General features: G+C 25.8%; 1 protein-coding gene across 2 annotated transcripts; it reads left to right on the top strand.

The window, feature by feature from the left end:
- Positions 1–31,006: 31,006 nt before the first annotated feature.
- Positions 31,007–67,112, top strand: LOC135923818 (metabotropic glutamate receptor 3-like). 2 transcript variants are annotated; one of them, XM_065458770.1, is made up of 5 exons: positions 31,007–33,116; positions 64,451–65,997; positions 66,253–66,433; positions 66,489–66,563; positions 66,612–67,112. In XM_065458770.1, exons 1-5 carry the CDS (start codon positions 31,031–31,033, stop codon positions 66,896–66,898), a joined length of 4,176 nt encoding a protein of 1,391 aa, XP_065314842.1. In that variant the 5' UTR covers positions 31,007–31,030; the 3' UTR covers positions 66,899–67,112. The 2 variants fall into 2 exon arrangements, with proteins under 2 accessions (XP_065314842.1, XP_065314843.1); XM_065458771.1 differs by lacking the exon at positions 66,489–66,563.
- Positions 67,113–72,089: the final 4,977 nt, after the last annotated feature.

Raw genomic sequence — 72,089 nt, 5'->3', positions numbered from 1 at the left:
ATTTGACTTAAATAAAATTTTTTTAACCATTCTCTAAAATTTTAATAATTACTTAAATAAATCAACATATAGAAAATTCAACAATATTTTAACTGAGGTAATACAAAGATTATAAATGATATATTTATTGAAGTATTAGCATATCTCAGAATTTATTTATGCAATATCATTAATATCACCGTTTTACATAGCATAGAATATTTGAGCATAATTATATTGCACAATAAAATGAATCATATTATAGACACCGAATTAATATTATAACATAATAATTAATAGAATAAAGCAAACAAAGAATTTCAAACAAGTTCCTTTAAAATTTAAAAAAAAATATTATATAATTATTTAGTAAAATGATAGCTCATTATTCTTTAATATAATAAGTTTTTCAAATAAAATATCTAATCTCTACTTATTTAGCCTATTAATTAAATTTTTAAAATGAATAATTTCTACCGAAGCAAATGAGTAAAATAGAATTATATTAAAATTCATTTTTTAATTTTAAAAGTATTTAGCATTATAATATATATATTTTTGCATACATCTTTTAAATAATTTAATACTTATAACTAAATATTATTAAATAAATGAACATTATTAACATTTAGAATTTTCAAAACTAAAATAATCAAATAGATATTTGTCTTCTCCATTACTCATTTTCTTTTGAATTAAGAGTGCGTAAAAAACATGTTGCAAATTTGTTATTTCTCACTATATGCTCCCCCTCTATTTTTAAAATAGGGAGTGGTAGCCTGTTAAAAAAGTTCACTTATACTCAATATTGCATTCATATAATGGACCAAAACGTTAAATCTTAGTTATTGTTAGTTGCTTGCAATAATGTAAACCAGACTATATTAGTTTTGCAATATTTCTTTGTGCGACAAATAGAATAGGGACAGATCGCTATAATAACAATTTTTTGACTTTATAGTTTGTCATTTGTCAAAGCTAATGGGTGCATGATTTTGTAGTGTTTTCCCGAAACGCTAGTTAATTATCCTTGAATTTAGGTATATGTCGGTTTTCATATATTAATGCGAACTTTGTTTTAAAACTGGAGACCGTCAATCCTGCCATGTAAGCTATTACTATGTCATCTTCAAAAAAAAATATTTTCGGTTTCTTCGTAATGCTCATTTAATATAAAACTAGATATAATGGATAAGTTGTTAATTTTTTCCAAATTTAATATTTATATAAATAAATGTGGATTTACATTTATAATTTAATTTATAATATTCGTCTAAAATCAAATACTTTTTAATTTTTGGAATTTAAAATACAAACACTAAATACTTTCTAATATTCAAATATATACTAAATACAAATATAAGAAATTATTTGTATTTATTTTGTATTAATATAAGTATTCGCATTATTGTCAAACCCTGATAATATCCAACTAATTTTATTATTAAAATATAATAAAAAATAAATAAAGCATATATTTTACATTTTTAGTAATTTTTATATCAATATTTTTTACATTTTTGAATTTGAAATTTTAATACATAAATTAGATATATAAAAATAAATTAAATTTTTTAAATGTAAATTAGACTAAAAGTAGCAAAGCTGCTTTTAAAATGGCAGCTAATAGCGCGATACTTTTTTGAATAAATAGCGGTAGCGATAACGTGCTAATTTTTTTGTCAAATAGCGTTAGCAACAGCCTGCTAATTTTATAAGTAGCGTTTAGCAATATTAGTTAATAAGTAATGGAAAAAAAATTAAAAAATTTGAACTATAATTAAATTCTCTAAAATGAATCACCCAACATTTTGAAAAAAAAAAAATATATATACAAATTATTTACATTTTCAATTTTGAAAAGGCCGCTGGATTTTAGTTCCGGTTTTTAGATTTGTCCCTTTCCAAAAATCCAAATTTACAACTAGCGTTGTAAAACGGCTAGCCCAATATCATAGCCAAAAAATAATGCACAAGCTAGAAAATTGCTCATAGATGGCAGAGATTGGACATCTATGAACAAAATCTCGAGGCTTGCGTAATATTATTTTAGCAAAAATCTTAATTTGAAATCTGCCAAATTGAGCCGTTTAACAATATTATTCCCGACTCTGATTCTACACAAAAACCACTTATGATTTAGATAATTTTTTGCATTAATTTATTCAGAAAAATTACAAAAAGTTTATTCAGTTAAAAGTGGACTATAAAACTTGATAATTATAATAATTTAAGATATAAAATATAAAATGTAGGGGAAACCTGGGTATAAAAGTTCGCATTTTGTTTTTTTAGCATTAAAAGAACAATCGCAAAACTAAAAAAATGATATATAATGCTTAGCCCAATTTAGCCCAATCTACCAACTACAAAATAAAACGAAGTTCTCTGACTTTAATAGTTTTAAAACTATGATTGATTAAGCAAAAATGTAAAATTTTGATTTATTGAATAAAATATTTCAATTTTGCATAAATTTATGATTTTTATTAAAAAATACGATATAATTTTAATGCTGAATTCAAATACCAATCCTTCATATTAGATTAAGATTAACTTGATAATTTTAATAATCTTCAATTCAAATACAAATCCTACATATTAAAATTTAACAGTGGAAGAGCCATAATTTTTCTGAGTTGGTGAATGACGCTATTAGGTGGAATTTTATCCATAAATTTTATTGGAAGTTCTTACTCTTAAGTATACTTATTGTAGCTTTTGGCTATTTTTCATTTAAAATAAATAAAATGATATTTAAGAAAATTGACAAATTTTGGAAAGGTATAACTTTTGCTACGCATATGAATTATAGAGTATTAAATTAATTTAAAATTTTAATAAAGCTCATTTAAATGATTAATTAAGCTCACATGCTACCGAATTGACGACATCATTCAACCACACATGAAATATAAAAAGTGGATTAATTCTAAAGGGAGACATGGTCCTAATTTTATGTATAGCTAAGGCAGATGGGTCGATTAATTCAATAATTAGCCACGGTCTTACAAAGGCGATGTTAAACAGCTTGAAACCTGTATATGTCTCTTCCTTTCTAAAAGATGTTAATTACGAATAATATTGCTAAGACAAAAAATACTCTTTATAAATTAATTATTATTTTTTAATAATCGTTATCGCTTCCCTTGGATATCAAGTGGAAATTTAAATATTTTAAACAATATAGGCGGAAAATTCATAGTTATTACATTTGCACCCAAAGAATTTTTCCCGAATAAAAATTACAAATTATTATTTAAAGATATAATTTGCTTTTTTTGGTAACTGGTATCCCGTTTTTAGAGTATGACAGTTTTTATATTTTATCAAATTATCATAATATGATAAATATGATTTTACGGAATTTTTTAAAACAAATATTATTTCTTCTAGCCTGAATTTCAATTCAAAATGATTTGTTTAAGGATCTTTCAATTTACTTTTTAATGATGTATTCCTACAATTTGGTTTCTACTGAATTTGTAAATGTTTTTTTGTAATATGTATCAGCTGGCTAACTTACTTCAATTAAATCTACTTCTCACAGTTGAATATGTATGTTAAATTGTATAGGAGTTTTATTTAATAGGGTATTAATTTTTTATAATCGAAGCTTATTTAATTATACATATCTACAAATTCCAGGTATTTACTCAAGAGTTAATTTTCATTAACTCTTCCAATTCTCCCGCCTACTCTAATGCTCCTGTTTTAAAGAGGTTTAAGAAGATGAGACGCAGATATTATACATATTTAAAATAAAATAATAATAATAAACTGGAGAGGGAGTAGGATCTACTTTCATGTGTAACTAGAATATCGGGACTTGCTTTTTAAGATATGAAGTTAATATTATTCGATTAAATTTCATGTCAATTTTTCGTAAATTATAGTTACTTATAAATAAAAGTAAAAATAGCCCTTTAAATTATATATTATGATTTCCCCTACTTTACAACCATAACCATATGTAATAATAATAAAAAATACAAATTATTTATTGATTTTCAAAAAAAAAAGAAAAGAAAAGAAGGATGGATGGATGGAAAAATAAATTATTATTTTACTTTTTATATTTTGTTATTTGAGTACGTTCTTTTTATATATAATTTATTATACATTTTGTTCAAAAAATATAAAAATTTTTCAAATTTATTTCTTTTATGAATGATTATGAAACTCATAAAACGTAAAATCTTTAGTTATTACTAGTTGCTATCATTATAAAAGTAAGTAACGACTCGATTACCCGAACATTTAATTCATTTGGTTTTACATAGTGTTACCCATTCTTGAAATGAGAATAAAGGGGCATGAGAAAAAGAGAGTAAACTTGAATATAGTCAAAATCATATCATTATATTGTTCGTAGATAGATTTTGATTTCTATTAATTTAAATAAAAAGTTATAAAAAACGAATATAAATCCTTAATTATGAAATGTTTATATTTTACCAATCTACCATATAATAAGGGTGCTCAATTATGGATTCACTACTGACTGGTGATTGCTAAATAGAAATAATTAATGATTTAAGTTATGTTATAATAAAGTCCTAATTTAATCACATTTGAACTTCCAATAGTTTCCTATTTATAGTAAAATTAAAATTATTATGTATTATTGCTATCATTTTTTTAAGCAAACATTTATTTTTTGACTATATCTATTGTCCGATTTCTCGATAATATTATTTTTTCTTTTATTTAATGTCAAAATAATTTTTTTACATTTGTAAATTAAATAGTAATAAATTAGATGTAAAAATATATCTAAAAATGCAACATTTTTTTGTATAATATATAAAAAATAAAGGAATTCAAATCTCAGAAAACAGGTAAATAAAATAATTATATATATTGTTGCATAGAAAAATTATATTATAACTATGGTGACCAAATTAAAATATGTAAAGGCCACATTTTTCAGATTAAAGAAAAATAATTAACTATATTCCAAAAAATATTATATTATAAAGAGTTTAGCTAATTAAAAAATATTTTTTTTTGGAAATAGAAAATATAAAAAGATTTTATATTATAAAATTTTGAAAATATACACTAAAATATGTAAGGGGGTTGAATAATTTTACTATTTATCTCGTTTTAAGAAAGGATGTAATACCGCAATCAATCTAAATAATTATTTTTTGAACAAAATTTTACCGTTATTTTTTTTTACCAATAACAATATCATACTGAAAATCTAAATTTTTTTTTTCCATATGTATCAACTAATTTTTTTAAGTGCTATTTTATCCCTTTTTCCGAGATGTGCTAACGCTTACTTATCAAAGCACAAATTTGTTTATCTTAGTGTTGTTAAACGTTTCTATTTGAACCGATTTTTATAAACGGCTAAATCAAAATTTTATCCAGATAAATATTTCACAAGTCTAAAGATTTTTCTCATAGATGGCACAAAGGTTTCGTTCAACATCTAACGAGATATCGAGGCTTAGGATAATATTTTCTGGCTAAGTTATTGTAGCCATTTTTAAAAATTGACTAAAATCTAGTCGTTTAACTACACAATTTTGCAAAAAATTTCTTTTTGACTTTTTATTGGTTCTGCAAAGTATTATATAAAATGCGAATTAAACTCAAAATCTAGGAAATTTTTGCTGATCTAATGGAAACAGCTAACAAATTACAAATTTTATTTGAATATTATGGCAATATAGTATATTCCGGGTAAGCTGCATATGTTTTAAATACGGGTGAAATCTGATGGCTAATATATTTATATGAGCATTTGACAGATTGAATAGGCCTTTAAAATAATAATATGGACATGGATCTATAATATACGAATTTTAAAAATAAAAAGGCTTCAGTTATGGCAAATTTTATTTTTCAGAATACATTTTAATTAATCTTGCATGAGGAGTTCTCATCATAGATCTCCTCTCTTCTCAAACTAAATGTCACGATAAAAATTACCATCTTGATTTACCATATTCCTACCAATTATCATGATAACCTTATTGACCTTCGGACCTGAAGCCCTGGCGAGGTACTATAAACCAAAATAAACTCTTATTCTTAAACAACGGTCAGCCTGGATACTCATAGGACCAACTACCTAAGCCTTCTTGGTTTCTTGGATAGTAATGCTGCTAAAATCATTAAATTTTTATTATTCAGATGAAAGAATAACTACTTAATTTCTCTTCTTTGATTATTTATTAATCATCATTTTGTAGAATATTTTTAAATGGTATATTAATATAGCAAAGGTGTCATAAAAATATGTTAAAATTAATTTTTTTTAAACCCTTTTACACTTACATCGGGAGCGCAAAGCATTTGAAATGAATGAATTCCAGAAATAAATTAAGTGGTAATTATGTGCCCAACTCCATAATAAGAAGATTAAGATTTATGAAGAATTATTTAAACTATATTGTAGATTTTAAGTATATGTGTTTACCATTTAATATTATTAAAAAATCTAAGGCCTTCTATATAAATTTAAATGAATAGGTAGACTAATCGTAATGTCCTTGTAAAACTAGCAAATTATAATATAATACTTATTTTCTATAATTAAATTTAACATTTAGTTGCAAAACAATTTTTTTGACAAGTATGTAAAAATAATAATTATGAATATAACCATAGAAGAACTAAAATATATTGTGTAGAAAAAAAGTTTATCCAATTTGTGATTTGTTAAATATGTAATAATTTTGATAAATTCGATTTCAAAGTTTATTTTTAAAGTGATAGAGCACAACAGTGCCGCAAACCTTACTTTAAAAGTGCAACATAGTTACTTTTACGTTATTGTCTGAAAAGTAACGTCATTACTTTAGTCGTTACTTTCAAAAAAAAATAATATATCAGATTTTACTAATTTATTTTTTCCAGATATACTTATAAAAGGTTATAAAAATAGAAATCATAATTGAAAATGTAATTATCAATAAAATGTAAGATATTCCCCAAATAAAATTATATTACAACATATTTCCTAACCATTTTTTATTTATCTTTAACTACACTTGCTTTTCGAAATTTCGATCCGATAAACAAGAACATTTATCATTTACACTCTTTGCTATGCTCAAGACACATGGTGCTGATGAGGGGGTATGATATTTAATAAAATAGCATTTTGATTGTAGAAATTCGTTAAAAATATGAATTAATTTTACTATCTAAAAGTTTAACTAATTCATAAAATTTGTATTATTATATGTTTTTCTTAATTTAGTAAAGATTATTATTTTTAATTAATTATATATAAAATAAAATTTAAATATATTAAAAAAAATTTCAAATTTGAAAAAAATTTGGGGGTGCAAAACAATATTTAATGTTTAGCAAATTAAATAATTTTTTTACAAATTAAATAATTTTTTTACAAATTAAATAATTTTTTTATTAAAGAAAGAAATAGTGAATAAATAATAGGGGAAAAAATTCTGTCTAACAAAAACAACCTTTCCATTATCTTAAAATATTTTTGGTGTAAAATAATAGCCTATATGCTATGCATTGGTAACTATATATCTGTTTAATTTTATCGTAGAGACACTGCATTATAACTCTTTTTTTTGGGTTTAGAAGTAAGTTGCCCATCTAATTAACTATCTTTATTTTTCACGTGGGCATCAAATCATCAACCCTATATATCCTTCTCCTCCTCATTTGTCCAGATTATTAATGGTCTCCCTCAGGACTTGTTACTGCCAATTCTAATTTAATGCCTTCCGCTCAACCTGTCTAAGCCTTTTTAGTCCATTTCTTCTCATTGCATCACCTATTGCTCTTATCTAAAGCTTTCACTGGATTATTAGCTAGTTTTTTATTCTCAACTAACCTTAGCCATAAATCATAAAATTAAGAAGATACTTTGTATAAAACTTAGTCATATATTAATATTTTCTTCTAGAGTTGTCTAATAGTAATGGAACACTTTACACTTTTGGCTTTTTATATTTTTCTTTTAATTTTCAGATGCCTAATTTAATATATAATTCTTTTTTTATTTTTATTAAGATAATTATGATTACAAATTTCTCGACAAAAAATATTTGCTAACCTCAACTCATTATTAAAATTTTATGCTCAAAAATATGTTTTTATCATTAAATTTTTAATTTTTAATTTATTTTAAAAAATATATTAAAAATGATATATATAGAACTATATAAAATAAACTATTTAAAACATAACATATAAAGACCATATTTATTTTAAAAAACATATTTTTAAAAAAAACTAATCAGAGGAGAAAAAAAAATAATGAATCTTAAAAAAACAAGGCTCTCATTAAAATCAGAGGAAACTAAGATATATACCTCGAAACATTACAATTTAGGTTGATTGTAAAATTTTAAAAGAGAATCAAAGATCTATATTGATTTGAGAAATTTATTTTAGAAATAACTAATGGGGTGAAATGAAAATGATTAATTTCGTCTGGAGTTAGAATAATAAAATTAAATATCATTTTATTTATTACACTGCATGGTGTTTGAGAGATCCAATCCTGTCCGGTCTGGTTTTTTTCTAAAAGGGGATTAGGCCGCCTGATTGTTAAGTGGGGGGGGGAGCAGATCATGGACTGTAGTTCAGTTCGGTCGGTCTGGTCCCATCTAAAATTAGTTTTTTGTTTAAGCTACAAAAGTTTTATTCTGCATTAAATTTATTAAGAGTGAAATGTCTTAAACTAATTTTAATTATATCATATCATCAAATCATTTTTATTATATTATATGATACACTACTTAATATTTCATAATAATATTAAACCAATACCAGATTTATTGAATGTAATATAAATCAATTTGCATATCTAATATTTGTGTGATAGATATTTATTATCTTCTAAAAAATCAATAATGATTCTATTTTTTTATCCATGATTCAAGTGTCATTAGAGATTATCATCTTTTGATTCATTCTATGCCGTTTTCCTGATATTATCACTAGCTTTAGAAAAGATCCGTTCGCATTCTATTGGTGTAGTCTGCGGTGGGAGATAGTCCATTGCTTTGGCCAAAATTGGGAATCTATTGGTTCCCTTCTCACCAATTTAACATGTTGAAATTAATTGGATATGAAATATCTGATAAATACTTTGGATTGCATTTATATCATCTTTCCAGCTTCCTCTGATGTCCAAATCTCCACGAGCCTATCCCTGGATATTCTCTCCCTCAAGAATATTTGCTTAACTAAATATATTGATTAATAAAATAAATAAATATTTTTATATACTATGCTCCCTTTATGCAACTTGATAAAGTGCTCGCATATTTTTTATATATTAGTTTTAATCGAATAAATTGTTCAGGGATATTTAATATAAATTATGCATGTGAACCCGAATAAAAAGAAATTTTGTAATACATTTTAAAGAATTTAAAAAATTAACTTTTTTAATTCTGTGGTCTAATAGACTACTAATATAGGACTCCAGAATTAAAATTTTATAAATGTAGCAGTAAGTTTTTTTAGCGACTTTCATTGCAAAGGGCACATTAATAAAAGAGTGGGAAAAATTTAAAATAAAAGTATACTTCTAATGTGTGTTTGTAAACTTTTCATCAGCACAAGGCATATGCCTAAATAAGAGATTACAAAAAATTAAATAAAAGATTGTTCATTTAACCAATGGTAGGATAGGAGGATCCAGATAAATCCAAGGTAATTTCATAAAAGGTCTTTAATAAATAAATTAGTTCCTCTATTTTATTTTTATTAGTTAGGGCAATGTTGCCAAGGTTATCAAATATAGAAAACTATTTTTACTCAAAATTCTATACTGTAAGGACCTTTACCAATATCTATATATATGTTAAATTCTAGCGGGTTTCATTTTTTGTCCAATCCCATTATTTTTAAGTAGTGGCCTATTTTTGAAGTAATAATTAACTTTGAGATATATTTGTTGTAACCGTCATACTTTCACAATAACTTCCTCAATATTCTTTAGAATATTTTGGCAAATAATGTTTAACGCATATGCCAGACATTCATAAGCTGCAAGGGTTTGTACTCATATAAGTAGACAATAGTCTCTGAGTTTTAAGCGTATTTGCAGCATAATCAGGTTAAACTTATAATTTTTTCCCTTCAATTGTATTCAACAATTAATTCAAAGAGACATTAATAGATGTTTTCTATCTTTTGTTTTAAAAATAATATATGATAAAACTCTAATGTTACTATTAATATATCCAAGCATTTCAATAAATATAATGTTATTAATTAGTGCACGTAGAAGAATAACAGACGTTATAATGATTTCAGCAATATATTTATTAATTTTTTTGTTTTGAGAAGTTGTAATTTATTATTATAAATATAAGAAAATGTATCTTTCTGAACTAATATTTTTTTCCTATGAAACATTTTTATGCTAAAAAGCATATGTCGTTATAAAGTAGCTAATAAGATAAAAGCATTCAATACATATGTGAATGTGCAATATACAATCATATTCATATTAAAGATAAAAAAATATTAATATGAGGAGTGGAGGTTTTATAACTATAAATAGATATTTTTAATGAAGTTTCAATTCATATATTTAAAAATTTTTAACTCTCATTTTGATATATTCACACAATTTACATGTGCTTATAAGGATTGGAGACTGGAGACATATTTTACATGTTTTTCCAGAATTATCCTTTCTAAAAAATTTGTAAACTTTCAAAATCAATAATTATTCTTTCACCTCTAGAAGATGAAGATTTAATAATATTATCATCATCTATGATTTAATACCTAAATTAAATTTACTTGACGAATGAAAGAAACGGATGAATAGAAAAAGTAAACTATGAATTTAAGTGTTCATGTATATCAATTAAAAAGTAATTTATAGTAAACTTGTATCTTTATCTGTTTTCGGTCGGACTAGATTGTCCCTGATGATCCGATAGTCAAAAGAGACCGAACTTGACCGGGCCGTCGAGATGCTTGAAGTTTACTACTAGGGGATCAGTTAATTCTTTTATTTGCAAAATAATAAAAAATATTAGATTAAAAATGAGCAGAATTTGTTTTTGTTTTTGGGTAAAATACTCAAATACTAATTATAAAAGCTATTATGAGATTTTAAATTTTTTAATAGTTTTTGAAATCAAAGATAGATTGGATAATCGATTTATGACTCATCCTGTTCAATAAGTTTTTATTCCTTTTAAAGATGAAGATCCCCTTACTGTCTTATGGTTGTTGGAGCTAAGGTGTTCCCTTTCCAATAATCATTTTTCTATAAAGTTTCATGTGATAAAATATTTACAATAATTTTTTACCTTTTAAATTAATTATTGCTTTTTAAAAATGAGTTGATATTTCTTTAAATTTAAATTAAAAACAGAACAAATGTAAATTTTTTTAGTAGTAAAAATAGTATCAATTTTTTTAACAGTAAAAAATATAATGTATTAATTTAATATAGTATTTAAATAAAATTAATATTATCTATCAAATGAGCTTAAACCGTTCACTATCAGCTGTGTGAGTTTTATATCAAATTATTATTTATTTTAAGATATTTAATATAATCTTTTATCACGACTCTGGACTAGGGGCACATCAGACCGAAGTGCATATGATCTTTTACAGCAATAAAATATAAAACAATTTTATCATAAATTTTTTTATTAGATAATAAAATTTTAGATTTTTTAGTATTTTGCTTTGCATAATTTTTTTATTTTTTTTATATCGTATCTTTTTTATTTAAAATTATTTATATAAATGACATGTACAAAAATTATATTAAAATTAAATTCAAAATAGTATAATTAATTATAGATTTAGCAATTGAATTCCCAAAAATTAACCATATTTATATTTAAAAATCTAGATTTGTATTTCTTAATATATATAAAAATTCTTTAGTTTCTTTCGTGAAATGTCTAATTTTAATTCCAAGACTTTTTAAAAATTTAAATATTATAGGCGAAAAAGGGCCATTAGTGGTTGGACGGTTTGAATGGAAACAAAATTGCTGTGATCCATATACCTTTTTATTTTTTTGGTTTCAGATTGGGTTAACAGATTATGTTAGTTTTTGAGGGGAATGAAGAGATACAAGTATAGTCCCATATTAAAGACCTGATGGCCCAGGAGATGGTTGCCAAACTATCAGATTTTAAACTACATGTGATAAGTTAGAGGGCTCGAGATGGTTGGGTATATGAGCGGCTATTAAAAATATTATGATAATGTGATTTATAGAAGTGTGACACGTTCACCTTGTATACACAGTTTAGGCCGTTTCTGCCTTACGAATCTGCTGGGGTATTAAATTTGATACAAGTCTGGGGCAGGACGATGCCATTTTTAGACGTACCGACTCTCAATTGTTTATCTAATAAGAGGTTGACAGGGTTATGACTAGGGAGTGCTTATAACCATTCGTGATAGGCAAATCTCTTCGGATTGGAAAAATATATTTTATTATTATTATATAACTTTTTTTATTTGACCCTTTGAAGGGTTTTATATATTCTGTTACTTGGTCCAATGTACCCATGATTTTTAAAAAATCGTAATAAATTTAAAAAAATTTATTTGCTAAATATTTTAAATTATTTTTATATTTTATATGGTAAAATTAATTTTTGGATTTTATTCTTCAAAAATATTTAAATATTGTATTATGATTATTTGGTAATGGTGATTGGCAATCTCAAGTTGAAGATCTGCAATTCCAGTATTATCAAAAATTTTATTCCTACATTAAATGATAAATCAAAATTTACTAATTTATCATAAATTCTATATATAACTGAGGCCAAAAATTTCCAATTTTATTTCAAATTTTCTGCACTATATCATTGATTTTTGATCAAAATATATATACATCCATAGGCCTAACCTTTCACTCCTACTGTTCAAGGAATTTTGAAAAGAAATTAACTCTCGATAATATGCCGTAAATTGTAACTCTGGCTTATGGCTTCAAATATGATTGCTCAAATTATTAAATCTTTAAACTAGTTTATAATGATTATAGTCTTAACCCGAGATCAGTTAAATTGTCCCCATATTTCAATATAATGTGTGAAATTGTCAACATTGTTATTTTTTTACCTTAAACCTTACTAAGAGCGTCAGGACTTTTGTAAAATTTTTATTAAAAATATAGTTTAAAATTTCCCAAGGTAATCAAAAATATTAAAAGAATTTACTATATAAAGGAGAAATTATTCATTATGATACTTATATGATTGTAAATTAATATCTTAAAAATTACGTTAAATCATAAACGTAGATGTGGGAGGGGATTCCCTCTTCAATATGACACTTTTTTGTGAATATCATTTTAATCTAATAAAAAAATATATCTTCCTTAGCCCCCTATATATATTAAAAACTAATTTGAAAGAAAGAATGTAAAAGTTAATAAATTTTAAATTATAACTATTGACTATATTTCATTTTTTGGGGAAAAAACATTTATATATATAAAAAAAGTGATAAACCAAATATTATTTAAGAAATGGATTTTATTATATTTTATACAATAATAAAAAATATATTTCCTATTTGTTCTAGACTTAGCTTATTTTTTGATACCATCTCTTGGTAACCAATTTTATGCATTTTAAATAATGATAATAAGTTGTTTTTTTTTAAATTAATTAACCTCCTATCTTATAAAAATATTTGCTAGCTATATATAGACTAAGGAAACTCGGCCGAGGAAAAAAATTTAGTAATTCCCCCCACCCTCTTAGAAAAATCCTGGCTACGCCCATGCATTATATTCTATTGGAAACCTTCAAAAGAAGACTGGGCAGAGAATCCAAATATATAAAAAATATATTTTAAAATATTCGTATATTTTTCAGAGGAGGTAGGAGGGGGGGGGGTTCTATTATAAGAGAATATAAATATATTTCAAATCATTTAATCAATTTTTAAAAAAATTTCTAGGAATTTCACCCAAAATAAATATAAATATAGCATGTTAATATAATAATTATCATGTTTCGAAATGTTTAACAATTATTTAGGATATTGATATATAAATGATTATGAAATCCGATAGGTATGTGTTCTTATTTTTTCATAATATAATTTTCTTAAGTATTTGTCTAGCCTTCTTGTTCTTAAACTAAGGTTTTTAAGAATAAATCTTACACTATTGATATCTTTCAAATTTTAATTATATTAGGTCAATATAACTTTCATAGTAGAAAGATAATAATCCTTGTTTATTAAATTTCTATTTAAAATTTAAATATAATCTTAGTAATAATTATTTTAATAAATATAATGATTACAGTAAAATTAAAAGTTTTTTATAGTTTATTTTACGTAAACATAAATTTTATATATAATATAATTTTTTAAAATATGACAAACCGGCCTTCAAACAAAACACAATTTTTTTATGCAATTTTGACAAATATATTTATATAAATTATAAGATATTTTTTATATTATAGTATATCTTTCTATATCAAACTATAAAAAATTACAATTCTTTACTTATTTGTATATATATATATAAATAAAATAGTAAAATATCAGCATTAAATATAAATTAATAATTTTATAAACTGTTTTGTTAAAGAAAGAAAAAATCTTTTAAAAAAACAAGGAAAATAAATGATATCTAGTAAAGAAGAAAAGGATATTGCATATTAGAAAATAATAGTTTAGTTTTATCCCCAATGACGCATTAAATACAATGTGAATTATTTAAAACTAATTTCTTATTTCTATCATATTTTTTATATGCCAAATAATTTTATTTTCATTATATTATAAATTCGTAAAAAGAAAAAATATCATGCATTATGAATGTTCCTTGTCTAATTTGAGCTAAAATATCCTATTTCTTGTTGAAATAAATTAAGTAAAAAAAGAAGAAGATCCCCGGGAGTGGCCTCGACTATTTTTTTAATTCATTACTTGCCTTTATTTTCCGCTTGTTTCCTATTTAAATTTCTAAAACCTCTCAAACTACAGCAATCTTATGAAACAAATAATTTTAAAAATTGCTTAAGTGAGATAAAAGAGAACAAAAAATCTAAATTAATAAAAAGGATAATCTATGGATTAATCCTGAATGATCAATATTACCAGATCTTGATTTTTAGTTCTTTGCACTAGATAATTATAGTCTCCATTAACTAAAACACAGCCAAGGAAGTGGAAGGGGGCACAGAGACGTTTCCTCCATGAAAATTCCCAAGCTTTAGTAAAATATTATTTTATATAACCCCCATCTCCCTCAACAAAATGAATACAAATATGTCAATATAATATAATAACATTAACAATATTTTTTTATAAGAATAAGTAAATAATTTTATAAAATAATGACTATAATTTGAACTTTTCGGGAAAAAATATTTAACTAAAAAAGTGTAAAACCAAAATATTTAAAGAGTGGGGAAGACCGGGTCACGTTGAGTAAAAGGGAATGGCCCACTCTAATTATAATTTAATAGATATGTTATTGGTTATAAAAATTTGAAAAAATATTTAGTATTTTAATTTTTACGAGGAAAATGTTCTTTAACATACTAAAGTAACAAAAATAATTTCACCGTTATCATTTAGGTTTATAAATAAAGCTTTTAAAATATTAATAACTGAATTTTAGGTAATTCAAAACCCTATTTTTTAATCTGACAATTTTTCAGAAACATAAACAATGAGTTAATATGATTCTGAATGATATTTTTAAAGTTAGTGGGCTGGATCATGGTTGGAGGATGGTTAGTCCTATTCTTATTATTTCATATTTATTTTTTATTTTGATAAACAAATGCAAAATATTAATTTTTAATAAAATATATTAAATAATATTAATTTTTTTTTTACAAAAATTCCTATAAATTTCTAAATTTAATTTATACCTTATTTATATTGCGTATTATGATATAATCAATAAATTAATATTTTTTAAAGTATCTAATATTATGCAATATCAAAAAAAAATTAATAATTTATTTGGACTCTCATTTCTTTGGTGGACCAACTATCACTATTGTTGGATCAATGTTTACAGAATAACGCAAGGTTGGGCCAAGAAATTTTATTTTCAAATTAAATTTTCTAAAAAAAAGTATATCTTTTCTAATATATATTAACTATTTTAAATAGCCTATACTTTGAGGATTGAGAAGATGTTTTATTTACTCTGATTAGTATGATATTATTAAATTTATTTATGTAGAACAAAAAATGTCCTAACCTACCCCTATCTCTTCTAAAAAATACTTGGAGCAATTTTTAGAGTTATAAATTGTTAAAGTATAAAATTGTGAAATGCAATACACCTATGATAAAAGTAACACTAGAATTATAAAATCTAATAATCATGATAAAAATAATACTAGTCAATGCAATGCCTATGAAAAGTAATATATTACATTTTACACTTCAAATTAATTTCTTATTTTGGAACTTATAATTAAAAGTTATATAATTAACACAATTTTTTAAAAAATTTTTATTTTAATATAATCATATAAATTAGTGACTTTCCTACATTATATGTATTCAAATATATTACTTTTATCGCAGAATTGCTTTTGCCATGTTAAACGGGTTGCAATTTGCGATAGGTGGGCTTAGGCCCACTAATAAAATTTATGAGTGAATAGACAAAGTAAAAGTTTCTAGGATTTAATATTTTCATAAATTATTTTATCAAGTTTTAATTACCTATGGGGGGGGGGGGCATATTTTATAAATTTTTATTTTCTAAGTATTCTTAATTTTTTAAATTTAATATAAAAGTAAGAGTTATTAAACTTTAAATTATATATGGTATATTGAGAGTTGAGTTCATATTCATTATAAACGATGCCAAAACTTTGAAGAGCTAAAGGTAGTTTCTATGTCTTTATGTAGAAGGAATAATTACTTACACAATGTTTTTTTGTCAATTTGCCCCCTTTCTGATTCCTTTTAAATTTTAAATATAAATTACCACTCTCAATTTTCGAATTAATACCTTACCTTACCTTACACCACCATTAATACCTCTTACCCTAATTTTATTTCAAGACAAACTTAACTTTATAACTTGTAAAAATTCAAAATCGATATATCAGACCAATAATTATATTAAACATAATAGAGGTTGGCATCAATATAATTATTTTTTAATGAGATATTTAACTAAAGTTAGTTTAAAAAACCATAGTATAAGTTTAAAAATATAATCTCTGGTCAGATTTTTTTATTGAAAGTTAAAATATTATTAGAAAAATTATTAACAATAGAATAAGATTGCTATATCATCTAGTAAGAATGGTAATGTATTCAAAAAAAAAATTAAATTTTTATAGATGGAATAAACAGAAAATGGGCTTTTTCAACATGATTGAAGAAAAGGTTAAAATAATATTCGATCATCGTATTCAAAAATAAATATTTTAATTTCTGAGAAAGTTATTAACCCCTTTGCATAAACGTGGCTTCTAAAATATTTTTTTGATTTCTAAGCTACATTTATTTCTTTATAAATTGCGAGGAAACGAGGAAAGGGAGAAACGAATAATTGTGAGGTGGGGGGGGGGGGATTTTCTAATACATTTTGAGTTATAATGATCATCTCATTAATGTGACCATCTTTACAGTAATGTTCTTATAGTGGCAATTTTTATATAATATCTAAATCTGAAGAACATTTATTAATAAAAAAGGGGTAAATTTTATAAAAGGTAATTGTTCGGGGAATTTTTTAAAAGTGTTTATTTCATTATTATAATAATTTAGCCATAATATAACCAATAAATATTTTACTTTGTTTTTTGGCCTAGCGACTTATAGAAATATTTATTGATATACTGACACCAGCCGAACCAACTTAAAATGGATTTTTATACCCAGTTTGTAGCACGCTGACATGGAGGTTTCATAATTTTTGTCTCATATTTTTCGCTACCCATATTTCTTATTTAGCAGAATACTCAGTTTTTATTAATTCTTATGGTATCTGGGTTGAAAAATATTGGGAGGCAAAGTAAATGTACCAGATAGTAGTGTAAGTTTTAGAATTTCGGTTTAAACATATTAGGATTTGGAAAGAAGCCCTTTTTCATATATAACTTATAAACTTGCTTCTATCTCATTAAAATAAGACCTAAATAATAGCATAGTTTTCAGAATTTTTTTTCAGGAGATTTCGGCAACTCAATGAATCAAATTTAAATTTAAGTTTTAATTATTTATATATTTGGATATAATTTAAAATTAATCAGGTCAGAAGGAAAAAAAGTGCCCTTCATTCTATCTAAATAATTAAATCTGAGACTCCAAAGGGGTACTCATTTGAGCTTAATGATAGATGCCCTTCAAAATTATTTCTTTATTTAAATAAACAAGTAGGGGAGACTGGGGGGAAATGATTAGTATTTTGCATTTTTACCACAAAAAAACAAAGAAGAACAATTTATGGTTCACTATATACCCAATCCCTATGTCATTTTTGCCATTTTCTCCATGTCCAAGGTAAAATAATTAAGTATCAGGGTAAAGTGTTTAAAATATAATGGAACATATCTTTATTGATTTATTGATCAAAATATTGCAAAACTATTTATCAGTTTTAAGTATAAACTAATTAATGCAATAAGAGTGTCAAAGAATTCAAAAATGGCTTATTTTGAGTGTATTAATTATTCTTCTTTGCGACTATTTTTAAAATTATGTCCCAAGTTTGCTCAAAAATATCTATTTATGTAGATGTTAATATTTCAAAATTATATTTTTAAAGTTTTAATTAGAGGGAATATTTTAACTGTTCATAACAACTTTACCTCATGGTGATATATTATATGAAACGTTATCATGATTTCTAGTTAAGATATAAATTTCTGATCAATTTTATTTTATAGCTATTATTTTAAGGATTCCTTTTCCATAAAATATATTTAACCATATTTTTTAATATTTATGCAAAAAAATATCAAAAAATAACATTTTAAGTATCTTTAAGACATTGTAGTTTTTTTTACTAAATGCCAACTAATAACATTCATAAATTATGATAACTTATTTAATCGCTCAGAAATAATATGGAAAATTAACAATAAAAATTTTATTAAAATTGCAATAACAATATAACCAATGATTTATTCTATTTTAGTCAATTTAGATTCATTTTAATTAGATATTTAGATATCATTTTTAATTTGTTGACTAATAATTAGAATCACTTGAGCCATAAATTATAAAACAATATTGACCTAATAATCTAAGTTATTTTATTATCTCTTTAAAGATATATTTAAATTTTAACCACATTTTTTAAATATATTATTTAGATGACTTTTTTTTTCATTATAGCTCTCTAACCCTTAATCTAATGATCAACTCTTTATTAGTTTTATTCCATTTTCTTCTAATCAAGCATAATTTTTTATATTTATCTTGTTATACTTTTTTATTAGATTTTTAACTTAGGTCCTCTACTCATTTTCTATCCTTTATATTTATCCCGTTCACCAATATACCGACATCGCCTCTCTTCTTTACATATCGTCAAACCACCTTAATCAATTCACCACCAGTTTTCTTCTAAATCGAACTAATCATCTTTTGATCTCACCCAATAGTGCCAATAATGATTTGGTCTTCAATATTATCATTAAATTATGTTCTCTTTTGTCTTCCTATCTACCTTAACCCATAACTCTCTCTAAACTTCACCCAATCATCTAGCCAATCATTCATCTATCCATTATTACTACTGCATAGTACAGTATAGTTGACAAAATCATTACCTAGTGAAGTGATATTCAAATCTTTACACTTTGCATATCTGAAATAAACAGACATAGTGTCCAGAGTCTTGATAGGCATTCTTTATTAGAAAATCAATGATCATTTTATATTTTTAAGAAGTTTGATATAGATCTAAGTTATATTATTATATCAGTTGCCCCACCATATTAGTTTCCTTACTATTAAAAGTTTTACAAATCGATAAAACATATATGCAAGACTTTACATCCTCTAAGCCACTGATGATCTCCCCCCCCCCCACCACCCACTAAATCCCCTTATCCCTTGTTATATGAGTTAGCATATAATTAATTAAGAACACCAAATAGAGTAGATTAATTGTAGTTAAAAAATTTAATTAAAAATGCGATGTCCTATCGAATCTTCAAAATTTTTGAACAAAATCTTTTAAAATTTTTGATAAAATTTGACTTTATAATTCCAAATATATTTTGAAACTTATAAGTAAATCTTTTGTAATTTTCATGCAATAAAAATTTTTTAAGATGAAATCATTTTTTTCCAAATTCTGGTTTTTTCATAATATAAAAATTATCGTATTATTTAGGCACTCCTACCTTAAAATTGAAGAGGGGGATGTGGGCGGGGGGGGTTATGCAAGATCGCCATTGAAATAGGGAAGAGAGAGGTAGAGGAGGGATAAATATTCTAATTTGGATTTTTTATTTTTGCTAATTTTGATTTGGAGGAAGGATAATAGTGTCATTCACATAGAAGATACAGGAGTGCCTGGTATTACTTATGTAAAATATATTTTTTAGCCATTAATTTCTTAAAAACCTATTTTTGAATTTATATTAAAATTAATAATATAGACCATAATATATAATTTATATCTAGCAAAACATTTCTACTGACTGGTAATTTACAATAGAAATCTGCAAAAGTAGGCCCGGCCCTTACCCGGCCCGGCTTCGGCTAATATTTTTTAAGATAATTCGGGCCCGGTCGGGTCGGGCCTTAGAAATATTTTAAAATATATCTAAATTTATCAATTTTATGTTGAATTTTTTATGTAAAAATTATGTGATTTTATTTATAGAAGTAGACGCCAAATAACATATATCGTTTAATTAATTTCTATATTTAAATAAATTCGGGCCGGGCCGGCAAAATTTTTTTAAAAAAAATTCGGGTTCGGGCTGGGCCGGGCAAAACTTTATAAAAAAGATTTCGGGCCGGGTAGGGCTTGAAAAATTAGGCCCGATACAGATCACTAATTTACAATAAATTGAAATTGTATAAACTAGCCAGCTGAAAAACATATAATAGATTTTTAACCCTCATATACTTCATATTTTAGATATTTCTATAAAATCATTTAAAGAATAAAACCAAAATGACATAATTATAAAACCTAGCGGGTTCCAATAAAATCAAATTTTAAAATTGAATTATTTTTACATATAGCTAAAAGAAAATAATTTTTATAACAATCATTGAAACTACTAAATAACGTCATTTATTTGATATTTTGATCAATACAACATGGCTAAAGAGTCATACTTAAAAAAGAGGTGGTTGTTATGCAGTATATAGTAATACCAAATCTATGCTTATGTGCCAAAATTATAAATTTCCCAGAATAAAGTGAAGCAATGGTGCCATCTTGATTTGTTAGTAAATGCCAAATTATGATTTTCATAATTTATTAAAATTTGAAAAAAAAAATAAATTGCAGTCATCATTAATTAAGAAGCTAACAGTCGAGCGAGGATATATGAAAACGAGATTACTTAAACCTAATTTCCTATTATACAAATCTTAAAGATCAAGCCATCTATGGAAAAAAAAAGCTATATTGTAAGAAATAATTTTATCTGGAAGGCTAAATTTAAAAATAGGAAGTATATTATTTCACCATAACACAAAACAGATTTATAAAATATTAATGGTTATTCTTAAAATTATGAAAAAAATATTGGCTAATTATTTAGTAATTTATATGCTAATTATAACGTTAATTTGTATGTTTTTTAAATATTTAGTAATTATTTTTGTTGTTTTCATATTATTATTTCTAATAATTGTTATCTGATGTTAAAATTATTTTGGAAACAATTCTTATATTACAAAATAAGGCTATTCGAACAAATCCCCACATAATATTACCCTGGGCAAAAACTGAAAAATGGAAAAGGCCAAAAATCACAAATTTTTGTTTATAATTATTTAAGTGGCAAGTGCGGTTCAGAGGTTTGGTATTAAACTCTTGAACGAGTTTAGGGAAGGTTGCGGTTAAAGGGTCACTAGATTTGGGGTAGGGTTGCTATATATTATAAAAGGGTTTAGATTAAATTGTTATACCATTTTCTAATTTCGAAGATTATTTAAGGGATTTTTGTCTTTTTTCTTTTATTTCTGGGGTATTTATAGGGAAATTGTAATTTTGTCCGGGGATTAGGATTTCTGAGAATTCAAGATATTATATCAAGTAATTTAAACAAAATATTTTTATACAATTTATTATATATTTTTCTGTTTTTCAATTGCTTCACTGTTAAAATGTAGAATAAACAGTTTTAACACATCTTCCAAAATTAAATCAATCATTTATCAAACTATTTATATTTTATAGCTAAAATTATTGATATGATATAGATAAAAATATTTTTCAACTCTGCAATCTATGACTTTTTAAATGTTGCTGTTTTGCGGCTTAATTATATAATAAAAATCAGAATGAATGAATGGGCAACATAATAATATGAATATATTATAGAATATTCACAAAGCGAATGATTTTTCGATTACCATAAGTTGGTTTTTGAATATAAATTCTTTGAAAAATAATATTTTTTAAATATAAATATAGATATTACTAATGAACTATTACATAGTATTTATAATATGTATTTGTTTACTTCCTTTAACAAAAATATCTTAATATTTAATTATGAAACATAGATAAATGTTTTTTTTTAAATTATCAATTGAATGTCTTGGAGTGAAACATTTTTGTGATAGATATTACTTATATTATATCTTTATGTCTATAAAAATTTGGGAGTAAAGTACATAATATATTTGCCCCTAGGGTTAATTATACTCATGATGAAAAATATAAATTGATAATAATTAAATTTTAAATTAATGATCAAATATTATTTTTAACTCATAATCTCGAATAAATTTTATGGCCCGACCAGTGCCTGAGAAAAAATCTTCAATGTTCGAACCCAAGGCTTAGATCGGATCAGGCGGGTGGAGCTTCGGTTGATACAATTCATATCATTTTTTATACTGCAATTTTTATTTTTCGCGATTTTACCTTTTAGCAATAAAACACATTATTAATTAACATCTTGATTTTTAAGATGGGATTTTTGTTTGCATATAAATTAAATATATATTTGATATAATTATTATAAAAGTTAAGCAATACCAAAAAAATTATTTTTTATATTTACGTAAAGCAGTTAGATTTTGAAGCAAAAACTCGTAGGCAAAGGCTGCGAAAAATTTTTAAAATATTGGGCACCTTCTCATAAATCCTGGTTATGCCACAGTACTCCCGCCGTGATAGAAGCCGATGATCATATATCAAAGCATAAAAAATTAGCATCTGCCAAAGTTTGTTAAAATTTTCTCCTTAGTTTTGTAATTTTCACATAATGGCCCCTAATTATTCCATATCGTAAATTCTCTAAAACGGATCACAATCTAGATTTCAATGAAGATTGTTGATTCCTCTACTAGAATGGAAACTTAGATTGAAGGCTGATAATATTATTTATAGTTCTCATTCGCATTTTCTTGGCAATGCAGTTGATAATATTCAACGAGGAAAATCTGAAGTGTGGATAAGGCCAATATCCGAACCATTATATTTTAGTAATTTTATTTGGGATTACTCTTATAATTAAAAAAATTTGATATTTACCAGATTCTCGTTGATTTGGTTTGTTAGTTTGTTAAATAAAATAATTAGCAATTTTTTTCATCTGGATGATTTTGAAAAAATAAATAGCATATACATCCACTAAAAAGGTGCAACATTTAATACTTATTCTCTTGTAAATTCTTTAAAAAAAATATCGTTGGCTCCACTAAAACATACGTAATTTATATATCACATATTTAAGCCTATAATGTTAATTTTTTATTTCATCATAAAAATGTTAATATAAGGTTATTTATCCAAAATATTTTAAAGGATACTCTACTTTTCGGGAAAGGCACAGTCTTCAAAAAAACATTGTTACTAATGCTAGTCTATAATATTTGATAGTAGAAATTATACTACTCCCAAAAGTTTTAATCATCTAAAACTGAGTTACTTAAAAAATTTTATTTTTTATTGTGGAGTAAATTAAATTAACACCGCTAATCAATTTTAAATGCCTATAACGGTTTAATAAAATTATCCTACCTATAACTTTTACCCGGTTCAAAACTAAGTTTTTAATTTTTTTACTTTTTCCTTTGTGGAGTAAATGAGATTGGCATTATCGATTCTTTATATTTTATATCCTGTCAAAAACTAGATTTTTAATATATTTTGCATTCTAAAAATGCTTTAACGCTATCTTGTGTTAAATATTTTATTTCAAAATAAAATATAAAAATCTTTTATATAATATTTGGTTATAAGGTTAATCAAATTCATAGAAATTATAGGCAAAGATGATAAAAATTTTTATAAAATTTTATTTATCTCTAAATTTATTTTTAAAATAAATAATTAAAAACAAAACAATCTTTCAATTATCCAGTCTATTTATATAATTGACTTCAAAATTTTGAGTTAGACATCTTTTTAAATTCTACAACATTTTCATTTTGTTATTTTTAATCTAAATCTTTTATACGATTTATTCAATTTACCTTTACAAGTCCAGATTTATTATCTTTTCATTTTAATTTTTATAAAATTCGCTTATCAAGATTATTTTTTTTCCACGGTGTGGGCGAAATATAGCTCAGTTATTAGCTTATAGGTGTGACAAGGCTTTTGGGTAGCTTACCTCCATTAAATTTATTGTGAGATTATAGGCCAACCCTTTAAAGGCCTTAGGACTGATTTTTTTAAAAATAATATTTATACATTTAAAAAAATTTATTCGGAAAAATTTCACTGTGGAACTTTTGCAATGAAATATCACTTTTCCTAAAAACTTTAGGAATAAAACTTACTACTAACACGGTGACCTTAGGGAAAATTTTATCACAGTCAGATAAAATTTCTAGAAAAATACAGATCTAACTTCTTATCCATCAACGGATCTATGCCATCATGACAACAATTATTTATTAAGAAATAAATAAAATTTTTTAAAATAATTGAAATTTTTTAATATAATTTTTAACCTGATAATTTTAAGCTATATTAATATGATGTCTAGTTTTTAATAAAAAAAATTATATAAATGTTTATATAGATAAACAATTACATTAATATATTATTCATTCCAATTTTTCTCAAAAGCAATTGGTATAAAATTATTGGGCTAACATTTATTTAAGATTTAGTTAATCCTGACGATCCAAAGCTGGTACACTAATAATAACGTTATTTTACCTAGGCCGGGTGATAAAACCTATTTCGTCCCTTAAATTATCACAACAAGCTGAATTCTAAGATGTTCCTAATAAAATTTTATATATCTTCTCTAAATTCAAAATATTCCCAAATACTTCCCTCCTCATAAAAATATTTTCCTATATAAATATCAGCATGATATTTGGGCTAATAGGTTCATAATCAAATCATACTTAAATATTCTTACTTTAGCCATAACACTTTCAATTAGCTACTCATAAGCAAATTATCTGCGCACTAATTAACATATTCGATTAGGCATATCTCCACTGATTTATTGTCAACCACGGCACTCCATAATTTCTTATCCGCCTTGTGTTAAAAAGACAGGTGTTTTTTCTCAAAGAAGATCCCCATTTAAAAATTAATCCATATTTATGATAACCACTCACTGTCGCACGCCTTATATCCGTTTATTAATTTTTTAAATAATAATAATCAAGGTCTCCATTTTTTTTAGAAAACGAGTTTTAATGCGAGGGAAGAACACAAGGATTAATAATTATGTCATAGTCATATATTAAGAGTGAAAGTGTCAAGTTGAGACTTTAGTTGTTTCAAACATAGCTTCATTCAACCATAATTTTGATATATAAGGCTAACTGTATCTATTATAAAATAGCTTAGTATCATCTATCTATCTCTTGTCCTATCTAATCTTCTTGCTAAGCCATACCCCGGATTCATTAAAAAAGAAGTATCTCCTTAAATAATAATGAATTCCCACAATATTAACAATCATATTGTATTTAATGAAATATTTTAAGATAATTATAAAATTTAATGGGCATAGACTAAACAAGCAAAATAATTCTTAAATATGGAATTCTTACAATGTCAGCCAACTGATATGGTAATTTTTTAAATTAAAATATGTATAATTTTTATGCTAGTTGATCAAAATTAACTTTATAAAAGAGACCTGAACTTTCGAATAGCAAATAAATTTCGGCCTAAGAAATAATCAAAATGCTATGTAAACAAGTCCTGCGCTCTTTATTGGATATAAGAATATTTATAAAAGCTTAAATTTAAAACTATTTTTTAAAAGTCAGTTTATAGAAAGTCATCAGACCATTTTTTTTCTCTTTCCTTAAATAAATTATTTCAAAGATTGCACTTATTTCTACACAGATCATTACCATTATAATTCTTTTAAATACATACTTACCAGAGTTGTTAAACGCTACTTTTAAAAGTAGCGCGCTACCGCTATCGTAATTTGTTAAAAAAAGTAGCGCGCTACCGCGATCGCTATTTGTCAAAAAAAGTAGCTCGTTATTAGCTACTATTTATTTAAAGTAGCTTTAGCTACTTTTTATAAAAAAAATTTACAAACAAATTTTTTATTTTTTGCTTATAATGTTATTGTATAGTATATAAAAATCAACATTTATAAATATTAAAATATAGTTAGTTTTAATTATAAAAAAATTTATGTAATAAAAATAAATATTTATGGTAAATTGTTGCATTTTAATAATAAAATCATTTCAATATTATCATCCCCAAGTCTAAAGCGACGATCAGAAAGTATAAGTTTTGCCTGATTAAATAATCTCTCGACACTAGCACTTGAGGGTAAGGTCGTATTTAATCTTATATACATATATTAATAAAAGTTTTAATAAAATTATTTTTTTAAAAAAAAGATAGATTATCAATAATTTTATTTGCAAGTACATCGTATGTCTGGCATCCTATTATCATTTTGAGGGCTAATGCCACAGATCTTCTTTTTAAAGTTCTAGGGTCTAATCAATGGCCTGTGATTCCCAATTAAGCTCAAAAATATTTAATCAGATCAATTTATAAATATAAATAAGTTTTTACCTTCTGTTATGTTTTCAACTATCTCCCGTGGTTCATATATATGATATCTCTGATAACTCAACTATTAGAGCATCTTTCATCATTTTAAAGTTATCTGCTATTTTATTCATTAGTGTCTGGCGGCATAAAATTGTTGTAACAGGGGGATAGAGTTTTAATCATCATGGTAAATGATGGATTATCAACTAAGGACATTGGCTGAACTGTATAAATTATAAAATCAACAATAACTTTATCAGCCGATTTCTGATTGTCATTTGCATTATTAATTAATTTGGTTTGAATTGAATTAGTCTTTTTGGATGTAGAGTCGCCTATAAAATTATTTAGATGTTTCTCCATTTCCTTAAAACTCATGAACTTATAAAATAAATATTATTAGAATGTAAAAATGACAATTTACCTTTAGGTGTTTCTTGAGGTTATAGCTACAGGATTGATTTGGGGAAATATTTTTTTTTACATTTTAAACAAATAAATTTGAAACCAGTTTTGGTTATATATTTATTTAAAAAAATTTCAAATCTAGGGAATGGGAAATTTGTTTTATAGCTATTAAGAACATTTTCTTCCCATGGTAACTCCATTTCATTAATATCATTGTTTGAATCACTTACAACGATTTGGATATCCATAGGCGATGACATTTTAAATTATTAACCCATGATTTAGGTTTATAACACAAATGAAAATATAAATTACAAATTGAAGTTATATTTTAATTTCAAAATTAAATAATAAATCATAAAAATTATAATCATGATATTATATTTAAATTTTCATGTTTATACTTACCTTCATTATATTTTTTAAAAGTAGCGAAGTAGCAGCTACTTAGCTACTTTCAAAAAAAGTAGCGCGCTAAAAAATTAAATAATTACAAAAAAGTAGCCGCTATTAGCTATAGCTACCAAACAACTCTGCTATTTACTGCCCAATTTTCACTCTATTTTTATAAACATATATTAAGAAAAATAAGGCACATTAAATAAAGAGTTTTGCATGGTTATTAAGCTTTTTCAAAAAATTACCTAGTACACAGTTATAGCAAACAAAAGTGTTCTAGTTCATATTCTGAATAAACTGGTGTAAACAGAAATACGTTTTTAAAAATAAAACGAACTTAGGAACCGCCAAATTCATATAATATTTAATCTTTGATATCTTTTCCCTCACTAAAATAGTACTCCTTAGCTTATATTGTTTTCTATTATTGAAAAATTACTGTTACATTACGAATAGATTGAATTTAATTTATAAAATAAATAATGATAAATACATATAATAATATATTATAAATCATATTAAGTTGCCTTTTTTTCAACATTGTATTATTTTTATATATTAAAGATTCTACATATATGTAACATATATATTATTACTCTATAGAATAGTGTAAATGATATGTTATATAGAAACTTCTAATTTGAGCATCAAGATTCAGTTTTTATTTGTTAATTTAAACAACTTTACTTAGTCAATATTTTAAAGATTCTTTTTAAAACATAAGATCTCTTAGTGTTGTATAATATCTTCCAATTTTTTCCTATTAAATTAATGTATAGTTTATGAGACTTCTATTAATTATACATTGTTAATAAGTAAGTTTAAACATTAATAAATTAATATTATGTTAAAAAAGTAAAATTGTATACAAATATTATAACCTCAAGCTTACTCCAATTTGGAACACAATTATTTTCCCCAGGCAAAATATTACTTAGCTGATAGAAGAGCATCTTAAGTTTTACGACTTTATTGAATTTGTTCTGCCTTGTTTATCAATTTATTTTAGATTTGTAAAAATTTTAGCAAAATATTTTTGTCGCTCATGGCTCATGAATCATGATGCCCAAATCAGTTCTTTTCGCGAATATTCTAAAGATAATCGAAGGTTGCCTATATATATAATAGACTTTTAAAATTAAATATTTTACTATATGAATAATCAAAAACTGTCATACTCTAATATCCTTATAAATGGAATATAATATATATTATCTAAAATATAGGTCATGTGAAAACTAATAGTAGAATATGTAAAATATATTAACTTAAGTATAATATCAACATTATATTGCTATTTAATTTTTTCTTCTTCTAATCCATCTTAATCTTAAATAATCTATAAGTATATATAATATCTAAACTTCGATTTTTCCTATTTAAAAACAAAGTATTCTTATACATGACTGTATTTAAAGCTCTTATTTTTATAATAAATTCTTATAGCCATTAAATAAAGAATAGAGTAACCGTTAGGAATTAAGCCGTTAATTTTTTTGAAATAATATTCAATGATTTTTTTAAATATAAATAAAATTTAGGAATCTTTAAATTATGAAGAGACATAATAAAATTGTCTGGATTGATTACAAAATATTGGTATAAATATACAGATAGTAAATTTTTTTAAACATTAGAAACTTAACTTTTTTTTAAAAAAATAAAAAATGAACTTAATTCAAAAAATAGAATTGTACCATAACCAATATATAAAATTAATTTATTTTGAAATTGAAATTATTTTAACTAAATACATCCATCTCAAAAGTCCATTTTGCATATATGAATTAGTTTTAAAATTTAATCATCTTAAAAATATGGCAGCAGACTTTTTCAAAATTTTTTTTCTAATTATTTTTTAAAATTGATAAATCCCGGTTAGGTTCGGTTTTAGATTTAGATCGGTGGGGCCCTATTATGTTGCATACTGAGCGAAATGTAAATTTAAAAATTAAAACTGTTATAAAATTCTTTAAAAAGTATAAAAAATAACTAATTAGATAGGTTTTCATCATTCTTAACAGAACTTTGGACCTTGAATAATTGGTTCATTATAATAGGCAGTAAGAAAGACTAATTTGAAAGAATGATGTATAAAAAACTCGAATACATTTTATATTGATCTATAAAGAAATTTTTTTCGTAAACCTCACAATTTAATTTTTTTAATATAGATTTTAATATGAACTTATCTTTTTTAGTCTATGAATTAGAAAAAAATTCCCTTTTCATGAACTAGTGTATTTATTACGTTATTAATATTTTACATCTATATATTATATCTTAATGTTATTTCTTCTCAATTTTATGCAAAGCAAATTTTTATATAATTTTATCCTTATTGATTTCTCATTTTATTTTCATTCAGATTCTATTATTATTAAAAAAATAAAAGTTAAAAATTTCCGAAAAAAATTTGCATTTATAAAACATTTACAAGTGTAACAAAACGTAAAAATTTCATTTACATAATATTATGAAATAATGAATTTTCAGGTTTGGACAAAATATCTTTATATTGTCGGATAAAACTAACATTTAATTGAATGCTAAATGAATCCAATTAGACAGGTAATTAAGTTCATCAATAATAACTATAAATTTAATATGCACTTAAATTATCTATTCATGAATCATCTAAAATTACAATTATTATTGTTTTGTATAACATTTTAATCAATCAAATTTATTAAAAAAATATGTAAAAAAATATGTAAAAAAATTATATTTCAATTTTTTAAAAAATTTTTATGTAATTTTTTTGTGTGGTAAACAAATAATTCTTAGGTCTCATTATAAATGATAATAAAATTGAAAATGTATTTATTATTTAGTTATATATAGTTATATGTAGGCATATTTTTAGGATTATATTTTTTTTAAACTGTAGAAAAATTAGATTATTACTAAATGTCTTTTAATAAACCTCACTTTTTGGGAAGATTTAATAACTATATTAATATATGATTTAAAATTTATTTCAGATCTTAGATGCCCCACTAAATCTAGTTATGGACTAATTTTATTAATAGATGCCCAGCAAATATGACTTGTTTTTATAATATTCCTTTTAGGGAACGCGTTTACAAAAATCGTATTTCTTATCTCCTTATTTTCAATACTATAATATTTATAATGTTAATTATGACAATTATGATATTTTTCGCTATACTTCCTGGTCCTATGTCGAATTCTATGTCAACAGTTTATCAATACTTAGACAGATTCATTAGTTTACTTCGTGACATAAATGAAAAGATGTTGTATTTCAATATATTTATGGCGGAAGCCGTTGCCTTAAAATATCCAGGTGACATTATCCTTGGAGGACTTTTCCCAATTCATCTCAAAGGCAACGATGAGGCTCCCTGTGGAAACATAAATGTAGAAAGGGGGATACAAAGGTTTATGGCCATGCTCTATGCAGTAGAATTGATTAATAATGACACAAACCTATTGCCTGGCATTAAATTGGGCGTCAACATACTCGATACCTGCGCCAGAGAGAATTATGCCTTGAATCAATCTCTCGAATTTGTACGGGTCAAAATGAGCTTATTAGAGACTCAGGCAGCTGAGGTAGGCAGACAACATCTAGATAAAAGTAAAAACGTGTCATCAACAAATACTAGCAATATCCAGATTGATAAACAGTCGTTACACAATTTACCAGGTTCTGGAAAGGATATTATTTCAAGTAAAATCATAATTAGTAACATGAGTGAGCGCCATAATGATTCCCGATTTACTTCTGAGGATGAATTTGGAGAGGAAGGCGACGAAGCTAACTCCCTAGTAGGTGGAAATTTGATATGCACTGATGGATCGGCACCCAGATATAAAAAATTACCAACGCCAGTGCTGGGTGTCATTGGGGGCTCGTATAGTGGGGTTAGCATTCAAGTGGCGAATTTGTTGAGGCTCTTTAAAATTCCCCAAATAAGTTATGCCTCGACGAGCAGTGTACTGAGTGATAAATCTCGTTATGATTATTTTGCTAGAACAGTACCTCCCGATCAATATCAGGCTCGGGCTATGGTTGATATATCCGTCATGTTAGGCTGGACGTATGTTTCGACTGTCGCTAGTCAGGGAGATTATGGGGAATCAGGTATAGATTCATTTAATGCTGAAGCAAAAAAGAAAAACATATGTGTAGCCGTACCGGTCAAAATACCCATGAATGCAAAACCAATCGATTTTGATATCATTCTCAAAAGCTTAAACGAGAAGCCCAACGCTAAAGTTATAATTCTATTCTTAAAAATTGAAGATGCGGCAGATTTTTTAAAGGCCATGAAAAGATCTCAGCTTAAAAACGATTTTGTTTTGATATCCGGAGATGGATGGGGACGTGAAGAATTGGTTGTTAGAGGCAGGGAGGAGGTTGCTCATGGGGCTATAACTATAGAACTACAATCAAACCGAATTCCAGGGTTTGATACTTATTTTAAAAGACTACACCCATCTAACTTCAAAGCTGTTGATAAAATATGGAGAAGTGGGGCACCTTGGCTAATTGAATTTTGGGAGCAACAGTTTAATTGTGATTTAGATCTTAAAAATTCCTATTATAGTATTAATCAAACAAAGATAAAAAGAGAGATCCTTTACAATGATAAGCTAAATGTGAAGCATTCATTTGCGTTATTATCTAGATATAATTTTTTGAATAAAACTTCAAATAAGAGCAATTTCGAGAGTAAACCTATTCAAAATTCTTTGCTGAGCTTTTACAAATCGCAACTATATCTTCTAAATATCAAAGATTTAAAAAAAGAGGGCTCTAATATGAGACAATCATACATATCAGGCAATATCGATTCCTCAAAAATGCATTTACCATTAATAAATATATTATCCGAATGTCATAAATTTCCTAAGCGATTTCTATGTATACAAAAATTTAAAGGTGTATTGCAAAAAATAAAAAGAGCTCTAACTAATATTCCAAGTGTAGGATTATTTCAAAACACAGAATCGACTGTTAAAAATATTCGAATGAGAAAAATTTGTGATTGGAATCAAGTCATCGATGACTCCAATTATATGCAAGAAGGAAAAACTCAATTTATTATTGATGCTGTTTATGCCATGGCTCACGCACTGCACAAATTTCAACAAGATAGATGTCGTAGAAAGAGGGGAGCTTGCAAGGAATTGAAAAAAATGGATGGAGCCGAGCTTTTCAAGGGATATATTCTTAATATGTCTTTCATAAGTTTATTAGAATATATATTTTTCAAATATTTTAAATATAACAGTTAGTCAGTGAAGGAATAAGTTAATGTAAAGTAATAAACAAACTTAAAAATAATAATGCGAAAGATTTATTTAAAATGCTTAACATACCCTTTATTCACAAAGAATGATGTCTTATTATTACTTTTTTTAAATATTTTACAACTGGAAGTTATAATTTTATTAACTAACATTATTGTTACCATCCAACTCTTTGTATACATAAATATACAATATATTTTTTATTTAAAACAGCTAATTTAAAATTCAAAATCAAATTAATATTTCCATTTATAATTTATGATCTCAAATATTGGAAGCTTAACATTTTTATTTAAAAAGTAAGTTATTTTTAAATAGTTGTGAACAATGGACACATTTTTAAAAACTTAAACTTTTAAGGAGGATTATAATTTTGCAGTTTTTTAAAATGAAAATACAATAAAGCTAATAAAAAAAAGATAAAATTTATTATTAGTATTAATTTTATTTTAATCATAAATTTTTACGTTAGGCCTTAAATTTTAAGAAATCAATAAAATACAATTTTATCTAATTTAGTTTTATTGTTTTTTAAATAAATATTCAAAATTGTGTCAAAAACTTTGAATAAATATTTCGCATAAATCGGAAAAGTTTGTTCTAAATGTTTTGATGAAGTCTTAAAATTTCAATAAGATCGGATAAAGTTTAGAATTAGTATTAAATAGACATTGATTCTGCTTATCTATAAAATTCTAAAATTTTAGCCCTTTTTACAATACTATTTTTAAGTAGATTTGTGCATATAGAAACCACGTTTATGCTAGTCACTTAGAATAACATGTTTATTTTTGTAATTTTAAAAAAAAATTTGAAATATTTATTAAACTAAAGCAACTACTTTAAATTGCAAATAAATAACTAAATTTCGTAAAGTAAATAAATAAATAACTGTGATAACAAAACTCTGAGCAAGGGTGTTAGTGTTAAATGAAGATCCGACATGTCATTTAATTTTTTTAAATTTTTATATACAGGGTTTACCGTTGCTTTAGAACAGAGGACTCTAATTATAAGAATGCAAAATACATAAACAACATTTTTATATTTTGGTTTCATTCAATTTGAACATCATAGAAAAAAATATTAAAAAATATGTCATTTCCCCTATTTTTACATTTTTTCCGAACAAATTTTTATTTAAAACGAACATTTATTATAAAATATAATTTTTTATTTATAATTTATTCAATAAAAATCAGCTGAAATATATAAAATTGTTAAAAATTTGTAAATAAATAAATTTTTTTAAAATAATTTTATGCTTCAATGGTATTGCATAAAAATATATTATAAAATACTCGAAATACACTAAAAAAATTTAAATAAAAAGAATATCTATAAACTTATTTTTGTATAAAAAGTAATAGAAAAGAATACTCAGATATTCTTATTTTTTGCGAGGATACAATTGCATATAAAGATTTGGAAAGTATTATAGAATCAAATTCTTTTAATGAACGAGGTTTGAAAGAATGACATCAAATAATTATATTTTTTTAAAAAGACCATCACTATGCCATCTTGAAAACATTTAAAGGAATTTATATTCATTTTTATAAAAAATATTAATTAAAAAATGTAATAGCATGTGCATAATTAGTTGGAACTTGGGGAACATATTTAGTTTTTGTAAATATTTTTTTAAATGAATGGTGAAAAAGAAAATTAACTAAATAAGGAATATATAAATAATTGCAAAGACATGTAATAATACCTAGATACGATGCATACATTTAAAGTGTACATCAATGAAAAACATTTTCACATTTTTAAATTCCTTTGTAAATAAAATGATTTAACTTGTAAAAATTGATAAGAATATATAAATATGTTATTTTAATGCAAGTCAAATAATATTATTTCCAAATAAATAAATTAATATAGAAATATTTTGAATTAAATCTGCATAACACTGTATTTAATTAATAATTTGAAAACAAAGAGGGAATTTTTATTTTTATGGAATAATTTTACATTGAAAATTGTATTCATTATTATATTGTTCGCGATTAGAAATTAACTTGCAATAAATAAGATTCAAAATTAAGTATCGCATTAGCGCCGATATATTTATATATTTTTTTTAAATTCAATGTAAAACACGTCTATGAAAGCCATGACGTCCATTAATTATTAAAACCACAATAAAATTTTTATATATTAAATATTAAATATTTAGCTATAAATTAACTTTTTTAAAATTATTTTGATTATTTTTATGGAAAACCTATGATGCACAATTATTTAAAGCAAATAAATTTATTTAGGAAATTTTAAAATAACTTTATAAGCATTCAGCTGATTTTTATTGAATAATTATTAAGTTTATATTGTAAAAAATTATATTATTTAATAAATGCTCATTTTAAATGGAAATAATTTGTTTGAAAGAATGATAAAAAATAGGTAATGATATTTTTTTATTATTTTGTTTAATGTACGAATAGAATGAGAACAAAATATAAAAAATGTTGTTTACGTATTTTGTGCTCTCATAATCAGAGTTTCTGATAGAAAATAATGACAAACATAAAACTATGTTTTATTTTTATTGCCAAAATTCGATTATAATTAGGTTCATGAAAGATTTAATCTTATTGCTAAGATGTAAGAGATAATTAGAAATTTAAGAGTTCTTTCCACGATTGAATAATGTTTATATTATTTATGTTAGTTGCTAAGTTTTGTTAGCGAGAATATTTCTGAATTTGGCTGGAAAATATTCTATTGAAACCGATTTATAGGAAATTAATATTTTGGGTACCGGTGAATTGTGTTCTTCTTTAGATTTAGTTTTTAAAATATAACTTTGAATTATTATCAAGTTTTTAAATCATGATCAGTAAACTGGGGTATAGCTAAAGAATTTAAAAAACTGATTTAAAAAATATGGCTTTTATTATAGATATTTAGTATGGTTTTTGGTTTAATATATTATGGTCTTATTTTCATCTGGTCTTCAACTTTCATTAAAATGCTCAGAGATTTTGAAATTTTATTATAGGAAAAGCGGTAAATGGTTAACATTGAACTTAACTTATTTGTTGCGTTAAATTTTTTCCGTGATTTATGAAAATCATGTGTAAATATTAAAATTTTACTTATATACCTTAAAACGAGTTAATTTAAAAGTAATATTACACCAAAATATGGCCGATGTTGCTCTTTTATAATATTGCTCCTAAATTTCTCACAATATGTTTAAACTAGATAATTTCCAATATATTCAGACCCACAAAATAAATCATAAATTTATATTTATAAGAAATAATATTTTATGAATATTGGTTTTTTGATTTTGGTATTAAAACAATATTATTTAGTTAATATCAAATATAAGTATTTGACTTTACATTAGTTCAGTATGATCACCTCTACCAGTTTTTGTTATAACAATCATTGGTTTATGTTGGATTAAATGGCCAACAAGTCTGATTACTTTTTGGCAAGTTTGGTCATATTCTTGATTAGTTGAGTCCTAATGATGGAATTTGAGAGCAAAGATATCGATCTCTTAATAATCTATTAGGGAAAAATTTTATTGCAAATATGATGCTATTATATAGATTAGATTAGCATAGGATTTGACCCATTATTATACTATTTTTTTTTATAAATTCAGAAATAATTGTAATGTAATAATTTATTCAAAGCAGAATAATGGTTGCTATTAAACATTTTATTAATTATGTGATAAATGAGATATGAAGAATCAACTGAAAATTAATATGATTTACTTTAATACATTAAAACAAAGACTAGAATACATTCATTAAGATTCATTTATTCATTCAAATGCAAGCGTCAAATATGACTGAATTAAAAAATGATAAGTCGTTTTATCTTATATATAGGAGCTATGACTCAATTAAAAAATATAAAGTTCTTTTAATTTATTATTTTAGTTTATAATAATAATAAACAAAATATGAAAAGTACCTTTATAATTTATTTGGTTATAATTTTCTGGCCGCAAGGTGGTCTTTGTTATTTTAAAATGTTGAATTTTTTTTAACAATACGGATTTAATCAGATAAAAAGTTCTGGGTAGTTGACTAGCATTATAAAAATTTTGAGAGTAGTTAAAATTGTTAGTTCCAATCAATAACATGGAATAAAAAGTTCCGGGAATGGAACTTTGATTGGGATCGGAACGGAACCGGAACATGTATTCCTAAACCTTTTCAGAACGGTCCCGAAACGTTCCTAAAAACATATATAAATTTCTTATTTATTTTTATAATTAAAAAAATAAAATTTTTCATTCCATCTAACAGGCGCATATATATAGTTCCTTTTTTCTTTTATAATTTTTAATAATAGAAAATAATCATTAATCCTATTAAACTATACAATATTAGCAAAGGGATAACAATTAGCAAACAAGTAGTAAAAAATTTAAAGAATACTGGGAATCCAATAAAAAAAACAATCCTATCCTAAATGAATTGGCCCAAAACATATTAGCAGCTCCATGTAGCTGGGTAAGTGTTGAACGTTGTATTCGGCATTCAAATTTATATTAACACCACAAAGAAATATAAATGATAATCTTTTAGAAAATATATTATTGCTTCATAAATTGTAGATTTAAAAAAATATTTAGATATTTTTCTAGGAACATTCCTTAGGCTGTAACGAAACCGGAACGGGACAATTTTTGACCGGAACTGGAACGAAACGGGAACGCAAAAATGTCATTGTTTCGGGTCCTTGGTTCCAATACAAAGAAAATAAATATGGTTTTATACCGGATAAATAGTTTAGGATAGTAGAACACTATTATAAAATTTAACCTTTGAGTGTAATTTGAGTTTGAAAGTAACAACTTTTTCCACTTGGAAGAATTTAAGCAACTTGGTATTCGACCGGATAAAAAATTATGGGTAATAATTGAATATTATACATTTAAGATTGGTTTAAAATGAGTGCCAATTTTCTTTATTCCACTAAGGAAGAATTTAAAATTAAGCCCTCATCTACCAAGACCTATTTAATGCCCCATGAAAATACCAAAAATTTAGCAGGGTTAGGGGTTTAGGTAGGTTTTTTTATTGGCCTTTAGTCTAACCGGATTCCATTTTTTTGGTTCTAGATTAATTTTTTTTAAAAAAAGCTTTTAAAATTTAAAAAAATTATTAACTTGATTTTTAAATAATATTGTTCATAATAAAATATTTTACTATTTTACACATTTTTTTGTTGTGTAGGGGGGGGGGTGGGAGTAGGAGATAATTTTTACTGTTTAAAAATGACATTTCTGATTAAAAATAACATTTATAAAAACTGTCAGATTTTGTTAAGGGGGAAATTTCCCTCTTTATTCACTCTTATTTGGTTACGCCAATGACTAGCACCCATCATGTGTTATTTAAAAATAACATTGATGCTAATGAATAAAAAAAGTTTAATTTCTGACCTTGAATATATTAATAAAGTATTAATTATTAATTAAGGAACTCTCAGTTCTCATTTATCAATTTCCTAAGTTTGACCCGACATTTTTATGAATAGCAAATATTATCTAGCATATACGTTCTCATGAACTCTTTACATTTAATTATTGAAACGGACTAATTAACATTTATAGAATTTTATCTTTATAATTCACGTGGATTAAGATAGATTTATTTATACTTTATTTTTAGGGTAATATAGTGGAAATCTTTCCTTGAAAAATTTTTAGGCAATTCTAAACAATAAATTTTTACGCAAGATTAAAATGTTAGATAAAATAAAGAAATAATAAAAAAAATTTAATTGAAATTATATCAAACATATTATAATTCTTTATTTTGTTTGATAAGTATAAACCATTTTTCTATCTATATGTTAATTATCTTTCTTTGCTTTTGAATTTTGAGAACTTTTTTCAATATCAAGTTCATTTTAATTATATATCAATATGGGGAATTTTGTATAATCCACTTGTAAAATACTATAGAAAAGATATATTAAAAGAAATAAACATAATTAGTTATATGAAAAAATAAAAATTAACAGATTAAAAGCTAAAAAAAGAATTAAGAAAAATGTAATTTGGTCCACAAAGGAACAATAACTCCATTTAAAAAAATTCTAATTGCTTTTTCTACCTAAGTGAGAATTCCTTGGTTCAAGCATTTGCAATTTTATATGCTAAATTTAAAAAAAATTTAATATGATGGATGCGAATTGTCCGTTATTCGTTGTTGGGAAAAATATAAAGTTGTCAAGCTTTTTATATTTAATATTATTTTGGCCTTGGCTAAGGGGACCAGGTTGCTGCTAATATTGGATAGTGGGAAGGCTAAGATCAGGGTTGCCAGGTCAAAATTTTCAAATTGTGGGAGAAATTACGTATTTTGTGGGAGAAATATATAAATTGTGGGAGAAATTGCTAAAAAAAAATTTTTTTGCGGGCCGAAGCTCCGCAAAGGCCTGCGGCCGGGATTTAGAATTGACTTAGTTATCCGCTTATTATTTTTTATAAATATAAAATCTAATCTAAAATAATTCAAAATAAAATAGCCAACTATTTATAAAATAAAATAGCTAACTTTTTCCAAAATAAAATAGCCAACTATTTTTCAAAATAAAATAGCCAACTATTTTTCAAAATAAAATAGCCAACTATTTTTCAAAATAAAATAGCCAACTATTTTTCAAAATAAAATAGCCAACTATTTTTCAAAATAAAATAGCAAACTATTTTTCAAAATAAAAGAGCCAACTATTTTTCAAAATAAAATAGCCAACTATTTTTCAAAATAAAATTTCCAACTCTTTTTCAAAATAAAATAGGTAACTCTTTAGAATAAAATAGCCAACTATTTTTCAAAATAAAATAGCCAACTATTTTTCAAAATAAAATAGCCAACTATTTTTCAAAATAAAATATCCAACTATTTTCCAAAATAAAATACGCAACTATTTTTCAAAATAGGTAATTACTGTACGACACAAAATTTCTTAGAGTACTATCTTAATTATTAAAATAACATATTTATTATAATATATTAATTTTGTTTAAAAATAATAACCAACGATCTTTTTTAATTACAAAAGAATGTAAACAAGATAAAATTTTATAAAAAAATTGTAATTTTACAATGTAAAAAAATAAATGTATAAATAAGATTTTATAAAAAAACAAACAATTTTAAATTTACAATGTAAAAAATATTTATAATCAGTGCGGGGAAGTTGTTCTACAGTATTTAGTTAATACAATAGGGGAAGGGAATATGATATTTTGAGGTATCAAAAATCTTCAAAGCATAAATCAGTACAGGGAATTCTATCAACATCTATTGCAAAACAAAAATATTCTTCAAAAATTAGAAATAATATAGATGCAACTACAGTTGCGGAAATGGTAAATACCTATCATGCAGTACAACATTCAGAGAGTTACTCAACATCTCAATGTTGGTAGAATCTTTCCCCATAATATTTAACAACTAATATAAATGAAAAGTATACTTTGTAGAACACAAAATGAGCAAGGCTATCAACAATGTTTTAGAATATAAATCCAGAAGGTCAATTCTTGACGATTTGAAAGATGTGCAAACATATGCAATTCTAACAGATGCATCTAATAAGGAGATATCAAAACATTTCCCTTGATCCTCCCCTATTTCAACAAAATTAATGTCATTTCAATAAAACTATTAAAAAAATTTTCTCCAGATATGAAATATCCAAAGACATAGCTAACCATATATAATGGTAAATATGGCAGATTTGGCATTACCAATGAATTGCATGGCAGCTTTCTGATCTGATAATTCCTCAGTGAATTTGGCAAAAACCATAGTGTATTTACAGAATTGAGTCAGCATAATGTTGGTTGACAGGTTCCTCCTAATACGCGCCATCGTAGAATTTTAAAATTTTACAAACCTTTAAAAAATAAATAGATTATAAAAGCTGTCCTATTTGAAAAAAAATTTCAAAAATAAATGGCAGAAGTATATTTAGGAATTTTACATATAGGAAATCTACTATATGCTGTTAATATGCAGTTGCAATCAGAAGAATATAATTTAATAAAGGCTCACTAAATTATGCTGCAGAAATACCAAAGTAATCCACTTCTAAAAGTTCTATTCTTCTATGAAAATGTTGAGTGGAGCACTGCAATTATAGAATCTAGAAATTTAAAATATATTTATAATAATTATACATACTATTCTAACTTCAAATTTTGAAAATGTCGAATGGATTGGATTGGATGGAGAATTTAAAATTAGCGGAAAAATAAAATAAAAGAACTAGACATATTTTTCGAATAAATATTTAAAATTTATTTTAAAAATATAAAAATAATCAAATACTGTTTCTCAAAATTATTATTTATATATTAAAAACATTAAAATGCTAAAAAAAAATTGTGGGAGAAATTAAAAAATTGTGGGAGATTTTTGTGGGAGATTGTGGGAGATTTCGAATTGTGGGAGTTTTGTGGGAGTGAGATGTATGTGGGTAAACTAAAAAATTGTGGGAGACTCCCACTGATGGGGGGAGGCATGGCAACCCTGGCTAAGATGCATGTCTTAATCCCAAATTAGAGATTCACACATGCCTAAAGGAATAGTTGTCAAGCAATCAGGTCTTAAACATGAAAGGTTGGATTTAAAATAATGAGAATATGAGCTTTTTTCTAAGAGAAGACACATTAATTTATTGATCGAAATAGTGTGTTACCATCGACCATGGCTTTTGATGCTAAATTTATGTCATTTGGAAAAGAGTTAGATATTAAAGATATAAATATATTTTTATGTATCACCACTACAAGAAAACCTGTTTTGGGAGAAATGATCTTACCACATTGATAGGGCTAGCTCTGGTAAGTTATAATTTGTGAAAATAAAGCTGGTTATTAATGAAATATTTATTAAACGGGAGGAAAGAGGAAATGGGAAAAGTATAAGCCGATATTAAGATTATGCCAACCCTTCATATTTTTATATTTGAGCTAATTTAGATTAAATATTTTCTCTAATAATGTTTTAAAATTTTAATAAAAGAAGGAGGATCAGCCGAAAAAATATATTTTAGGATATATTAGAATCTTTAAATGATGTAAAGGTTCTAGTGAGCTGAAGTATTTTTAATATTTGATACATACTAATTAAAAATTTTAATTAATGATTACTCAGGTGGGGGAATATTTGATAAGGTTCTGATAGGGATAGGTTATTAAGGTCTATACATTAGTAATCTTGTAAATCTATAGGGTTCTTATCTAGGAATCAGATTTCAATGTTAAACTTATCACGGATGGGTTCTAATTATTAGAATGAGCCTCAAAATTAAAATTTTGATCATTTTAAGTAGAGGCACACAGATTGTTCTATGTCAAGGTATCAAATATTTAGATATAAATTATATTTAGATTTAAGATCATGAACATGGTCATAAATATTTAGGCAATATAAAAGGTCCAAGAGGGTCCTTCTCTTAAATTCTTTCTGACATGTAGTAGAATAGAAGAGGTGTTTTAATGTCATAATATGTTTTTAAAAATTTTGATTAATCAGGAAATAGGAGTAAAAGCAATTTACAAAATGATTAAGAAATGTGTTATTAAAAGAGTTTTTAAAATTTAGTATGAATAATTGTATTTGAATGAGAATTTGGATATATAGGACTGACATATGAAACTATTTCACATTTGCCCTTTATTCCAAATCCTAATTGATAATTAACCAGATAACCCCCTTGCAGTTTAAATCCGTATTGTTATTTATGGCTGGCATCATATCTTAAATAATTTGGGGAATCTTTACGAGTTAGGACTTTGTTTAAAAGGTTATTTAAGAAGATTTTAAGTAACTTCAGAAATAATTGTTTGAGATAAATGTTAGATTTAAAAAAAAAATTAAAAGTGAGAAAACAAAAGCCATCGGAATCAATAACTGAAAAATTCGTCATTAGAAAAGATAATAGGGTATGCCTTTGGTAATAAAAAATATAATAAGCTGAAGAGTTAGCGCGAAGAAGCAATAAGGTGTCATCACAGTGGATGTTAATTTGAGAACCCCGTTGCCACCTTCATTGATTTTGTTAAGTCAAGTGGTAGATTGATTAGCTGAAATACAATATGATGGCAGTGGACCACGCAAAGCTTGTACTATGGAAGATGATGATTCTGTTGAAACATTTGCATTGAGCCAAAATTACAGGCCTGGCACTCATAGGACAATTGTTAAATATCCTGAGAAACTGGTATTTCGCAAACTTTAATGCATCGGATTATCCACAAAGAACTGGATCTTAAATGTTTAAAAAAGAAACAAGCCCAGGACCTAACCTATGCAAATAAGATTGCCTATTTGGTATGTACCAAACAACTTCTATGAAAATACCCTCAAAGATTATTTCATATCATATGGTTCATGGACGAAAAGTTGTTTACAGTAACTCTACCGGTTAATCCGCAGAATGATAGGGTGTACGTTGCAGTTTTAATGAGAAAAAACAAGTTACCGCCAATCGATTGCTAGTACAACATTTGACTCAAATTTATTTATGTTGATATTTTCATTCTTTTGTCAAACAGTAAAGTTTAATAATAAAAAAAGTAAATTTTTACATGTTGGAAAGTTCTAATTTTGTTTGTCCAACTTTTAATTTGCATAACTTTGAATCCTGTTGATAGAATTTAATGAAATTGTAAAAAACATTGATAATTTATCCCTCTCTCAATCTATAAAATTTATTGAGTTATTTTTGCAATTTACAGATTTATTGCTTAAACAAATATAGTATCAGTTCATTTGGAACACAGAGTTTAGATAAATTACATATAAATATTTTAAATTTAAATTAAAAGCTCCCGAATTCATAAATTTCACTTAATAGATATATTTTATGATAGGAAGGAAGGAAGGAAGGAAGGAAGGAAGGAAGGAAGGAAGGAAGGAAGGAAGGAAGGAAGGAAGGAAGGAAGGAAGGAAGGAAGGAAGGAAGGAAGGAAGGAAGGAAGGAAGGAAGGAAGGAAGGAAGGAAGGAAGGAAGGAAGGAAGGAAGGAAGGAAGGAAGGAAGGAAGAATGAATACAACATATCATCAATAACATATTTGGTAATAAATACAACAACGAATATAGATTATGAAAATGTATAGTAACTGACCAATTTTATAACTAATAACTTTTTATATATAATTAATTGTCATGTCACTGAAATTATCTTCATTTAAATTTCAAAACATTATGTAATTGAAAATCGAAATCTTCTAATACTTACATATTTATATTTATTTTTGTTCCTTTGTGTTATATATATAGTAAAGAAAGAATAAAAATTTCAAATTATAAAAAAATATTTTCTTATAATTTTTTGTATTTGTAATTATTTTATCAAAAAAATTTGAATTCAAAATGAATCGATATGATCTTTCAAATAAAAATAAGAGAATATTAAAGTTTAAAATGGTTTTAAAATGTCCAGGGAACACTTTTTTCAAAAAAAAACTTAAAATTAATTTGTCACAGTTATAAATTTTAAAATCAATTTTTTTTAAGGTTTTTAATAACTAGTGAAAATATTAATATGTCCTGTTTTTTTTCCAAAATTAGACAAATATTTATTCAGCTAATTACATAATTGGAAAATTGAAAATTTGAATATATTAATTCTTTTGTTATTATCAGTGCCTCGACAAAACCTTCTATACCATACCCAATCTGATTCTTCTGGTGTACATAAAAAAAGTGGCCAATATCCCTTAACAAATTTTTATTTTTTAAATATTATTTTAACAAATATAATTATCTAAACATTATTTAATACTAAAGTTTTTAGGCGGTACGAATGTAAAATTAATATTATTAAGTATAACAGATCAAATAGGAAAATTTGGCAAAGACCGTCAACACCGGGCGGAAAAAATCGGCTTATGCATATGATCAATGAATGTTAATTTTTTTAATAATAAGTTTAGCAATAGATTTTTGGAACTTAAAATTTATTAAATAAAATAATATGATAGATTAATATTTAATTACATTAACTTTGGCTTCAGGAATCGCCGGGGTGGCCTAATGGGTAAGATGTAGGCTTGGAAACACGAGCATGAACAAGGACGCGGGTTCAATCCTGGTAAGAACCATAAAAACTTTCAAGTTTTTCTTCGATGACTGATGTGTACAGACATATGGTATGATGAATTTCGGAGCTTAGAGATGACACCCCGGTCACCGACAGGCCTGGACAGCCGGGTGCTAAGGATACCTGTCCAATAAACAAAATGAAGGACACAAATGAAAATATGAATATGAAAGCTAGGGCGTTCCCTCCATGCGACGCGCAGGGTGTAGACCTCCATCCTGTGAAAAATAAAGTAAAGGTCAAAGCAAAGAAGACAAGACTGGCAAGTTTGAATATTGGGACGCTTAAAGGTAAGACGAGAGAATTGGCATCAATGTTGAACAGGAGAAAAGTTGATATAGCGTGCATACAAGAGACGAAATGGAAAGGACAGAAGAAGACTTTGATGATTGGAGATGGGTATAAATTGTACTATAATGGACTTGTTAGCAATAGGAACGGTGTCGGCATCATCCTCAGTCAAGATCTAACCTCCTCAGTTGTAGAAGTCAACAGGATCTCTGATAGACTAATGAAGATAAAACTCTGCATTGGTCAATCAATACTACACATCCTATCAGTATATGTTCCTCAAACGGGTTGCAAGGAAGAAGAGAAAGATGACTTTAGAGCTATCCTTGATGAAGCCGTAATGGAAATCCCTAAGGATGACCTAGTCATAATTGGTGGTGACTTAAATGCGCATGTGGGGAAAGCAAGAGATAGCTACAAAAGGCATCATGGTGGTTTTGGATACGGAGAAAGAAATGATGAAGGAGAGCACGTACTGAAATTTGCGCAAGCCTTCGACCTTGCCTTAACCAACACCTACTATAGGAAAAAAGATAGTCATTTAATAACATATGAAAGTGGTACTAGGAAAACACAGATAGATTACATGCTAATCTCTCGCAGAAGATTAAAAGATGTAATAGACTGCAAAGTCATCCCAGGAGAAGATATCGCCGCGCAACACAAGCTACTAATCATGGATTTACAAATCTCAAATAAATCCACTCAAAATAAGATAAAACTGGAACCATGCATCAAATGGGGCAAATTAAAAACAATGACAGATGCCTTTGCAATCAATGCAAACATTGAAACAATAAATTGCTCACAAGTCAGTGAAAAAATATGGACAGACCTTTCATCCAGATTAATAGACACTGCAAAATCGACGCTAGGCTTGACAAGAGGAGGCAACAAATCACACAAAGAACTATGGTGGTGGAATCAAGAGGTACAAACCACTATACAGGAGAAAAAAGCCCTTTATAAAATATGGTACAAATCCAAAAATGCAGATGACAAGTCAAGATACAAAAAATCCAAGAGATTAGCTACAAAGGCGGTGGCTAGGGCCAAATCTATGGCATACGATGACATGTACGAAGATCTACATACCAAAGAAGGGCAAAATAAAATATACAGATTAGCCAAACAGCGAGAAAAGAACTCTAGGGATATAAACGGAGCTCCGAAAGTAATCAAAAATAAAGATGGGAAATTGATAATAAAGGAAAAAGAAATAATGAATAGATGGAAAGAATATTTTCAGGAGCTTCTCAACTTTAATTCCCACATATTGCATCTCGACGAACACTCCCCTTGTCAGAACCTTGTACAACCTATAACAGAACAAGAAATAATCACATGCCTCAAGCATATGAAAAACAACAAAGCTAGGGGTCCAGACGATATTCCAATAGAAAGCCTTAAAGCACTAGGAGATGATGGAATACATCTCCTCACAAATCTGTACAATAAAATACTTGGAAATGAAGAGGTCCCCCAAAAATGGAGGCAGAGCTATCTAGTTCCTATCTTCAAAAATAAAGGGGATCCACACAATTGTCAAAATTACAGGGGCATAAAACTAATGTCACACTGTCTAAAACTATACGAAAAAATAATAGAAAAAAGATTAAGAGATATAATCGAAATAGGAGAGACACAGTTTGGCTTTATGCCTGGAAGATCAACAACCGATGCTATCCATGCAATTAGGCAAATGAGTGAAAAATACAGGGAAAAGAACAAAAAGCTACACATGGTCTTTCTCGATCTAGAAAAGGCCTTTGATAGAATCCCAAGAAAACTTATCTGGTGGGCGCTACGCCACAAAAAAGTTCCCGAAAAATATATAAGAATAATAGAGGATATGTATATGGGACATACAACAATGGTCCGTAGCACAACAGGTACTTCAGCAGGCTTTACAATAGCCGAAGGAGTTCATCAAGGGTCGGCTCTCAGCCCACTTCTCTTCATTACAGTAATAGATGTATTAGCACAGTCTATACCTCAAACAGTCCCGTGGAATATGATATTTGCAGATGATATTGTGATACTTGCCGAATCCAAGGATGAAATGAAAGAAAGGTTAGTGAATTGGATAAATATCCTAGAAACGCACGGATTAAAAGTAAATAGAGAAAAGACGGAGTATATGGTGATAGGAGGAGATGAAACGGAGAGTATTGATATAAATGATTGGCAGATATCCGCAATTGAAAGCTGCAAATATTTGGGCTCCACTATACAAACAAACGGCACAATAGAAAAAGAGATAAAGAATAAGATTAATCAAGGGTGGTTAAAGTGGAGATCTTTATCTGGAGTGCTATTTGACAAAAGAATCCCACACAAATTAAAGGGAAAAATTTACAGTTCCATAGTACAACCAACTATTCTATATAGTTCGGAAACATGGCCAACCAAAGAATCAGACGAGAGAAGTCTACAAACTATGGAGATGAGAATGCTGAGGATGATTGCTGGGGTAACAAGAAAGGATAAGGTGCGCAGTACAAGAATACTAAATAGTTTAAAGGTAGTGCCCATTAAGACTAAGTTAATGGTAAACAGACTTAGGTGGTATGGGCACACAATGAGAAGGCCTATGAACTACATAGGAAATAAAGTTGAAAGATTGGAAGTGATGGGCAAACGTAAAAGAGGAAGGCCAAAACTTCAATGGGGCCATAAAGTTAGAGCCAATATAAAGAAGTATAAAATAGATAAAAGAGATTGTACGAATAACATAAAGTGGAGAGAGATGTTGAAGGAGCTTACCACCAGAAAAGGTGAAAGCTAAAGAGAAAAAAAAAAAAAAAAAAAAAAAACTTTGGCTTCAGGAAACTCTCTCCTAAGCGAATGGCGAATCCCCCCCCCCCCTTGAGTTTTAGTGGTGTGGGAAACTAACGTGCTTCAATAGTTTCATTTAAATCAGAATCGAATGGTATAACAAAAATTTTTGAGTTTCATAAGTTACGTAAAATATTATATATTATTTTAAACAATTTATTTTGGGCTGAGAATCACTAGTGAAAATTAAATCCCCGAATTTAGTTTTCGTAGTTATGGCAAGGTTCTTTCATTCCCTTAAGTATTCTCAATTAAGTAGTTATAGAATTTTGCATCTATCTCCTCAAAAAAATCTATTACTTTATGAACTTAACAGATTCTCTCTAAAATTAGAGTCGGGCATTCAGTGGGGGAGGGGGTTAATTTAAAAATTCTCCTGTAGTCAAAATATGCAAATTATTTATAAAAAATTTTTGAAGAAATAAAAGGTTTTCATGAATTGATAAGTACTTCAATTTCAAAAAAGTTATATAATTTTTTAAATATCCTATTTTGAGGGCCCTTGCGAAAATATCAGAATATTCTAATAAATATTTTATCTGATGCAGATACATTATTAGATTCAATACGACAGTCAATTTTTTTGATTTGGAACATACAAATAAATTAGTTACACAATTAAATTATTTAGTTACACAATTATCATATGCAATATTTTTCAAATAATGATTAATAAACCATGAAAACCGCTGATATTATTGTAGTGCAACTATAGCAAAAATTTTTACGAAAATAAGTAATACATGGGTTATTTTACTGGGATATTTTTTTTCCCAGTACCAATTTGAATATCAGCATTTTTTCTTGTTTAAGCACTGCGATTTTGTTTTCAGTGTCCAACTACCTACACGCCATCGTTCAAGTTTGGTTTCATCGGCAGCCCCTCGCATTTCATTTTTTTAAATCAATACCCAGATTGATGGGTGTTTATTCCCAACCAGATTAGAAAAACGATGATTCGAACCTTCGCATTGATTATTTATGAGTTATTAGTTGGATAGAGTGCTCTGATTCAAGTTTCTTTAGAAAATCGAGGCCCAATTCGACCTGTCTGGGATTGAGAATTGCTTCTTCTGATCTCCCTTGATACTCCATTGATGTAATCTTTATCGAAATATTCAAGAATATCCTTACCATTGCTCGGAGTAAACGATCTAAGGAATGCCATTTGCCCATATCACATAAAGGAACAAATGCTAAGCTGTCCATCATGCCACAAAAGAAGCTTAGGGTTTCATGGATTCTGTATTGGCTTTCCAGAACTAGCTTTTAAATTTTTCTATGGGTACTTTGACACAAATGGTAAAAGTATCCTCTGATTATGATGTGATCTCCTAATGGAAAAAATAAATATAAATAATTTAACATATTAATAATCATACCAGTGACAGTTTTAACCGCGCTCATAGCAGACTTTTCGAAATCCATGTATATCTATAATGGATCAGGAAATAAATCCCGTTCTTGACATTTAGACATTATTACTTCGAATATTTTTTCGTAAATATTTTGTGTTTTTTTTTGTAGTCTAATAGCTGTTAATAATTGTGGCATTCGCTTATAAAATTATTTATCAATATTAATTATTACTAGGTTATACTAAAAAAATTAAGTGAAAATTGAGAAGAAAAAAATTGAGAAAAGGTTAGAAAAAATAAAGATTAACAATGACTTAACCAAAAATTGGAAGAAAATAATAAATTGAGAAAAAAATTTAAGAAAAATTGACATGAAAATTTTTAAAAAATAACGATTTTCTTTTTTTTTTAATTTTTTTTCATCGGGGTATTTTTTCCGGAGGTTTTTTCCGATGGTTTTTTTAAAGGGGTTTTTTTCCTGGGAGTTTTTTCCGGGGGTTTTTTCCGGGGGTTTTTTCCGGGGGTTTTTTTTCCTATTACCTTACTCATATGTATATATTATTTTTTTAAATATAATATGCATAATTTACATTCGTTCTTATAATATTGTATTTTTTCTAATATTTTATTATTTATGTTAGATGATTAATATATGATAGTTTTAATAAATGTTGTATGATGATATAGTATTATTAAACAGCTCGATATTTTAAAAACGGCTAACTCAATATTTTATCCAAAATTATTATGCAAACCTAAAGATTTTGCTAAAAGATGGCATAAAGGTTTGGACAACTATTACCGAATTCTGGGGGTTTAGGCAATATTTTACTGGCAAAAATATAGTCATTTTTAAAAATCGGCTAGAGCCAGATGATTAGTTTAGTTCAAATAAATATTTATTGTTATAAAAAAGATTGTTTTAATATTTAAAAAAAATTATCTGCCATTCCCTCATGGAAAATTTCTGGCTACATGCCTGGTTAAGTAAGTTGCATGATAGCCATATCTAGTGAATCGTTGGAGACATTATTTTTAATACTTAGATAAAATTAAAAGATATATAATAAAAAATTATAAACCTTTCTTTATTATTTAAATTTCAAAAATCAATCTCTAGAAATAAAAAATTATTGAGATTTTGTTATTATTTCAGTATAAGCTTTATCTCCATAATTTAATTAAATCTGCTAAAATAAGATCATAATTGAAATGATATTTCTCAATTCAATAAGGCTCTCTTATCAGTGAATTTGCACTATTACAAAATAATATTTCAAGATCGTCTACAATCTTGCAAACGCTAAACCTATGATTGATAATATTTTTTATTTGAGCTTGGTATTTAATCTCAAATGTTTAAATTCTAAATAATACTGCAAATTCCAATGAAAAAGTTATTGAATCTTCTTCAACGTTAAATTTGCTCACCATCTCAACTTTATATTCAGATATGATAAAAATTGTATCACGTAAATACCGCAAAACATTTTAGTGGAGATTACCGCGAATGCATCATCGCGAAAACATTAGTGTGAATGCAATAGAGCGAATGTATTACTGGGTAAACATTATCGTGATTGCATACAAAGAATGCATTACCGCGAAAATATTACCGCGGTTGCATTATAACGAATTTAATAGCACGATAGCATTGTAGCGAAAATATTTACCTCAAATGTATTAAGCTAATGTATTACCATAAAAGCATTATCGCAAATGCAACACAGAAAAAGCAATATGGCATAAATATTTCTTCGAATGCAATTGTGATTTAAACTTGATATAATTAATATAAAGCATTAAAATTCTTTGCTATGTAATTTTATCTATTTTATAATGTGGAGAGTTTATCAATTAATATAGGATTCTTATTTTAAAAATATTTTGGAAACTATCATTTTGTTGCCTTTTGAATGTGCCTTGCCTATAATTTTTTTCACCGGATCTCTTTTTCTTAAAAAAATATTTTAACCACTCTTATTCTAGATCACTTAGCATATTCAAACCTTTTTCAAAGAACTATGAACCCAAACTAATTGACGTTTTAATATTTATATTGTTTATTTATAATTATATTATAGTAAATGTCAAAAAAAAATCAAAGCCGGCTTTTGAAAAAAAAGTTTTAGATTCAAGCCCGACTTCAGACGCATTTTTAGAGCTCCTTGTATTTACGCTATTGTAGCCGTGATAATGCATTCGCGAAATTGCATTCATGATAATTCATTCCCGGTTATGTATTCGCATATGCATTAGCGATGTGCTTTTACATTCGCGATAATACATTCGAGATATTATTTTCGTGCTAATACATTTGCTTGAATATTGGTTTTTTAATTTTGTTATTCTTAATATTTGGATTTCCTTTTTTTGTTAATTTTTTTAGATTAGGTAAGGATAGATATTTAAGGATTGGGTATAGGACATAGCCGTTGGGGCGTTGAATGCCTGGGTACAATAAATAAACCATTTTTCATTTATTATTAATATGTACTCAACTTGCTTATGTTTTGGCAGGAATCAAGTGGTCCAATTTTTTTTTACAGAAACAAATTTAATATTAGGCATAGTCCCCCCTCACCTAGAAAATCCAACACATAAACTTGATTTTACTGGGAGAACCGCTAATCTAAGATCAGCAAAAAGAATTTTCACCTAGTATAAAATAAGAGAAATAATGAAAATGATTGTTATTGTAATTTTATTTTTTCTCACCATGAATATAATAAATGAATAATAGAAAATAATTTAAAAATCTATAAAATTTGTATGTTAAATTATTGACCACCAAATTAGAACTTATCGATATTGGATTCCTATTATTAATATTTAATCTGCCAACTTTTTTTACACCCCAATAATATAAATATTTATCTTTCATAAATTTTAAAATATAAATATAACAGAATTCAATTCAACTTTGATTATATAATTAAAAAAAAATAATTATTCAAACTTGTGTCTAAATATTTATCAAATGCTAACCTCATAACAATCTTTGTTCAAACTTAATAATTATATTATAAGATGTATGATCATTTATTTTAAATAAAAACAATTTAATTTTAACCAACTCTTGAACATCTACTTAATGTCAAATTTTGTTTGACAGCCAGGTGGTGCGACCTAATTAAGAGTTTTCTAAAAAAAGCAAACCAGTTAGCGTTTTTATTAATGATTATAAATTGCCATCAGTTTGCACGATACCAATTGAAATTGAAATACATTGTATGCGTTTTGCATATCGAACAAACGTTCAATTACATTATGAAGCCACTATTTTTACACATTTGGGTCATTTAGAGAAAATGTAAAAAAATTACATTAATTGTAATATATATTTTAGCAATCAATTTTACACGATTTTATTCGCCAACTTAATTTATATATATTAATGAATATTCTGATTATGTATAAGCCGCTACAGTAATTTGGTAAAATTTTATAAAAGATTTAAATTGAATCCCTAATAAATTAAATATAATGAAATAAATCTATTATATATAAAATAAAGCCAAATATAATATAAGAATTCATAAACATTTTTCTTTAAATTTTCTAATAAATTGAAGAATTTTAAAAAAACTTAATATAAAGGTATATAATATTATGATTATTTATAAATCATTACTGAATAAAGACCTTCATAAATTTTCTTGTTTTCGTTAATATGCCCCCCCCCCTAACTCCTCCCACCTTCCTTTCCAAAAAAATCGTCACAATGTGCCACTATAAACAATAATTTAAAAGAAAAGTAAATAAACTAATGATGTATCAATTATTAGAGGTCTACGAATAACATAATATTTTTTATTCTAATACTAACAAATCAAAGTGGCACCTTATTTTTGGTTATACTTTTTTTCTTGGCTTATTAATCTTGAGGTATTAATAAGTCTATTATTTTAACATAATTCCATTTATTTGAGTTTATATAAATAAAAGGATTTTAAAACACAGAATAATCTATATTATATTGTAAAAATAGGCATAGGTGTTAGAATTTTATGATACTAGTCGATTTGATATTTTTAGAATTTAGTACCAACAGGAGATAAGAAAATTTATTATTATAATTATTTATTAAAACCTTGGAATAACAAAATATTTTTAAATAATCAAAAATTTCACTAATGTATTTATTTTTTTTGTTTAAAAAAAGATATGAATCAAATACCCTTACCCCTCTAACAGATTAATTAATAAGTATTATTGACTTGTCCAGTCTAACTCACTTATTAATTTATTTCAAAACCATGTTAACATTTCAATTAAATATTTTTAAAAAAGTGTTTATTTTATATAGCGTATATATTTTAAGATTCATTTCATGCATTTATATCTTATATTATTATTGGTTTACCCAAATACTTTATAAAATAACTCAAATATTTATATATATGAGACAGATGTCTACAATGTTAAAATTTTTAGGCCCATTCTGGTTGGAATTTAGTTTTTTTCCGACCCAGCCAAATTTTTATCCGACTTGGCCCGTTTCCCATTTTTTACTAAAGTTGCCCGATCCGGCCTTTTTTTTAAATACAAGGCCTAACCCGAAATATATGTAGTTGAACAACAAAATAAACAACTATTTAAAATATTGGGGAGGTGATATAATTAAAACATTACATTTTATAGATTATCACATCTATCTATCAGAATTCATCAATAATCTAGCCTAATGACTTTTTTTATCCAGCTAGATATTTTTTTCCCTGCCCGGGTCCAAATAAATTTTTAAAAGTTACCCAGTCCGGCTCAATATCCAGAATTATAAACTCTAAGAAAAAGATTATTTCATATTCATAGCTTAGACCTCACTAAATATCAAATATTTGAGAAGACTCGAAATTATCCACCGATGCTGTTCGATAGTCTTAAAGAAAATAAAAACTTGATTTCTTAAATGTATTCAATGCCATTAAAGCATGATTGCCCTCTTTTCAGAAACATCGATCATATCTGTAATGTAATAGTTATAGAACTGTATCTTTCCTCTTATTACCCCAGGAGAGAACATAATATGTTTATTCCAAATTAAACCACTCTGATTTAATTAACCTCTTTGCTTACCCTTTTCCACGCTTATTCCTTCGATATTCTATGCCAAAAAATTATCCCCTATTTATCAAATATGAGGGTCCTCTAGCTTTTCATGAATTTAAAATTAATCCTAATCGATCACTTCCAAGCTATGTAAATCGGTAGGGATTGGCATTTAACACTTTGGTCACTTATCCATATAGATTTTTATCTAACTTTTCCTTTAGTGAAATTTACAATCTCCTTCCCTAGCTCATCACATCTGAGCCAAAAACTGTACCTTTTCTCCTATCATATCGATCTCTGGCACAGAAAGACCCGTAATGCTCCCTTTGTTGTCATTTCCTTAATTACTTATTTTCCAACGGTAAGTTTAAAAGGTAAACGAACGACTACGAATGGTTCGAAGCTATTCTTATTCCTAACCGTAGCTTATGTGTCCTCCATATCTCGACTGCGATAAAACTAAAACAAAGTGAAATCCATTCTTTTTTTAAATATTCGACCTCAATAATGTCATTTATATTCCTATAGTAACTAACATTTTGAGATTTGAAGCGAGGCCTTCAAATTTATAAAAGGCTCCTCAGATATTGGATATTCAAATGATAAAACTGCCTGCGATGTTTTTTTAAAAATTATTTATTTATTTGCTTTTTTTAGTATATATTTTTTTTACCCCTATTTTCAGCAGAATTAAGGAGCGGCTTGCGCTCCTGGAGCGCCGCTACATTATTTCAAAAAATGAGGAGTGGGAGCAGAAGCTAGCTCCTTTTAGGTCTGGAGTGGAGAAGCGCCGCTCCACCACTCCGAGATATAAATTAAATTATTTTTTAAATAATAATAATATTTGTTAATTAAAATTCGATAAAAATGAAATTTTATTTTATTTAAATTTATTCATCCAAGTTTTATATTGGTTTTTCTTCTAATCATTTAAATATTAAACATCAAGTTTTTCATTTTTATATTGAAAAATTTGTGGAAAATCTTGTAAGTCATATTAATATTCATTTTATAGATATATATTAAAAATAGTTCTCTATATTATGGATTAGAGATCATAGAAGAAGAAATCGAATTTCTATTTTCCTTCATACAAAAAATATTTTAAACTTCTAAAAGATGTTGATCCAAATGATCAAACAAATTTAAGGGCAAAATGCCTTTTGTGTTTAAGCAAAAGTAATTCATATTCAAAAGTGAGCAGCTCCTATCTAAAAAAGCATCTAAAAGTAAAAATTCTTAACGAAATGATAACTAATATTTTTTATTTTGGAATAATTTTTTTTAAAATGGTTATAATTATTTTTGGGCTATTCATTATAGTTGAGCTTGGGTTGTTAGATATGATGCTTTTTAATTATATTATATTTTAATATTTATTTTAATTTTCTCATTACTTGTTCAACCTCCTTTTTTATACCTAAATTAAAAAATATCTTTATAAAATATAATACCCCGCTTCCCTCTAGTGCTCCTATAGAGTGCTTATTTACTATTGCAAAACAGGTCTTATGAGAGAGGCGTGGATGTTTTCTAATTTAGAAAATTTATTACTTTTGGCTAATAAAAGATTATAAATATTTTGATAGATCATTTAATATAAATAAAACTTTATCATAATAAAATATGATTTTGTTTCGTGTACCTTCTAAAAAAATGAAAATCAAAGTAGAGGTTATGGAGTGGCACTCCATTACTTGGAGCGGGAGCTAGCTCCTTTTAAAAATGAAGTAGAGGGAGCGGTAGCTAGCTCTTTTTAAGAAGATAGGAGCGGGAGCGGGAACTAGCTACTTTTAAAAAGGAACAACTCCTTTTTAGTCATTTATTTTAGTATATTATTTTTCAATTGCTATTTATAATAAGGACTCATCAATATATTTTTTTAGTTACATGAGTATAAAAAATAGTTTTCATCATTCATTTTTATCAAATCTTGGGCTTCTTCATTTTACATCTTACTTCAATAAAATCATTAAAAAATTCTGTGGCTCACTTAATTTTTCCTATTTTCTTTTCCATGAAAATTACTTCTGATCCTACCCATTAAATTATTTAAAGGTTAAATAATTTTGATTTATAAATCTTAGAATTTAATATAATTTTTTAAAATTAATATAAATTTATAATAAGTATTGAATGTTCTATCATGTATTTATGTTAAATTTACAAATTATGCGACTACGATAGTAATTTTCTATTAAAATATTTTCTCTGGTAAGGGACGATAATTTTCCGACCAGATTATAAAAAAAATTACATTATATCAATTTTAAACAAAAAAAATAAAAATTTCTAAATAATGTTTTCCTATTAATCTTTTTACGATTTCTTACTGTATAACTAAAAATAAAAATAATTATATCAAAATCAATACAAAATAATATAATCACATTAAAAGTTATTTATAATCTAATCAGGTCTTGAGAAAAAAATGGATTTTTTTATCATTATATTAGGTCACGATGAATTATAATATAGAGTAGATAAAGATAATCTATAATCGAAGATTGATAATCAAAATGAATCTTCGCCTTTTTATCTTTCAAAAATAACATTCTATTTTAAAAATTATGGACAACAATAATAAAATATTAGGCATTCCTTAAGGAATATTATGTTTTTGAAAATATTGAATATGTATATTAAAATTATAGATAAGATTATATTGTTATAAATTTGTTTCAAAGTTAAGGTAGAAGAAAGAATATAAAGGATTCTTGCAGATTTCCATTGATACCAGATATATAGCATATGCATATCTCTCTTAATCTTGTCAGTCTCTTGCATTTTTCAAAGTTTTTTTTAAGAGCTTCTGTTAAATCTTATACGACCAGAATGATCGGAAAAACTATGGCTAAAGAAGATATCAAGAATATCTGATTTTGCAATATAAATACCAGGCAAGTTATCATGAGATGATTAGTTTTCGAAATATATACCTATTGGCAAAAAGAAGAGATGTAATAGTTATAGCAAATCTAAAAGCCATAGAATCGAACCAGAGTCATAGAATTGTAAATTTATTTTATTGAAATATTTATATATATATTATTAATCTTTTGTTAACGATGTTGATTCCACGGATACTTCTTAATATTTAGATTGTAAAAAATATTGATTTATTTTACCATATTGTTTAGTTTCTAAATTATTTTTTGCTCTCTAATTTATCAATTATATCTAGCGGGTGTGATGGAAACCCCCCCCCCCTTTACCTCACAGTCAAACAATACAAATTATTTATAAAATTATGAGGAATCAAAGATTTTTATGATTTGCTAAGTATCCCTAATATAAAGAGATTATATTCTATTTTAAATTACCTTTTTGACAGGCGCGTACGCAGGAATCTGGTCTGGGGGGGGGGGGGGATAATAAAATTTTTTAAGAAATATTATTGTTTTTTAAAAATATCAAGCATAAATTTATCAGGACTAATAACTATTTCTAATACACAATTTTAAATTAATGTGAATTATAAAAAAATTATATGTAAAGAATCACTTAAATGACCCAAAATAGAAATTTGAATTTTTTGAGCTTTAAAATTTATATATAAAGTATAAAAAATTTAAATGTTAGAAATATAAATTAATACACAAAAAGCTTAGGGAATAATTGTATTTTGTATGTTATATATTTACAATGTAAAATCCAATCTTCGTTGGGATTGAGCTAATTTTTCAATTATCTCATCCTTGCTTGTTGTCAAATGCCTATGAATATTCAAAAGATCCAAACCTTTCAATCTACTTTCAAAAGTTGTCTTGGTATGTTTTTCAGAGACCTGCAGGCCCGGCCCCCGGGTTGGACAATATGGCCGGGCCCGAAATTTTTATATCTCTGCCATTCATTATTGAAAAAAATTTTCAAAATGTTAGGACAGCTTTTATAATCTTTATTTAAGAAATATTTTTTTAAAGGTTTATAAAATTTTAAAATTCTATGGATGGCGGGTATTAGAAACATATCGCAACCAACATTGTGCTGACTCAATTCTGTAAATACACTCTGTTTTTACCAAATTTACTGAGGCATTATTAGATCAGAAAGCTGACATGCAATTTGGTTAGCTATGTCTTTGAATTTTTCACTATTTGAGGGGAATTGAAACGACCTTTTGAAATAGCGGAGGATCAAGGAAAATATTTTAATATTTTCCTTATTAGATGCATCTGTTAGAATTGCATATGTATGCCCATCTTTCAAATCGTCAAGAATTGACCTCCTCGATTTATGCCCTAAAACATTGATGATAGCCTTGCTCATTTTTGTTCTACAAGTATAGTTTTCATTTATATTAAGTCATCAAATAATATGGGAAAAGGATTATACCAACATTGTGATGATAATTATCTCTGTGAATGTTGTACTACAAGATAAGTGATTACAATTGCCGCAACTGTATTTGCATCTGAATTATTTCTTATTTTTGGAGTACCTTATTATGTATTTAAACGTGATATGTGATAATTAAGCGCCTATTCCTATAATGTTACACATACACGGTAGATTTCCAATTGCGATCGTTTTGAGGGACATTTGCATAAAATATATTTTTAATTGTAAAATTAAAATCGTTTTTTTTATAAAGTTTTATCTTGTTTACATTCTTTTATATTAAAAAAAGATCGTTCGTTTTTTTATGAATTAATATATTTTAATAAATCAAGATGTTACTTTATTTTGAAAAATATTTACCGACTTAGCATTTATATAAACTAATTATAAAAAATAATAGGCGGATAATTAAATCAATTCAAAATCCCTTCCGAAGGCCTGCAAAAAAATTTTTTTTAGCAATTTTTATATTTCTACCGAAATTTTCATATTTCTCCCGCATAATACTAAAATTCTCCCGCAATTTGAAAATTTTGACCTGGCAACCCTGCTCCCCTACTATATTTTTACAAATAAATTTATTTAATCTCCACAATTTATGTTCCTTTTTATTTGTCATAGTAATCTCTGGTAATCAATTATTTAATAACTTATAATAATTCTAAAATCTAAAAAATCTTATATTCTCAATTAGATTCAGTTGGCTTCTAAGTACCAATAGCTTTAACTATAAATTTCATAAATTATCACCTTTAAATAACTATTACACAAACTTCTTTATATCTCATCTACTATGAATGCCTTTTGTTTTTCATTTTAGCTAATCATATGGCTACACCATTTTGAATCTTAATCTTAACAATATCAATAAAAGTCTGAAATCTAAATAAGCTACCGTAAAATACTTTCTTTCTTTTTCAACATACATTTAAATTTGATTTTAATAACTCGAAATATCCTTGAAATCCAAAGTAAATTTAATTTTAAAAGTTAATTATCTTCTTTTCTCTTTTTAAAAAAATACGTCCTTTAAATTTCAATTACATTTCTCTAAATATTTTTCTTACCTCTTTATTTATGGAATTATTGCCTTAGAATGCAGTTGACATCACTCCTTGTCCCCATATAATCATTGCCTGGCATTAGATTGAAATTTTCTTAAAGCGATCCAGGAACGCGTCCTCTTTTCGGCACCACTATAATAAGCAAGATTGAGGTAACAATTGGAGAATAGTTTGAAATAAAAAGAACTGGAAAATAATAATCAACATATATAAAAATAGGAATAAATAATTTTACTATCACTTTATTACATTATCCAAAATAATTATAAAATAATAAGACATAAAAATTAAATTAAAAGGGTTAAAAAGAATTCTTTCCAAAAACTGAAAATTATAATATTCGCAAAATCTCAAATAAATATCTTTCCTTTAATCCTCATTTACATAGTCTATAATCTTAAATAATATCGTGATAATTCTTCTAATTTAGACATTTTTCGTTTAAACGTTTTCATCTGAATATTTCAACAGTATACCTTAAATTAAATATATATTACAATTTTTTTCAAATATACTAAAATTATTGTACATTTGACAACAATTTTAATTACAAACACAAATGAATAATATTTTTCTATATCACGGAGAATAAAAACTTATATAATAAGTACGACATCAGAAAATCAATTGAATAGAGCTCTACTTAATATACATAGATATTTGATCCCCATTACAGAGAAAAAGTTGTTTCAATCGCAAAAAGATTAGATTTTCATATAAATGATATTTTGATTAACTTTTTTAAATTATCATATGTTTTTTAACAATATTATTCACGATTTATATTGGCTCTTATTATTAATATTTTATTTTTTCCAATATTTTATTATTTGATTTAGAGATTCTTAATATATGTAAGAAATCAAGCTAATTAAATCAAGACTTTGAAACACCTTGAAATACCCTTTTCTACAAATTTAAGTAATTATGTCGATGGAACAAACTACCTCTTCTAAATAATTTCTTTACGTTCATATATAATTAAAATATATTAAGTATTTAACAATTTTAATAAATTTATCTTATATATAAAAATGTTTTATTTAAATTTTAAGAACATAAATGAGGAACAATTTCTTTATGACCAAAAATATAAATTTGTATCATGTTTGAAGCTATCAAATTGAAAACACTGCTAAACATAAATTTTATCATAAAATATAAGATAAATTTTGTCAAGTGAACATTTTATGTTCTGAATCAAAACAATTTCCAAAATTCGAAATCATAAATCTTGCAGCAACACAATAATTCCTGTAATAATAAGTAATATTTCAAATTTTAAGGGTTTTACAAATATCAGATGCTTTTGTAATTGCGAAATTAAAAATTAGAATAAAAATAGAATTCCTTATAATTTAAATAATTTTAAACATTTGTATTTATAATGTATCATATATATAATTATAAATATTATTCAATTATAAAAATCATAAGATAATTTCCACCGAATGTAGATAATTTTTCCGCGGCGGCGTAGTTAGAGCTAAAAAAGCGATGCCGGCGGTGGCACATTGGTGCACAGGTCTACCCTAACAAATATTTAACATTATTTTATAAATATATTTAATATATTTATGAAAACCTTTTTGAAAAACATTTTATTTGAATCTTTATCTGTATCAGCAGATTTTTTTTATTGATTCAATAATCTAAGATATAAAAAAATTAATTAACTCTTTTAAGATAATAGATCCACAACTCTGATCCACAGTACAGATATGCCTATTTCGGCCCCCGATTATTTTGGAAATTATTTGGTCCAGTCAGGATCAATTTTTATTTCAAATAATTTTGACGGTTATCTTACTAATTTTTTCAAAGGAAAATTGTAAATATAAACAATTGAAAATATGAGCCAAAATAAATATTAAATGCTCGAAAATTTTTTCTATTTGTAGATATAATATAAATTTTTAAACAATTGGCCCGGCCAGGATTTTTGTTTTTAAATTTTAAGCCCGACCTAGCCCGGATTCTAAATATTATGTCATCATCCTGGCCGGGCTGGATTCCGGACTGGGTTTGTAAGTTCTGTATTTTAATTATTTTTTGTTATACATTATTTTAAATAAAATTACAAATTATAAAAATTATTTGAGCTTGGTAAATTATTTGAATTTAATGTCAAAATTTTATAAATTATTGATCAATTCTATAATCTTCATAAACAGCTAGTCCATTATTCCACTCCAATAAATAAACTTTTTTATTATTAAAAATTTACAGCTTTATTAGTGATATAATATAATCTTATAATTTTTAGAAATGTATTTCTGACCATCCCAGATTAGCCACTCCCTTAACTTTAATTTGGTTTCTATTTAAATGAATTATTATATTTGTATGCCAATAATTTTTTGAAACTGCTATAATTGAAAAATCAAGAAAATAATATTCATTCTTCTTTTTTGCTAGTTAAAAAAAGCAAGTTAATTTAAAAATAAAATACACATTAATTAACATTGCTATTAGTATAAGCAATGGGGAGAAGGTTCCAACCTAAAACTGACATAAATAACTATTTATAAAACTTTTTAGTATAATATTTGATAAGTAAAGGTAGTATTTTTTTTAAATGATTATGTTTCCTATCCAAAAAAATGAAATGTTTTATCAACAAGGGAAAAGAACAATTTGAAAAAGGAAAAGAGCGGATCCATAAAAGAAAAAATCCGATCCAAGAAGGAAAAGGTTCGATCAATAAAAGAAATGACTGGAGGATAAGAAAAAGTATAGTCGAAAAGAAATAAATCTCATCGATAAGGGAAAAGGTCCGATCGAAGAAGGAAAATTTTTCAATAAAAGGAAGTCACCATTAATCTTATTTTTTGTCATTTTAATTGCCTGCAAATATCGCTTTTCTTGAATTTCTAATTTTTTTTTCCTATTTATATTTCTATTGTTTATTATTTTATGCTATATTTTAAAAAAATTAGTATATTTCGTTTTTTTTCTTATTTTTCTCATTTTTGATCAATCTTTTTATCTTTTTCTACAATCCTTTTTTCAATTATTTTTTTATATTTCTTTCCTGCCATATCTATTTAATGCTTAATCTTCTCTCATTTCTATTCTAATTGTTTTTCCTCCCTTTTTCCATTCTCTTAAATTTTTGGAACGTTCAAACTCAAAAATATATATGCGATTTAACATCATTTGTCCAATGGAAACAGAGAAGGTTAATTATATGTAAACCAAGTTTTTAATATTTTATAAGTTTGTAATTATTGTGCCCTTATCTATTTTTGCTATTTTTCTTCTATACTTTTAATTTTTTTATTTATTTTTATCATTCTTTTCTTATTTAATGTATTCTATATTCTTTCTTACTTTTTTATTTATTTTTTTGTTATTTCTAAATAAATATATTCTTTGCTTTTTTCATATTTGTACGATTTCTTGTCACTATTCCATTTAGTCATTTTTAATAATTTTTTTCTTTTTATTTTCATTTATTCTCCATTATTAAAATATAAATTTTATAAATTATTGGCAAAAAATGAAATAGAAATAAGAAGAAATATTAAGGAAAATGATATGGGAGGTTTGCAGGTGATTAAAATGACAGAATAAGAAAATATTTCAATAAATAAGATAAATAATGCAATATTTCCTCTTTCGATTAACCTTTGCTTCATTTATCGGACAATTTCCATTTTTTTACTTTTCTTTTTTCGATGGGATTTTTGCCCTTTCAATCGCATCTATCTATCTTCGATCGATTCTTTTCCATTTATTATTGGAAAACACTATTAAATTTTTGAAGAAAAATATTTAATCTAAATAAATTGCTTGAAATTTATATTAACTAATATTATTTAAAGGACACATAACCTCCCTTCTTAGAAAAATCTCGACGCTATTATAAAAATATTGGGAAAAGAGGATATTTTTTTATATAAATGGTTCGTGATTAATAATTATAATGCCCATTTCAGAGTATTTTGCCTTCTAAGTTCAACGGTTTAAAAGACAAAAATTATTATTGTTAACACCGTTATGAATGAACCTAAAACATGAACCTTCTCATGGCTAATTAAATTATTAATAAGGAGGGAATTTAAAATGATATCATATCTATGCAAAGTAAATTATACTTATAATCAACTTACCTACATGCATTTTATATACTAATTTTTTTTTTAAATAATGAAGTATATTAAACTCTTTTTAAGCTTGAATTTTACTTAAAATAAAATTTTGTATCATACTACAGATCCCTTTGGACAGACAATAAGATTAGACAACCACGGAGACGGTATTCCCAAATACAATATACTAAATTACCGATTTAATCCTGTCACCAAATTATACGAGTACAAATTGGTAGGAATTTGGGATGAAGGATTAAATTTAAACGTAAGCGAAATTAAATGGAAAAATTCCCTGATCAGTGATGGCGCAGGCAAAGATTACAGCGATAAGAAAATTATCAATCGTCATGCAATGTTAACTTCTTTCTATTTGAATGTATCATCACCTACTCATACTCCAATTTTACAAGATGTTTTTGATATCAAAAGGAAAATAAAATTGAACAAAACTTCATATGTTAAAAAGGATGATTTAACATTATCTGTGACATTCATTGACAAAATCAGAGTCGATCCAATTTACTCTGAGGACATAGTAATTGATGCGAGTTACTCAGATGAATCGATTGCCAAAAAGACTAAAGATATTAAAATGGTAGATTCAAAAAATATGTCTAAGGCTTTAAAAATAAAACAATCGCAGAAAACTGACCATAAAAATCTTTGCAAAAACATAAATAAAGATGTCCATGATGATATTTGTAATAAACATGCTTCAAAATTAAATCAAAAATTAAAATCAACCGATTTAAAAAAGGTGGACTACGAAATTATAAAAATTAAAATCCCTATTTCCAGATGTAGTGAGCCTTGTCAGCGAGGAGAAATAAAAAATATGCAAAAGGGAGAAGTTTGTTGTTGGATATGTACAAAATGTCAGCCCTGGGAATATGTGGTTAACGAGACAACCTGTTGGGACTGTGGCATTGGTTGGTGGCCTAGATCTCCTAAGCTTGATTCGTGCTATCAATTACCATTAAGATACATTATATGGAGTAGCATATACGCCATAATACCTATATGCATATCTTTAATCGGTGTTTTATTAACCACTTATGTTGGTTTAATATTTTTAATCAATATAGATACCCCATTAGTTAAGGCTTCAGGCAGAGAATTAAGTTTCATGCTATTGGGTGGGATCACGATTTGTTATTTGTGCACCTTTCCACTCCTAGCTAAACCAACTCTTTTGGTATGTGGTTTGCAAAGGTTTATGATAGGTTTTGGGTTCGCCGTCATGTATTCAAGTTTGCTCACCAAAACAAATCGTATATCTAGGATTTTCAACAGTGCCAGTAGATCTGCAAAGAGACCAACTTTTATTAGTCCTACTTCACAAATGGTTATAGCTTTAATCTTGATAACCGTTCAAATAGTCATGAACGCTATATGGTTCTTGTTAGAGGTACCTGGGACAAGAAATTTTTCCCCCGAAAACAAAAGGGATATTGTGATACTGAAATGCCGCATCAAGGACACCTCATTTCTTTTCTCCTTGGCTTACAACATAATATTGATAATAATTTGCACTGTGTACGCTGTCAAAACGAGAAAGATACCTGAAAATTTCAACGAATCTAAATTTATTGGATTTTCGATGTATACAACATGCATAATTTGGCTTGCATTTATTCCTATATACTTCAGCACACTCAATGAATTTCAGGTTAGTCTTAATAATTTTACTTTATGTAAGAGAAAGGGTAAAAATATTATATGCTTTATCAAACCAGTAAAATAATAAAATAATCACTCAAGGACAATTGATTAATGTCATTTTTATTATTATCATATAAAACATGTTTATAATTGATTTAGCTCGGATAGTTTGCGTGAATTATTACAATATTAATTTAATGGGGATATTCTAAAAATTTAATGGAAGTTATTAAATAAGTTATATTAAAATATTTTATTCCAGATTCAAACTACGACATTATGTATTACTATAAGTTTAAGTGCTTCCGTAACCTTATTTTGCTTATTTGGTCCTAAAATATATATAATTGTCTTTCACCCCGAGAAGAATGTTAGAAAATTGACGATGGGATCCGCGGGTTATGCTAAAACTGCCACCAATAGTAGCTCAACATACAATCAAGGTATATACTACATATATGTCTGATTTTATCTTCAATACATTTTTTTAACAATTAGAATTATTCAGTTCAGCTTGCACTGCTTCCATTTTAGGCACTACCACCATATCTCTATATTCTAGAAATCAAATGAGTTAAGCTTTTTACAAAAAATAAAATAAATAATAATTTTCTTATACAGGCAAAAATTCTCTCACGAACCATAATATTCCTCTAAGAATTGGATTCAACAACAATCACGATGAACTTAAGAGTCAAAAAAGTAGTTTGAATTCGGAAGAAGAAATCTTATTGGACAAAAAAAAAGATTTAATTTTTAAAAATACTATACCAATTATGAAAAACGACCCATCTACCTCTCCAATAAAGCTTAAAGTAAATCATGTATTAAATAATGCCGAAAACAAATCTAAAACAACTAACGTTAAAAGGGCACGTATAATTGAAGAAAGCCTTACTTCATTTTAAATCATTTTATTTATTTAAAATTGTTATCATTAAAACTGAATAAAAATATTTATTAAGTTTATTTAATAATAACTATAATATTATTAAAATTAATGTTAAGTAATTAATTATGTGCGTCAGAATGTTGGAAATATGAAATAAATTATCTAGTATAATAGGCTTATTAAATATTTGATTTTCGTGTTTGTGAAGCAGGAAGAAAAATTTTAATGCTTAATGCCATATATTATATCTGATGTCCATATTGTTATGATGTAATTGTTTAATTTAAATAATATAAAGTTAGGAATCAAAATAAATCTAAACATTTTTAAATCATTAATAAAATAATTTATGCTTTATAATATACAAACATAAATTATAAAAAAATGCATTGTTAGTTTACTAAGCCATACTTTTACTTCCAAAACTAGCTTTATTTTTTAAATTGATTTGTAGATAATCTTGTAGTATATTCCTTCATGAAGTTATGACATACTTAAGCGCGTATATTCATCGCAGGAAAGATTTGACATACGACAACAAAAAAAATGAATATAAAAAAAGGAATATAAATAAAGAATAGAATTATATAAACCACCCCTCTAGATACATATAACCATTTTATACCAATCTTACATTGGCCTGGCATTAGCAATGGTAAAATAATTGAATTATTTCAATTTCACTATCTTTTTATGTTTTTAAAGTATTATAAAAATTTTATTTAGTGGTACAAAATTAATATACTATGCTATTAAGAGAAACCTGGGTAGATAGGACCATGGAGCAACAGCATTTTTTTAAAACTTATAAAGATTAAGGTCTAAAAATTAATCCCCAAGTAATAATTGTTTAAGTTGATCATAAATTTATACAAAGAAATATGATCTTAAATCGATAAGTTACATTTATCGAGATTGTTAACATATCAAATTAAAGCCTAAACTCTATTCTATCATTTGTATGAGTTTATATTCACATGTAACTATTAGTATGTTTTCTATTCACTTTTGTCACGAGTGTGGACTTAGGGCACCTAAAACCATTCATGTCAATCAAACGTAATTTTTTAAATATTTATAAATATTGAAGAATTATAAAATAATGATCTTTATAATGCATTCAAGTCTTTAAAATTTATCACCTCTTCAAACAATAAAAAAAAATCAACAATATAAAAGTTTGTCAAAATATTATAAAAAATTCCGAAGATCAACTTAATATTTTTGTTGATCTTTACAGATCCCTCTTCAATAATATTTTCCTTCTCTAATTCTATTTCCTCACAACATCTTATTACTACTCCTCCTTTTCCTCTTAATAAAAATGACTTTATTACTATTATAAAAAAACTCAAAAACCATAAATCCTCTGCAAATAACATTCACAATGAAATATTAAAAATATTCCCCGAATCTATTACTTATTTACTTTTTCCTACCTTAAATAAAATATGGAACACAGCAATTCTTCCCACCAATTGATGTAAATTTACTATTATTAATATACCCAAATCATCAAACCCTTCCTCATATCATGATTACAGAGGCATTACCCTCTCATCCTCTTTCTACAAAATTTTTACTACCTATATATTTAACCTTATCTCTAAGATATTGATAAAAACACCCATAATTCTATTGCCCCCTTCAGAACAGGACCAACACCATTAAACTAATTTACTTCACTTAAAATACAACTTGAAAAAGTCCATATTTACAAAACTGATATCTACGTTATTTTTATTGACATTTCAAAAGCTTTTTCAATAAAACATCAATACTTATGGAATATTATTCTCAAATATAAAATTAATACACATCTTATAAATATTATAATGTACATTTATGAAAATAGTCTTATTAATATTAAACACAATAATTTATCCTCACCCTATTTCAAAATCAAATGTGGCATTAAACAAGGATGCCCTTTATCTCCTTCCCTTTTTAACTTAATAATTTAGGATCTAATTAATTCTTGTAACCTCCATAATGTCGATTGGCTTTGCTATGCCGACGACATTTATATTATTACTGATGATTATAATTATATCAACAATATTTTTGCAAAAATTTCTTCCACTCTCCAACAGATGAATCTTAAAATAAACTTTAATAAAACAAAAATATTATCTACTTCCCCATTACAAACCTAATATTTAACAACAAAAATATTCTTTTCACTAAATCTTTCAATTATTTAGGTATTATTATCGATTATAAAGGTTCAATTAAACCAGATATATCATCCAAACTCGCTAAAGCTACTTATAACTATTTTTCTCTTAATAAATTATGGCATACAAATATTATATCAAATAAATTCAAAGTTCAAATTTTCAAGACCTACATTCTATCATCGTTAACTTATGGCATTGAAACTTGGGATATCACTAAAACTCATCTAAACAAAACTCAAGTCTTTATTAACAAATCTTTAAAAAACATCCTAAATATCAGATATCCATATATTATTTCTAACTTCAACCTTTGGAACTCTTGCAATCTCCTTTCCTTACACAGACTACTTACATATAGAAAGCTCGAATTACTATGTCACTCCTTAAGACATTCACAACATAGCACTATCACTAATGCATTAAAACATATACCATCTAATAAAAAAAATAAAAAACTTTATTACTCATAATATAAATCATGGTACGGACATGCTATTAATATTAACAATGTCGGCCGTCTATTTATTATAAACATCTTCCAAAATAAATCCCACTTGAAATCTTGACTAACTCAAGCAATCCTTGATTAATTATCTCCTATTAATTCCATTTAATAATTCTAATTACCAATTATAAATTTAAATTAATAATTTTTAATTACTAATATTATAAATTATATATTACTATATATAAATAAGAAATGTAAATAAATATAAATTATCTTTGTACAATTCACTTACCTAATCTTTCTCTTCACTTAATTCTCCAATTTTTAATCTAAGATATTTTTTCTTCAATTTATCAATCCTTTTTTACTTTCTCTTTAAATCATTAAATTCCTTTATATATACATAAATTTCTATAACATTACATTAATACTATATATATAAACTTCTTATTTCTTAATATCAATTTAGTGGATGCCAGCTTTATCCACAAGAGATACCGTAAGCTCTCTTAAATTAAACGGGCCCTGACAGTAGGGTAAATTACTGTCAATTAAGTGGATCCTTGCTTATCCACGAGAGGTACCGTAAGCCCTCTTAAATTAAACGGGCCCTAACAGTTGGGTAAATTACTGCCGAGTGAATGCAAATTCACTGCACTGTAGATGCCCTCTATGGGGTGGTGGAGTGCCCACTTAATTGTGAGATGTCTCCCCAGTGTATGATATGATATGAAAAACCAGATATATCCTATACCCAAAGTTAATAAATATATTAAATTATATGAAAATAAAGTCATTTTATTTAAATTAGTTGTATTAATTAAAATTGATATAAATAGAGAGCAATTAAAGTAAAATCTAGGCTGCTGGAAAAATACTGAAAATTATTAAATTTTTATTTTTGGTATTCAAGGCATCAAAAAGTATTTACTGAATATGGAGAAAAGCTTCTTTTAGAATACATATTTAATGTTTCAAACTTTATTACAATATTAGAAAGGTTTTATAAATTTAAATGTGACATGAAAATATTTTAATCAAGATATTTTTTTTAAATTAACTTGTCTACTAATATAGCTGTCTGTTCAAAATTTCAAAAATATCTCCAAAAGTTTTACCTAAGAGAGGTTCTCGCCAACTGTTTTAGACTGCATAAATTTAATAGAGTCCATTCTTTTGAAAACTCTTTATTAATGTAAGGATTTACACTGATATAAAACGGCTAATTGCCTGGGGAGACAGCCTTTGTAGACAATCAAAATGTGGAATGTACTTGAATCATAAAAATATAATTAGATTATTTGACCAGTCATAAACTTTTGGTCAGTGGCCACACTTGACTGGTTAGATAGACTTACAAACCCTGATAAACATACAAGAAAATATATTACCACTACGCTTCATTAAAATTGAAAGGAATTATGGATTAAATTAAAAATCAAAAAATATTATTATGTAAATGGATTCTAGGAAAAATCTTATGTATTTTAATTTGTATCGGAGCATCTCTGCTCAATTATCGAATAGTCAGCCATTACTGAAGATGCCACCAATGGAAGTCATCCAGTTGCCACAAAATTTTAATATAGACAATGGTTGACTAGTTTAAAATTTTAAAAAATAATTAAATGTATATATTTAACTATTGTTTACATATTTATAACTTAATGATTTAAAATATTAGGAGTATTTTTCAAATTAAACATATTTTTTTATAATTTGTTCTAAATATAAATGTAATAATTTGATATATAATGATAAAATCATACAATTTTAAAACATAGGATATAATCGTATTTAAAAATTGATGCAAATATTATAATCAGATCAGTATCGGGTATTTTTTAGTTCATATCAAGATCAACAAATATCTAAATCGATAACAGTAAAGAAGGGGGGATTTTTTTGTCTATTTTTAATATCTTTTACCTTTATCGGAAAAAAATTCCATTTCTTTCTGTCAACAATTTTAAATGAATTTAAATGGCTTAACATGGAAATTTTTTTTTATCAAAAGCATACATTGAGGAATGGGCAAACCACAGATATGCTTCATTTAAATCATTTTCAAAAAAATTCTGATAATTGGTGGATTGTTAATTGGAAAAAAGTACGATTTTAATGCTTCATGACATAAGGATAAAAAGAAAGCCATCATATTTTGGAGTGAAGTTATTTATAATCAAGTATAAGCTAAACAAATTCGCACAAGTATATGATGAGGAGAATACATAAAAAAAATTTTGATGAAAAATAGCATGATGTGAAAAAATATATACAAATATAACTCATTCTGATGTAATCGTAATACTTTTTCCATAATATGTAAAAAAAAATTTAAAAAGAGGACAAATTAAAATAAATACCGGATATATTTTTAGATATCTCAAAAAGGATATCTGGTAACCGTAATATTCGTCAGTATCAGTATCGACTAATACTTTTCATTTTTACCGATACCAGTAGCCGATACTCAAAAATGATAATTAATCTTTATAAATTTTAAAAATAAACTAGTCAATATTATGCTATGCCTATATAAAAATAAATTCATATAAAAATTAAAATTTAGATAAAAA

This window comes from Gordionus sp. m RMFG-2023, chromosome 2 (assembly GCF_954871325.1).
Source record: "Gordionus sp. m RMFG-2023 chromosome 2, tfGorSpeb1-WG-v2, whole genome shotgun sequence".
Classification (NCBI taxonomy): Eukaryota; Metazoa; Nematomorpha; class Gordioida; order Chordodea; family Parachordodidae; genus Gordionus; species Gordionus sp. m RMFG-2023.
Note: the sequence above shows the minus strand (reverse complement) of the source record. Positions and strands in the feature narration are given on the sequence as shown.

Excerpts from the sequence above, each read along its gene's own strand:
- LOC135923818 (XM_065458770.1), top strand. The coding sequence starts at position 31,031 with ATGTTAATTATGACAATTATGATATTTTTCGCTATACTTCCTGGTCCT. Across the intron at positions 65,998-66,252 it reads GCACACTCAATGAATTTCAG|ATTCAAACTACGACATTATG; the intron begins GTTAGTCTTAAT and ends ATTTTATTCCAG. Across the intron at positions 66,564-66,611 it reads ATATTCTAGAAATCAAATGA|GCAAAAATTCTCTCACGAAC; the intron begins GTTAAGCTTTTT and ends TTTCTTATACAG.